Here is a 72,089-nt window from a genome sequence, read left to right as displayed (position 1 = left end):
TAAACCAAGACAGCTGTAATTAATTCCATGTACTAAATATAGGTAAATATCACAAGAACAAGGGATAAGCAGCTGATCACAAATTTAGTAAGGATGGTGATAGCATTTAACAGGTAACCTTGCTGGCTTAAAAGTACCATAGTGTTGGTACACCAAGAATTGTTTTAATGACTTCATTTCTGATGCCTAATTCTTTGAGCTTATTTCTGCTTTGTTGCTGATGGCCACTTCAATAGTCCATTGCCTGCACTCTCCATCACAAACTTCATTCCCTGGCCATCAACTCCATCCATCTCCCTGGCAATTGAGGACTATGATGTGGAGATGCCGGCGTTGGACTGGGGTAAACACAGTAAGAAGTCTCACAACACCAGGTTAAAGTCCAACAGGTTTATTTGGTAGCAAAAGCAGTGGCTTTTGCTCCCAAATAAACCTGTTGGACTTTAACCTGGTGTTGTGAGACTTATTACTTAATTGAGGACTAACCAGATTTGCAAGTTTGGTGTCATAATTAACCCCAAGACGAGCTCCCAGCCACATCCATGTTATCACTAACACCATCTATTTCCACCTCCATAACATCACTTAAGCTCACCCTACCTCGGATTATCTGCTGCTGAAAATCTCCTGCATACCTTTGTTACCTCTTGAGTATGGGACTTGACTATTCCGACACACTCCTAGCTGGCTTCCATGTTCTATCCTCCATAAACTCTATTTCCTATGTCCTAACTTCCATCATGTCCTATTCACCCATCACCCTGTGTTATTGACACCTGGTTAAGCAACGCATCAACTTTAAAATTTTCATTTTGTTTCAAATCAGTCCAAGTCCTCATCCATCCTGTGCTATTTCTTCTCACGCCACAGTCCACTGAGATATCTACACTTCTCCAATTCTGACCTCTTTCAGAACCTAGTTACTGACTGGACTAGACCAGATTTGGTGAGCTGTAATGGGTCAGCAGCTTAGGGCGAACAGCTTTCCAGTCCTATATAAATGGAACCTTGAAATGGATGCAATATCTTCTCTCTTGGTTACCATTCTCAACCTCCCGAATGGTAACATGTTTGTTATGTATTTATATTGAGTAGCTGCAATAAGCACTGTGCATTAACATATGCATGTCATCCCCAGAAGTGAGGTCTCCAGAAGTGAAGTCACTGGAAGTGAGGTCACCGGTCGCTCGTGCGGGAACCTGCAGAGTGAAGAAGCAGCCTATAGTGAATGCCATCTTGCAAATAGAACTCTGTTAGTATTTAACTCTCTGTGCTTCCTAGCATCAATACCATAATACACAACACACAAACTGGCGATGAGGATGTCAACCGGTGCTTACGAGCCACCTTGGAAGAAAATAAATCGACGAAAAGTATGAAAGGACTTAGAAGAAAAGTTCTTGCATTTGTTCCGGACATCCCAGGCGAGATGGACGTGAATAATGATCCTCTGCAGAGGAATTATAGAGCTGGTGGTGTTTAAAAAAGAGGTTGAAGCTTGAGTTGTTGCTTTGTTTAAACAGGAAAAGCAAGGTAGCTGCTGGAAATACTTTGCAAAGTGTGCATACGGGGAAGAAAATTGTGGGAATTTTCACCATCGGAAAACTCTTTTATAAAAACGTGGAGTGATGGGGCTCCTATGCTGAGCATTTTGACTATTTTGCACAGGCAAAGGTAATAGCAGAAGATATTCTGGTTCCCATATCTCTCAACATGATGGGGAGGAAAACATTCAATTTTCTCAGAAGTTTAATGCAACTGGAGAAACCAGGCACTAAAACATATGAATACATCGTAGAGATTCTGCAAGCACGCTATTCATCGAAGACTTTGGTGATTGCAGAGCACCTCAGATTCCTCAAAATACATCAGGAAGAGGGGGGATCAATTGTGCAATTCATGGCTGTGAGTGATGTGCTAAATGATACAATTCATAGAATTTCTACAGAGCAGAAGGAGGACATTTGGCCCATCGAGTCTGTACCGACCACAATCCCACCCAGTCCCTATTCCCACAACCCCACATATTTACCCTGCTAATCCCCCTGACACTAGGGTCAATTTAGCATGGCCAATCAACCTAACCCACACATTTTTGGACTGTGGGAGGAAACTGGAGCACCCAGAGGAAACCCACGCAGACACGGGGAGAATGTGCAAACTCCACACAGACAGTGATCCGAGGCCGGAATTAAATTCGAGTCCCTGGCGCTGTGAGGCAGCAGTGCTAACCACTGTGCCACCATGCTGTCCCAGTGCCACCGTGCCACCCCCGGGACAGATTGGTCTGTACTCTGCGAAGCGAGGCAATAGAAAAATGATTGCTGACTGAGTACTGTACTGGAACAGGCCCTTCGATCCACGATGTTGTGCCGAACGTGAGCCAAATTAAACTAATTCCTTCTTCCTGCCCTTGGTCCACATCCTTCTATTCTTTGCATATTCACGTACTTATCTAAAAGCTCCTTAAACACCCCTATCGTATCTGCCTGCACCACCACCCCTGCCAGCGTGTTCCAGATATCTACCACACCCTGTGTAAAAAACATGCCCCTCACATCTCCTTTGAACTTCCCCTTCTCACCTTAAGTGCGTGCCCCCATGTATTAGACATTTCAATTCTGGGAAAAAGATTCTGACTGTCAACCCTATATATGCTGCTTATAATTTTATAGACATCTATCAGGTCTCCCCTCAGCCTCCGCTGCTCCAGAGAAAACAACCCTAGTTTGTCCAGCCTCTCCTTATAGCTCATACCCTCTAATCCAGGCAGCATCCTGGTAAACCTCTTCTGTACCCTCTCCAAAGTCTCTAGATCCTTCCTGTATTGTGGCGACCAGAATTAAACACAATACTCTAAATGCGGCCTAATCAAAGTTTTATAATGCTGTAACATGACATCCTGACTCTCGTACTCAATGCCCCGACTAATAAAGCAAGCATGCGATATGCCTTCTTTACTCCCCTATCTACTTGTGTAGCCACTTTCGGGGAGCTATGGACTTGAACCCCAACCTCAATTCCTCAATCCATCAGTGCTGTTCAGGGTCCTGCCATTAACTGTATACTTACTCTTGACGTTTGATCTCCCAAAGTGCAGCATCTCATACTTGCCCAGATTAAACTCCAACTACCATTTCTCTGCCCATATCTGCAACTGATTTATATCCTGCTGTATCCTTTGACAACCTTCTACACTATCCACAACTCTACCTATTTTTGTGTCGTCTGCAAACATACTAACCCACCCATCTACATTTTCATCCAAGTAATTTATATATATAACAAACAGCAGGGGTCCCAACATAGATCCCTGCAGAACACTACAAGTCATGGACTTCCAAACAGAAAAACACCCTTCCACCACTACTCTCTGACTGTTTTGGGCAAGCCAATTCTGAATCCAAGCAGCCAGGTCACCGTGGATCCCATGCATCTTAACCTTCTGGATGAGCCTACCATGAGAGACCTTGTCGAAATCCTTACTAAAATCCATGTAGACAACATCCATTGCTCTACCCTCATCGATCACCTTCATCACCTCCTTGAAAAAATCAATCAAGTTAGTAAGACATGATCTGCCCCACACAAAGCCATGCTGACTTTCCCTAATTAGGCCATGCTTTTCCAAATGTGTGTAAATTCTATCCTTAAGAATCCTCTCCAATAGCTTCCCAAGCACCAATGTGAGACTCATCGATCTATGATTTCCTGGATTCTCCCTTTTTCCTTTCTTGTACTGAGGAACAGCAATACCTACTCGCTAATCCTCTGGGACCTCTCCAGTGTCTAGCAAGGATCTTTGTCAGGGCCCCAACAATCTCCTCTCCTGCTTCTCTCAATAACCTGGGGTATATCCCATCAGGCCCTGGGGACTTACCCACCTTAATGCTCTTCAAGAGACCCAACACCATTTCTTTCTTGATCTCAAAATGCTCTAGCATATTAATATGCTCCTCACTAATCTCACTATCCTCCATGTTCTTCTCCTTGGTGAATACTGATGCGAAGTACTCACTTAGAATCTCGCCAACATCCCCTGCCTCCAAGTTCCCTCCTTTATCCTTGAGTGGTCTTACCCTCTCCTGAGTTATCCTCTTGTTTTTAATTTTCTGGATGCGCCTACCATGAGGGAACTTGTCAAAAGCCTGACTAATATCCATGTGGACAACATCCATTGCGCTACCCTCATCGATCACCTTCATCACCTCCTCGAAAAAATCAATCGAGTTAGCAAAACATGACCTGCCCCACACAAAGGCCTGCTGACTTTCCAATTAACTCTCTCTAGCTCCAGCCTAGTACTGTCACAAATTGCCCTCCCCCAATTTAGTACCTTCATACAAGGTCCTGACTTATCTTTATTCATAGCTAATGCTCTCCCACTGAAAGGTCAGTCAGCTGGCCAGACTCATTTGCCAATACAAAAGTATGGTGCCTCCTCTAGTTGGACTATTCACATACTGTTTCAAGAAACCCTCTTGGATGCACCTAACAAATTCTGCCCCATCTAAGCTTCTTGCTCGAAAGGATTCCCAGTCAATATTGGGGAAGTTTAAGTCACCCACGATGACAAGCCTGTTATTATTGCATATTTCCATAATCTGCATACATATTTGTTCCTCAATGTCCTGTTGGGAGGCCTATAGTATAATCCCATCAGAGTGATTGCACCTTCCTTATTTTTGAGCTCTAACCATATAGCCTCAGTGGATGAGTCCTCCAGTGTGTCCTCTCTGAGTGCAGATGTGACATTCTCCCTGATTAGTATTGAAACTCCTCCACCTCTTTTACCTCCCTCTCCATCTCGTCTAAAACATTGAAACCCTGGAACTTTGAGTAGCCAGTACTGTCCCTCTCTCAGCCATGTCTCTGTAATGGCCACAACATCATAGTCCCATGTGCTGATCCAGACTCTAAGCTTATCTGCCTTACCCATAATACTCCTTGCATTGAAATAAACACACTTCAACCCATCTGTCCCATCATGTTTATTAACCTGTCCCTGCCCGTCCTTCCTTTCAGACTTACTGGTCCTAACATCTACCTTCCTAAGTATCACTAGTGAACCACCCTGCAAGGATATTGGTTCCCTTCCAGTTTAGGTGCAACCCGTCCCTCTTGTACAGGTCACCCCTGTCCCAGAAGAGGTCCCAATGATCCAAGAACCTGAACCCCCACCCCCGCACCAGCTCCTTAGCCACACATTCATCCATCCTATCTTACTATTCCTTGCTTCACTAGCACGTGTCACTGATAGTAATCCTGAGATTACTACCCTCAAGGTCCTGCTTTTTAGCCTTTTTCCTAACTCCCACTATTCACTATGCAGGACCTCCTCCCTCTTTCTACCTATGTCATTGGTACCAATGTGCACGACCTCTGGCTCTTCACCCTCCCCCTTAAGAACTTCATGCAACCGCTGAGAGATGTCCTTGACCCTGGCACACGAGAGACAACAGACCATCCAGGAGTCTCGAACACAGCCATAGAAACATCTGTCTGTGCCCCTAACTAGTGGATCTCCTACCACTATTGCTGGCTTGGACTTTGCCCAATCCTGCCCTATAGCGGAGCCAGTTATGAAGCCACTGACCTGGCTGCTGCTGTTATGCTTCCCTGAGAGGCTATCCTCCCTAACAGTATCCAAAATGGTATACCTGTTAGAGAGGGTACAGCAATAGGAGACTCCTGCACTACCAGCCTGCCTCTCCTGGCGGTCACCTGACTGAACCTGTGGTGTGACCATCTCCCTGTAGCTAGTGTCTATCTCACTCTCTGCCCCCTGTATGTACCTCAGTGTGTTCAACTGCCACTCCAACTGAACCACACGGTCTATGAACGGCTGAAGCCGGTCATACTTGCTGTAGACATAGTCGCCAGGAATAGTAAACTGTTCCCTGATCTCCTACGTCTGGCAGGAGGGGTATACCACTGCCCTAACTCATAACTGACATTTGAGGGTTTTTCTGTACAAATCTTTGAATTTGGCAGGGCAGGCTAGAAAAGCAATTAGTAAAGCATATAGGATCCTGGATTTATAAATAGAGATACATAGTACAAAACCAGAAAGTTACATTAGACTTACATAAAACATAAAGCACTAATTTGGGCCCAGCTGGAATATTGTGTTGAATTTCGTCACCACTCTTGAGGAAGGATGGTGAAAGAGTGTGGAAGGGGTTTACTCGAATAATCCCATGAATAAGGTCGTAGGACGTTATTAAATTTATCTTAAACCACTGATGAATTTAGTGAAGGAGTAATCAAAGATCATTTGAAGACTTTTGTACCTGGATGTAGGGATGATAAGCTTGAAGAAAAGGTAAGTCTCAGAGGTTTCTGTATCATTTTATTACATAGTGCATTATACAGAATCGATAGGCTGGAAAAGCAGAGTTAATTCTCCTTAGAACAGGGAAGGCTAGGAGGAGATTTAAGTGCAGTGTTAAAATCATGAAGGAATTAGAGAGAGCAAATAAAGAGAAACTGTGTCCAATGGCTGAAGGGTTGACATCCAGAAGGCACAGATTTAACATGAATGGTGAAAGAACAAGAAACTATGGCCGGAACTTTTCACTACCGGTCGATTAGGCCAAAGTTGCGTTTCATGACAAATCAAACCAGGAAGTGATTGCCCCTACCCCCTCCACTGAATATTGGGAACCTCATTATAGTAAATTAGCCTATAATTATCAAACCCATTCGCTGGAATCATCTCCTACATCAAAAAATCCATCGTTGGTGGTGTGATGTCAGAATGTGAAGCACGACTGGTCTCAGGTGACATGCACCTGGTGAACAGCACTTCCAGAGAAGCTCGGAGGTGAGCACAGCACACAGGGAGGAGAGGCTACTTCTTGGGTACTGCTAGTGTAGTTAATGCCTGTGTAGGCCTGGGTAGTGCCTGGCTAGTGCCCGGGTGGTGCTAGGGTAGTGTCCGAGTAGTGCCTGGCTAGTATCTGAGTAGTGCCAATGTATCATCTGGGTAGTGCCAGGATTGTGCAGGTGTAGGCCTGGGTAGCGCTCAGGTACAACACATGTAGTGCCAGGGGAGTGTCTAAGTAGTGCCAGGGTAGTGCTAGGGGAATGCCCATGTTGTGCCAGGGTGGTGCCAAGATAGTATGAGAGTAGTGCCAGCACCTGAGTGAAGATTGCTTCCTGTTTTGCAAGCTGTGCGCTGGGGCTGCTTTTTAAAATGTCTCCCAGATCATCGAGTGAATCAGAAGCCACCCACCCACAATATGTCGTGGAATCCATGACTTCAAGCTTTTTCTCTAAGTGCCACACCACATGGTGGAGTAAGCCACCATTGCCATTGGCAGCTTCAAACGCCACTTATCCCGCCTGACATTGGCCTTCACTGATATCGGTGAAAATCCCGGCCTATATAAGGAAAAACACAATAAGTGATTGGAATGCCCAATGCACTGCTAAATAGAGATTTAATAGTACCTTTCACAGGTAACTGAATAATTACTTTAAGGAGGGAACATTTTAGGGATGTGGAGGAAGAGCAGAGGAGTGGAAGTAAATGGATTGCTCTTCGAAAGAGCTGGTTCAGGCTTGATGGATCGAATAGCCTCTTTCTGCGCTGTTCTATCTCATGAATCTATGATGACTATCTTATATATTGAGATATAGGCCGGGACTTTATGACCTCGTTAGGGCGAGACTTGTAAAATCCCGCCTGAGGCCAATGGTGAATTCCATTCTGCGAGCTGCACCCGCCCCGGTAAAATTCCGGCAATAAAATGTTGTGGTGGACATTTAAATGGAAAAGCGGAACATTTTGAGAAGTTGAACTTTTAGAGGGGTTGATAAGAGGTTCTCATCTGACTATGGAACTAAAACAGCAAACTCCTGTACCAGGAAATGTTAGGCCCTGAGTATTATTCAGTATAACAGGCAAGGGGCTTTACTTAATTTCCTTTCAGGATTTGAAAAGAAAATAATAATTATGAATACAAGTGCTGTCGAAAAACAACATTTCCAGAAGGCATTCGACAAGGTGCCGCACAAAAGGCTGCAGCATAAGATAAAGGTGCACGGTGTTACGGATAACGTATTAGCATGGATAGAGGATTGATTAACTAATAGAGAGCAAAGGGTGGGGATAAATGGGTGTTTTCCTGGTTGGCGATCAGTGACCAGTGGTGTGCCTCAGGGATCAGCATTGGGACCTCAATTGTTTACAATTTGCATAGATGATTTGGAGTTGGGGACCAAGTGTAGTGTGTCAAAATTTGCAGATGACACTAAGATGAGTGGTAGAGCAAAGTGTGCAGAGGACACTGAATGTCTGCAGAGGGATATAGATAGTTTAAGTGAGTGGGCAAGGGTCTGGCAGATGGGATACGATGTTGGTAAATGTGAGGTCATCCTTTTTGGTAAGAATAACAGCAAAATGGACTAATACTTAAATGGTAAAAAATTGCAGCATGCTGCTGTGCAGAGGGACCTGGATATTCTTGTGCATGAATCGCAAAAAGTTGGTTTGCAGGTGCAACAGGTAATTAAGAAGGCAATTGAAATGTTGTCCTTCATTGCTAGGGGGATGGAGTTTAAAAACAGGGAGGTTATGCTGCAGCTGTGTAAGGTGCTGGTGAGGCCACACCTGGAGTACCATGTACAGCTTTGAGAAAAGATGTACTGGTGCTGGAGAGGGGGGAGGCAGAGAAGGTTCACTAGGTTGATTCCGGAGTTGAGAGGGTTGGCTTATGAGGAGAGACTGAGTAGACCGGGGCTATACTCATTGGAATTCAGAAGAATGAGGGGAGATCTTATAGAAACATATAAGATTATGAAGGGAATAGATAAGATAGAAGCAGGGAAGTTGTTTCCACTGGCGGATGAAACTAGAACTAGGGGGCATAGCCTGAAAATAAGGGGGAGTGGATTTAGGACTGAGTTGAGGAGGAACTTCTTCACTCAAAGGGTTGTTATCTGTGGAATTCCCTGCCCAGTGAAGCAGTTGAGGCTACCTCATTGAATGTTTTTAAGGCAAAGATAAATAGATTTTTTAAAAACAAAAGAATTATGTTGAGCAGGCGGGTAAGTGGAGCTGAGTCCACGAAAAGATCAGCCATGATCTTATTGAATGGTGGAGCCGGCTCGACAGACCAGATGGCCTACTCCTGCTCCTAGTTCTTAAGTTCTTATAGTGGATTTACTATACTTGTGTCTTATTTACTTAGGGGCTGTGAACAATTGATTAGGTGTTGAATAAATTTTACCTAATATCAATAATGCCAGTGGCGCTGTCGAATCCCAGACACTATCTGATTTCAGATTTATTTTTGCATCTCCAGATCTCTGAGATGAAGTTACCACGGTGTTTCATTTCATCCAATCTCTAATAGCTTTCACATTCCCTGATCTCTACTTAAGCTGTTGATGATAATGTAAAACCCCTGGGTTGCAAGAAGAAGACTGAATGAATGAAATGTGAAATGAAATTCAGCCATATACAGTACATAATTATAAGTTGCAAAGACATTCTAATTAGTGTCTATGTGCTGGCTAGTCGATAAACTGAGGGAAAGAGCAGTATTACAATGAGAGTTGAAGATCCTGAAGACAAAATCAGAAGTACAAATTCCTAATCAAATACTCCAATCAGAAAGGAAAGATATGGGAGGTTATTAAATTTATCTTAATCCACTGATGAATTTAATAAAGAAGTAATCAAAGATCATTTGAAGACTTTTGTGCCTGGATGTAGGGATGACAAGCTTGAATAAAAGGCAAGTCTCAGAGGCTTGTGCATCATTCTATTACATGACACATTCAGATTCATATTTAAAAAGGAATGCAAATGAGAGAAAAATGCTTCATGGAAAATAATCATTTGCTTCCTTTGTACGTATTCATAAATAAAATCACGCGAACAATAGCGTTTTTTAGGGTCATATAATTTCTGCTGTCGAAGCTGTATCTCATTACTGCTGCCAAACTTTCTTGAAACTTGTTCATCTATTTCAGTTTCTAATATTTACAAGCTCTATCGCAAATGGTGAAGGTAAGAAATAGGAGGAGGCTATTCGGCCCTTTGAGTCTGTTCTGTCAATCAATACCATTGCTAATCTTTTACCAAAACTCTATTTTCCAGCACAATCCCTGTATGTCTTGATTCGCTCAGTATGCAAAGATCTATCCATCTCCATCTTGAGCACACTTAACGAATGAGCATCCACGATTGTTTAGGTTAGAAAATTCCAAAGATTCACAGATCTTTGAGTGAAGACATTTGTCCTCATCTCAGTGCTAAATAATTCCTTATTCTGAGACTTTGACCCCTACTTCCACACTTGTGGATCAGGAAGCATTTCACCTGCATCAAGCCTGTTTCAATGGGATCACTTCTTATTCCTTTAATACTAAGAATATAGGCCCAGTTTAATAAATCTCTCCTCAGAACTATCCCCTAAGAATTAGTCTTGTAACTTTTGAACTCCCTCTAAGACAAATATATCTTCCTTAGATAATAAGATCAAAATTAGACACTGTCTAGGTCACTAACCATGCTTCCAATTTCCCCCCTTCTCGAACCTTTGGATCATCCATCTAAGATTCTTCCCTTCCCTTCCTCAGCTTTTCTGTCTCCATTTCGGGGGATAGGCTATCGGCTAATATTCACTATAAACACACTGACTCCCACAGACCCTAATTCCTGTGAGGACTCCATTCTTCCAGTTTCTTCACTTCTCTCATATCGGTTTCAATTATGCATCTTTCCATAACAATTCTTCCAATATTTCTTTATTTTTCTTCAATTGAGACGTCCTATCAACATTGACTGTATCTGTTCAATTTGATGATTTCTGCTCTCACCCTTTCTCCTCCCTTCCTGACCAGAATAAGATTCCCCCTCATATTACACCGACCAAACTCCATATTCACGGATCATCTTCCACTTTTTCCGACAACTCTAGCATAATGCAACATCTGAAAGCTTTTCAGCATTCTGAAGGGACCGTTCTCTTTTCCATTCTTTCACCTACTCCTCAGTTACCACTAACTGCTTCAGGATTTCATAAGGATGACAAGAAAGATCAGGGCCACAATTCTCCTGAATTGGGATTAAGTGCCCGCACCAGTGGGAAACCTAGAGGGTTTTACCGACTGGTATTAGGAGCATCAAGGTGGGATTCTCCCATCTGATAAATGTTAATTTATGCATAGTGGACAAACTGCTGGCCAACCGCGCTGTTCCGAGATGGAGCCGCGATTTTTAAAGGGTGACCCGATCTCTGCACTCAGAGACAGACCCTCACCACAAAAGTAAATGGTGATTCCCACATTGACTGGGAAAGCACCACCAACCCCTCAACAAAGAAAGGCATCCTCCCCCTCACCCACAAATAATGAGTAATACACCCACCACACCACATAGGCATGAGGGTGACCTGACTTGCCCTCTGCCCCACTCAGCCTCCCTTCCCCTCAGACCCCACACTCAGCCCCACTCAGCCCCCCCCACCCCTCCCCCCCCCACCCCCAGACCTGCACTCAGCCCCTTCCTCCCTTTAAACCACGTGCCTTGGCAGTGCAAACAGTGCACTGCCCTCTGGCACCCTGGTACTGGCACCCTGGCATGGTGCCTTGAGCCCCAAGGGGCTAAAGGAGGTAGGTTCAGTGGTCATTTGCCCCTCTGCTGCTGCCAGGCTGCAGAGAAAGGGTCTCTCAGGTGGTCTAGGAGCTGGGTGGACTCAGGCTTGGGGCAAGGAATTGACCTCGCCACTCTATGCCAGGCTGGGAGCATCAGGGCTGCACTGCCCCTTCTAGCCCTGGCAGATTTGTAGATAACCCCTGGCATGGTGATTTCAGGCAGACACTGTGATCAATTTCTGCATTCCTGCCTGTCAGCTGTGCAAATTCTGAAGTGGCCAGGTCACTTTAATCTCCATGCCCCCTGGTCACCTGGCTGGATTTTAAATCATTGCAGCATTCCATTCTGCAGCAGAGATTTTCCTTTCTCCCTGTCAGAAGCTGCAGGTGAGGTGAGACCGTTTTGAAGCCCTCTGAAAGAAAGAAGATGTCAATTTGACTTGGGGATCGGGGGGGGGGGGGGGGGGGGGGGGAGGTGGGGGTGGCGGGCGGGGGGGTGGTGGCGTTTGGGGGGGGGAGGTGGGATGGTTCCAGCCTGCCCAGCTGTGCACTCAGTCCCAACTTTGATTTGAAGTTGCTGAGGCTTCCCAGCAAGTAGACAACTTTGAAACTCTCTCCATTGCACTTGAGGCTTTTGATCTGTAACAAGTTCAAAATGCAGTGCCTTGTAAAAGATTTAGCTGTCAGATCAAGGAATTTCTATCATCCTCCAGCCTCCTGTGTTTATTTTGATTTCCCTTCACATTTGCCTGCACCTCAATACCCCATTGATCCTGACCATAATGTAGACAGAGTCCAATCATAATTGACAGCCTGTGATTTGACTTCTTCTTTTGCAAACCACTTCAAATAAGAAGTGAAACCACAAGCTGTCAATCAGGATTAGATAAAGAAACTTTGGCAACAACGTGGGCCAGTGAAAAAATTTCAGACTATGTTATGGAATTACGTTCCAAATTTGGAACAGACCATGAACCACCGGTCATTCTTCTGAACATGACAGAAATTATGAAGGTGCCACCCAGAATCCAAAATTTCAAATTAAGATTGGTGAGATACAAGTCCATCACAGAGTATGTGCAAAGATAATGTCAAACAACAGTAGAGAATGTCGTGCGTATCGTCTGAATGAACTGAACAAGAGGATTTAGATTTCATTGAGAAGCCTGAAGCATATACATTCTTAATCACTCAGCACTTAGCACTTACCAGCTACTGCAAGAAAATTGCAGGAAAAAGCAAGCCAAGAATTGGGATGAAGAAATGTCTTCACCAGAAATGGGTGAAAGGCTGATTAATTTATTGAAATTTATTTAAATAGTGTTTTGCATGTGTTTAGCAAGCCCAGCATTCAATCGTCCAGACTCGCTTGTCTTTGTGGCTTCGCCGGGAGAGGTTCTCTCTGGCGAGGAAAACACTTGCTCCCCATGTACAGGGAACAAAGAGTGTTGGCCTCTTCGGTGGAACCGGAAGCCATTGAGGCCCTCAGGGAGGCTGAGTGAAAGGCGGGGGTGCCCCTTGGGCAGTACCACACTGGCAGTGCCACCCTGGCACCTTGGACTGCCAGTCTGGCCCCTGGGCACCTTGGCACCATCCACCGGGGAGTGCCAGGGGGTGGGGCCAATGGAGGTATGCTGGGGTGGGGCCAATGGGGGCCAGGCCAATGGAGGTGGGCCAATGCCAAAGGCCAACTCTGCCTGTGATAGGTGAAGGAGGGAACGGGAGTCGTAATCGGTCTGGGTGGCTGGGGGCTGCATCTCAGGCCACTGGGGGGTGGGGGGGTTCTTGGTTGAGGGGCAGTAGCATGAGCCTGACAGCTCTCTGTCTGTCAAACACCTGTTATTGCTAATGCGCATGTGCAGCATCAGAGGTCTGCACATGCGCAATACCTCCCTCTACAGGTTGTCTGGTGAATTAGGCCCAGCCCACAGTCTCTCTGGCTAGAAACTGACGAGCCCTTCTTTTCAGAGACAGAGTGCATGAGAATGGGTGTGAAAACCCATCCAAAGAGCAGGTCAGCGACTCTTCCATTTTCATGCTAGCTGCACACTTAGAGTAGATCTCATAAAATTCCATCCAGTGTGTTTCACATCTGGTAAACACTGGAATAAGTGTGGCAATTGGAACCATTTTACAAAATATTGCAGAACGAAACCAATGCAGCCTTCCTCCGTCACCAGCCCAATTGCAGCTGGTCAGTCCCCCTAGAGTAGGAGTGAGTATCAGTAGGGTGGACAATCTGGAGATCAGCCAAAGCAGCAAGACCACCGTGCCCCCAACAGTATGGTGAGTGTCAGTACCATCATTGAAAAGGGTGAGATCTTCACCACCCTTAAAACATGATCTCCAACAATGCAAGACTAAAGGTAAAGATTGGCACCAGAGCAAAGTGTAATCTTATGGTAACTTGAAACCACAAATAAGATGGGCAAATGCATTGTTTAAAAGAAGGAACTTATTTTTATAAATAAATAACAAAGTTTAACAATCATGATAACTCAGCAGAACAGTAACAGCAGTAATAAGTATGAAAACAGGAGCACTCATAAAACAGGTCTTGCTGACATGTCACTCTCTTACAGATTGAAAAACCCTCCAAAACCCATGCATGCTCAGAACCTTCAACAGCCAGTAAAACAACTGAAAAGGAGAAAAGGCTATTACGAACACTGTACTCAAAATGACAGTCAGTAACACTTCTCTCTCCTTAAATTTTAATCCCCCATCAGGACAGAAATACAACAAAAGTAACATGTTAACTATACTTAAGTCTGTCAGGAGCTGTGTGGTTGTGATCTGTGTAATAGAACTGGTGAATCCTATATCAGTGGATTTGGAATTATAGATGTAGAAATCAACCGAGAATCTGTAAATGAATGTACTTCTACCACTCCCACAGCAGAGTCAACTGACAAACCTCAAGAACAACTTCCTGGCCAAATCTCACCTTACCATCTGCCGCATTACCTTCTGCCATGTTATCTGTAAGTTGCTGACTCTGAAACTTTTTCTGACTTTGGGTCATGCTGTAACCAAATATGGCCTTTGTGTCTGTGAACAACTCTCCATTTCACAGTCTCACGACCCAAGACACTGGGTCATTTTGGTTTGAAATTCTTCCCAGTAACTACCGCTGGTAACTATCAAAGGTCCTGATGTAGACCTGATCATCCAGTTTGAACTGCCTCTCTTTGGCATGGTAGTCATGTCCCACCTTCTGTTCCTCTTGCAAGCTGTCCACTTTTGCTCTGAGATCTGGACAAAGCAAATCCAGGTGAAATTTCAGCCTTCTACCGAGCAACAATTCCACTGGAGAGAATTGGGGTGTGGATTGGACGTGACATGCTACTGGAATCACCTGCCATCCTTTTAAGTCCCTCCTTCAGGATTTAAACAATTCTCTTTGCTAAACAATTTGAAGCTGGATGAAATGGTGCAGTATGCACACAGCATATTCCATTCTTTTGCACGAATTATTGAAATAACTAACCTGTAAACGTCGTGCCATTATCCAAAACGAGCGAATCTGGTAGACCATGAATTGCAAACATTTGACTTAGCTTTTCAATTGTCATATTATTCATGATATTTGCTTCCAACCATTTTGAATGTGTATCTATGACAACCAAAAACATGTGGTTCATGAAAGGTCCTGCAAAGTTCACATCAAGTCTGGACCATGGACAATCCAACCATGCCCAAGAATAAAGTGGTACAGGTGGCACCATCTTCTGGATTAACCGACAAACGGAAGAGGGCTTCACCTTGTTCTCCAAGTTCAGATCCATTTTAGGCCACCAAACATGTGACCTGGCTAGACTTTTCATTCTAGAGGCACCTGGATGAGCTTCATAAAGTTCACCCATGACTTACGAATGACCAGGGGGAAGAACAACCACTCTTAACACCCCACCCCCCCTTCCCCCCCCCATCCCCCCACCCACAGGATGCATCCATCCTAGCTACACATAAGCTTGCAACTCATCATCTTCAATAATAGTTGGCCATCCTTGCATCAGAAATTTCTTGACCTGAGAAAGGATAGCCATCAGATGTATGGAGATAAAAATAAACGGAAACATAGAAAGAGCATTTGCCAAGATTACAGGTGCACCTTCCATGGCCATCAAACCCTGAAGGGGCACTTGAACCTGGAGCTTCTGGACCAGAAACACTACCACTGCGTCACAAGACCTTCCATTGATCTAGATATTCATATCTAACTAAAATTCTTCATTTGCATTCTTGAGAAACTTGGAGGAAGAGATTTCCAGATTACCATGTCCCTTAGTGCGGAAGAAATATTTCCTGATTTCACTCCTAACTGTTCTAGCTCAAATTTCAAGATTATGCCCTATGTTCTTGGTACCCTTACTACGGGACAGAGATTTTCCCCTATTTATTACATTGAAGCTTTTTAGCACTTTTAGGATTGGATCACCCTAAAATCTTCTAGGCTCAAGCCAATACAAATCCATGCAGCTTCACGTCATAATTTGACTCTTTCAGCCCCAGGAACATTCTGCTCAAATTGCACTGCACCCCCTGCAAAGACAGTAAGAGTTTTAACAACACCAGGTTAAAGTCCAACAGGTTTATTTGGTAGCAAATGCCATTAGCTTTCGGAGCCCTGCTCCTTCGTCAGATGGAGTGGATATCTGCAGATTTCCACTCCATCTGACGAAGGAGCAGCGCTCCGAAAGCTAATGGCATTTGCTACCAAATAAACCTGTTGGACTTTAAGCTGGTGTTGTTAAAACTCTTACTGTGTTTACCCCAGTCCAACGCCGGCATCTCCACATCATGACCCCCTGCAAAGCCCAAGGTGTACTGCCCAGAACCGAACACACCAATGATATCTCACCAGAGTTTTAAACTGTAACCGAACTTCTATCATTGTGTAACACAGAGTCACTGGCGAGAAAGGCTAAGATTCCATTAGCCTCTTTAGTTGCTTTTTGAACCTGTCCACTAGAATCTAAGTGGATGCACTGTGGAAAGTGTGCTGTGTTACTGAAAAGGTTGGGGGCTTCTGAGAGAAATCGGCCCGGGATCATACAGAGTACTTACTATGCTGCACTCCTCAGCCTATGAGATCTGCCATGACAGAGCCTGCCCTCGTCAGCATAATGACTCTTTTCCAGGCGCACCAGAACAATAATTCTGACTGTCAAGGCTCTGCTGAAGCCCAATCTTGAAACCAACATGAATGATCCCCTCATGCAATGCTGATTAAGAAGCAAAACGCACTATGATCAAAATGCCCACAAACTCAGCCTGCAACCGCTGTCACCTCCTACAGGTATCAGAACCACCACCAACAAATGCACAGCATTCCAGTCCTCCGGCCTACAACACAGGCCCCCTACACCAGTGGACATGCAGACTCCTCCAGAGGCCTACACAGTGAGCCCTGCACCCACTGAGTACACGGATGGAATGCCCCAGCTCATTCACCTCGAGGACACCAGCCTGAGAAAAACTACAGCATGACCAATTGGCGTAACCACATGGTCAGGGTGTGTGATCAAACTGAACACAAGGTTCCAGGATCATGTCACCACCCAGTCTACAATTGGCCTTCGAATCTCATCTCTGCACAGCCAAAAAAGGGGGTGGTGAAAGGAGATACAATGGACTGTGCACCAGCTGCAGCAGTTTAATAATCCATGTCTCACCAGATGCAAATAGTTACGTATTGTTGGCTTGTTCGATCTGTATTTTATATAAGGGTTCACAGTTACTGCTCACGCGCACAGTTCACGTCTCAACACCGCCAGTTATCCCAACTTAATGGGGAAGATATAGATTGAGTGGCCACGTGATGACGCGGCTACAAAAAGTGTCACATGATGGGAGCGTGAGGGTTCTCCAGGGAGCGTGAGTGGAGCTCAAGCATGGAGTAGCTGCTCAGCTAATGGATAAAATATTGTTTGTTACAAATCCTCATTGTCAGTGTTTGGGAACCCAGCACTTCTACAATGATTAACTGGTCTTTAACGAGAGGTTAGTCATAACGAGAGTTCATCAGCTTGATATTCTTCAAAGACTTTACCGAGGGTTTTCCGGAACCACCAAGTGTCGTGCGTGGATGCAATACCCGGTGGCCTTGCTCTATGGGAGAAATTATTTCCAACTTGTGCCATAAAAAGCTAAGAACAAAAAGAATCACTATTACCTTCTTCTTTCCATCAAAGTCATGGGAGTGCCTGGGAATGGACTGATTTGACTTTAACGGGAAAACCTTCCTTAGCCTTATTGATTATGAGTCACTGTGAATTGAAGTAAACTGATTGCACAGCAGAAGCAGTCATTCAATCCCTCAAGAGAATCTATTCAAGGCATGGCATTCCAGACAGCATACGATCTGACAATGGCCGCAAATTGCAAATGAGCAATTCCAAGATTTTGCAAACGAAATGGCTTTGTTCATGTAACTAGTTCACCTTGTTATCCTCAAGCAAATGGAAAGGTGCAGAGAGGAGTCTGAACCACTGAGGCGTTATTTGATTTGATTTGATTTATTATTGTCACATGTATTAGCATAAAGTGAAAAGTATTGTTTCTTGCACGCTATACAGACAAAACATACCGTTCATAGAGAAGGAAATGAGACTGTGCAGAATGTAGTGTTACAGTCATAGCTAGGGTGTAGAGAAAGATCAATTTAGTGTGAGGAGGTCCATTTAAAAGTCTGACAGCAGCAGGGAAGAAGCTGTTCTTGAGTCGTTTGGTACATGACCTCAGACTTCTGTGTCTTTTTCCCGACGGAAGAAGGTGGAAGAGAGAATGCCTGGGTAGCGTGGGGTCCTTAATTATGTTGGCTGCTTTGCTGAGGCAATGAGAAGTGTAGACAGAGTCAATGGATGGGAGGCTGGTTTGCGTCATGGATTGGGCTACATTCATAATCTTTTGTAGTTTCTTGCGGTCTTGGGCAGAGCAGGAGCCATACCAAGCTGTGATACAACCAGAAAGAATGCTTTCTATGGTGCATCTGTAAAAGTTGGTGAGAGTCGTAGCTGAATGCCAAATTTCCTTAGTCTTCTGAGAAAGTAGAGGTGTTGGTGGTTATTAAAGGAAAAGAAAGACCTTAATCTAGCTCTCCTGAGTTGTCGATCTTCACCACTACAGAATGGCTTCTCACCATCAGAGTCACTAATTGCTAGGGAGTTGAGAACACAGCTCCATATCTGACACTAAAATTGAAACCCAACTCCACCACAAACAATCATGATAGGTTCAAACAGCATGAGAAAGACCAGAGAAATAACTAGTCTCAGAACTTTAATCACAGGCAGAGAGCACAGGAGTCACTAGTGTTCCATCCTGGGGAGAGAGTATGGGTCTGAGAGCCAGAGAGGGAAAGCACCATCATTGAAAATATTTCACAACCAAGATCGTACAGGGCTGAGACAGGCTAGCATATTATAAGGAGAAACGACAGCACCTTAATATCCTTGGAGAGAAATCTAATAGAAACTCGGGCTTAATGTTCAGATCATGAAGCAGAGCAAAGACTCACTAAAATCTTAGAGAAGAAGATCACTCACACCGACAGGCAAGAGAAGAGTGAATATCCTCACCCTGAAAAGATCAGAACAAGATCAAGGCAATTGGTCAAAGACTGACCCTGTGAAGTGATATCGGAGGATGATAGAGATAGAAACTGGGGGGGGTCGGGGTGGGGAGGCGGATGTAGAGTAAATTGTTAACATCAGAAGTATAAGTGATGCTGATGTAACAGTGATGTCAGTTAATATGACTGAGAAGTAAGAGAAATCTTGCCACGAACAGAATCTCTTACCTCACGTGGCGGTCCAAATGTGTAAATACTTGCTGCAAACAAATAGTTCTGGTTAAAAAGACAATGGACTCAAGCAGCATACCTTTGGGAGAGTAGACAATCCCCAAAACCCAGTCGGAACCCCTACAACACAGCAAAACAGTGCAAACAGAGACTTATGATGATTTCAAAAAGGAATTTGTTGGGCACTTAAGGGAAATAACCTCAAAAGTTATGGGGAAAGAGCAGTGGAATGGGATAGACTGGATTTCTCCACAGGAGCTGGCTTGGTATTGATGGGCCAAATTGACTTCTTCTTCTCCATAATGGCTCTACAACTCTGAACTGCCTTGGGACATTCTTCTACATTGGAAGCAATGGCCATTGCTGTTCTTACAATAGCCTGACAGCAAAACACGTAAGTCAAAAAGCAGAGGTAAATATCTGAGAAGTTTTTGCTGTAATTATGTAGCAATTATTTTCAGTTGAAATGAAATACTGGGACAATTTGAACCCACCCAGCAGGAAGAGGGTAGCAACATAATTAAAATTATCTCCAGAAAGCTTGATGCCCTGTTCCTGCTTGATTCCCATCCATCCCACATAGTTTGTTTGTTGCAGTGGCTGAGGATTTGAACGTCCCAATTGCAAACTCCATGCCATTCATTATTCATGGTCAGACACGTTGCCAAGAGATAACTGTTTTCAAAATATTTTTTTAAATGATTATTCTCAGTAACTTGCTCAAACAGGTGCTGCCCGCGGGGCCATGGATGGGGTGGTGAATGAGGGATGACCCTGCCCAAATCTGATTTCTGAAGTATATATACAAAAAATATTAATATTTCAGCCTACTTTACAGTTATTTTGATTAAATATTGAATAAGAAGAAATAATTACTCCATTCCTGCTTGGAAAAGCCTGCCAGTGCAAACGTGGGCTGCCAACTATGTGGGTAGCCAACTTCTGAGTGTATCCTCAGCTACCACTTCAATCTGGTTTGAAAAGCTGGTCGTCAGCCAGCAGCCTGTGCACAGACCTGTATGAACCAGACTCTGTGCAGATCAGAGTGAATAAGTAATCACAATGAAAAAGGAAATCAGATATTCTCCAATTTGTCATGAAATTTCAAAGCTCTATTCTGTGTGACTTTTAACTTAGTCAGAACATGTACAAAACGGTCAGTGTGGACTATTTGTGGGGTTAATACTCCGTATGGCAGATCTTACAAATATGTGTTTTCAGAATGGAACTGTGTGCACTCCAGGATTTGTGCAAATAGGTCCATAGCCCTGCAGGACCTTTCATCCTAATGTTTAGGTCAACTCTTCCCTCCCCCCTCACTCCCCAGATTTCCCTAAGTGTGCTTCCAGCTTATAAAGCTTGACTCTGAAAATTCAGCTTCTTAATGGTCAATGCTGACAGCTTGAGGCCTGCCCCTATTTACAATGATGTAGGAAGACCAGTCTCTGGCACAGCAGAGAAATGTGCAGGCACCTGTGAACATGTTGACATACTTGCAAAAAGATCAACTCATTGGCACATAAATGGTTTTTTTAATGGCAGCAAAAAGCTCACAGGACAAAGTGATCTTTGCTGAAATTCAGTAATCAACTATAAAATGTTTACAAATAATCCAAATTATCACCTACAAACTTTCTATAGGGTTGCCAACTGTGAATAAAATGTATTTCTGCAGTTTTCATCACATAACTTGGTCCCAAGCTTCAGCCATTAATCAGCCAACACAATTATCTTTCTGACACACTGCCTTCCTACACCAATTGGAAATCAAAAAGACTTATTACCCGATTGGATGACTCTTGGCTATGAGACAAAAACATTTTTCCCATTTTCAGACATGTTTATATCTGGTAAAAATATTCAAAGAAACTGACCTAAAGAAACTATGGGGGGATTCTCCAACCCTTTCAGACAGCCATCAAGGAATCCCAATGCCTTGGTTAATGGGGCGTTGGCCAAAACTCAGGATTCTTGATGAGCGTGAGCGCTCTTGGAATTCACTCAACTCGCCCCGCTGGCACGATTGGGTTCTTGCTCAGAGCGAGCGGCAACCCGATAATTATGCAGTCATTGGAGAGTTTGACAGGCAAATCACAGCTTCCCATCATTTACCCAGCCTGCTAACAGGAACAGCACCGGTTGGATAAATTGACTAGGCCACTTCAAAGTTTTCATAGTACACAGACAAGAATTTTGTTTAGAGAGCTGCCAGAAAGGACCACACCAAGAGACCAGCCACGAGACCCCCATCCCAGGGGTGTGAGGGGGTGGGGAGGGGGATGTCTCATGCTCAACCCCTTGCCCCCAGCCCGAGGCTCCCAACCCCCAGTCCCATGGGGAAACATTCCCCTGCAGAGTTGCAGGAGCAGAGCAACACCTGGTCAGAGCACTTACCTCCTTAACCATCAGAGTCCAATGTACCAGGTCAGAGTGTCACCGCCAGGATGCCGGGGGGGAAGTGCAAGTTTGGCACTGCCTAGGAGCGGGATTTGAAGGGGGGAGTTCTGGGGTGGGTAACTGGGGGTGGGATGTTCTTCAGAGGACTCAATATTGGAATCTTTGCCTGGTAGGGAGGGGGGTGATCAGGTTGCCCTCATGCCTTTGTGGTGTGGGAATAGGTGGCCCATTCTCTTCGTGGTGGGGAGAATATTCCTCCGTGCTGAGAGGTTGGAGGTGCTCCACCACTCTGCCGGGGTGGGAGGGGGTCACCTTTTCCATTGTGAAGGGGAAGGGGATCTGTCTTTGACCACTGAGATCAGCGCGCCCTTTAAAAACGGCGCTCCAATCTCTGAAAAGCTTGGCTGATAGGCATGTTTTTTTCATGATGCATAAATTTGCATCAATCAGGTGAGTGGATCCTACTGGACAGGCGTTGCTAACGCCAATGGGAAACGTTCCGGTTCTCCCACTGATGGGAACACTTAGAGTGCAGTTGGGTGAATCGCACCCATAATTTTAAAAATGCTGCTGGCATGTAAATATATGCTAAGTAATGCGTGAGTTTCAATATGTCGCAAAAACACTCTGGACTTTATTCTGCATCTCACCCTCCATTGGGCAATTGGAATTTCATAACCAGCTTCATTTAGTCACCCTGTATCCACATCTCCCACACTGTGGGCTCCATGAAATCCTCTCCAAGGTGTCTGTAAAGAGATAGAGATAAGTTACCTTGAGTGGGTAAGAATTTGACGGCTAGAGTATAATGTGGGAAAATGAGATGTCATCCATTTTGGCAGGAAGAATAGAGAAACAGAAAATCATTTAAATGGAGAGGGATTGCAGAATGTTGCAGTACAGAGGGAATTTAACAAAGGTCCTTGTACATGAATCACAAACATTAGCATGCAGGTACAATAAGTAATCAGGAAGGCAAATGGAATGTTGGCCTTTATTGGAGTCTAAAAGTAGGGAAGTCTGGCTGTAACTATATATCTTTTTGGTCTCCTTACTTAAGGAGGAACACACTCACCTTGGAAGAAATTCCTTAAATGTTCACTAGACTAATTCCTGGGATGGAGGGGTTGTCTTGTAAGGAAAGCTTGGACCTATATTCTTGGAATTTAGGTGAGGTGATTTTACACAAACATATAGAATTCGGAGGGGTCTTGATAGAGTGGATGCCTAGAGAATGTTTCCACTCTTTGGGGAAATCTAAAATTATGGGACACATTTAAAAATAAGTGGTCTCCCATTTAAGATAGAGATGAAGACGATTTCTTTGTCTCTCGGTGGACGGGAGTGGGAGGTGTCATTGTTCTTTGGAATTCTCTTCTACAAAGAGGGGTGGAGATTGAGTCATTGAATATATTTAAGGCTGAGCTAAACAGATCTTTGATCCACCATGAAGTAAAGGGTTATGGAGCAGCAAGCAGGAAAGTGGAGATAAGGCCACAGTCAGATCAGCCATGATCTCATTGAATGACAGAGCAGACTCAGTGGGCTGAATGGTCTACTCCTGCTCCCATTTCTTATGATCTTACAAATGTGTTCCAGTGTGTGATTTGTTCTATTTTGGTTCCGCCTAACTCAAATTGTTTCTGCTCCTCAATTGTTCCATTCATTTTCTGCATTCTGGTTTATCCAATCAATGCACCATATAGACAGACAGAATCCCCCAATTCCGTTATGCACAGATCATCAGGATGTTTGTGACTACGGTCCGCGGATGATTCTTCCTCCAATTGCTCCCTTCTACACCATTCATCACAAGATTGAGAACAATATGGATTAGGGAACCTTGCCAAAATTCCATTGTGCTTCAAAGCTCTGCTTCATTTCTCTGCCTCTGCCAGGGTCACTCTAGTTCTGAAAAACAAAGAATCGTTATTAAGCCAAACTGTTTTTCAAAATGACCTGCATACTATGGAAAATAACTGATTGAAATGTAATTCTGTATTGTGACCGCAGTTCAGTTCCAAAATGCATACAGCCATTCTGTAGGTAATTCGTGGCAGTAATTTGCAATAAAGAAATAAATCAGCCAAAATTATGTGAAAATTGCAAACAGAAAAAAGCTAAGTAACTCTGATATGGTAACACACTAATACATCAAAATGTGGCTGCATAAAAGCTGGACGTGAAGTAGATCTATTTAAAGGAACTGGCAAAGTACTACTGTGCCTTCCTTGCTTTTAGCTGTGATCATGTAGCAATTTCAAGCTGGAAGAGATGGAAAGGTTACTGAGTGTAAATGAATCGGCTACAAAATGTGTGTCACAATAACTGCAAGTTGTCTGTTTTCAGCTTCTATTGCTCTTCTTGTGATTGTTATTTATGTGCAGTCATGAGCAATTACAGCTTTTCGATACATTCTTGCTTTTAAACCAACTATGCTCTTAAATAGGCATCTCTTATTAATTAATTAATTTTAAATCAAAAAATGGCTAATTATTGCTAATCGCCTTTCAGAGGAAATGAGGCCAATTTTACACAACAATTAGCAGCAATTCTGCAATGATACAAAACCTACCTCACATCACCCCACCCCTGTCAAACACACAACGTATTCTCTCTGGCCTGTACCCCGATAAGATCAAATTCTGATCCAAAGTAGCGCTTAACCTGATTCACATCCCTACACAAAATGCGATGATGATAGAGCTGGCTCTTTATGTTGGAGATCTAGTCTGATCTGGGTCACACCAATGCAAGTGACCCACTAATTACACTTTTGTAACAAACTAAATAGCAATGTCATTGGTGCTAACAATTCTTAGTGGCCAATTTTTCACTTCCATTCTCTCAGGGAACAATCCACTTCCCGAGGAACCATCAGCTTTCCAGGTGCAGAGCAGAGATTAAGGGACCAGGTTTGGCTGTACCATAATAGTGTGATGTGCTTGCAAGGCTTGAGGTAACTCTCATCTCATCTCCCCTGCAATGTCGAGCATTACTGGACCTTGTTTAAAGCTCCCCTGGCACTGCCTCTTGACTCAGGCTGGCACTGCCTGTGCCAAGGGGCAGGTTCCAGTGGGAGACTCATGGGGGGGGGGGGGGGGGGGGGGGTGGGGGGGGGGGGGGGGGTGGAGACGGGGAAGGAGGGGGTGGGATGGGGATTCATGCAGGTTTAGGTTTGGAGAGACCCTTAAACCACTAGGCTCGATGCCACTCTCCAGAAAGGCAATCGCTAAGATTAGATACTGACCATGTCCAAGCTGGTTTTCAAAGCAGGAAGAATGACCTGTGGCAGCATTGTTAGCTGTCATTCTTGAAGCCATCAATGCCCAGACTTCATAGATCATAGAATCATAGGGAGGGATTTTCCAGTTGCGCTTGCCCCGAAACCGGAAAATCCCACCTGGATCAATGGACCTTTGTATGGTCTGCCCCCCCTCCACCCGCTACAATTCCCGTGGTGGGCGGGAAAATTCCCCTATAGAATCCCTACAGTGCGGATGAAGACAATTAAGCCGATCAAGTCTGCACTGATAACAATCCCACCCAGCCCCTATCCCCTAAACCCCACATATTTACCCTGCTAGCCCCCCTGACACTAAGGAGCAATTTAGCATGGCCAATCCACCTAACCAGCACATTTTTGGACTGTGGGAGGAAATTGGAGCTCCCAGGGCAAGCCCACGCAGACACTGGGGAAATGTGCAAACTCCACACAGACAGTCAACCAAGGCCGAAATTAAACCACTGTGCCACCGTGCCACTTGTGACTCTTTACTTGTATGCATCCCTTGTGACTCAGTGAGCAGACTGGGCACAGTACTCGAAGTGTGATCATACCAGAACACTATACAGACTGATTGCAACATCCTTTGACTCGTATTCTGCTACTTTGGTTGTATAGTTCCAGGTTGAATTGGAATTGTTGATTGATCCTCTGTATTGATTGGGCATGTTGAATATCAGTCTAATAGGACTCCTTGATCTTTTACAACTTCATCATAACCATTTCATGGAGTTAATTCTTCAATTCTATGTCGGGAACATTACGCTCAACTCAATGTTCTGACCACTTAGCATGTTAGCCTGCTTTGTGCCTCCTGTTTGTAGATTAGCAGAAGAATGGGACAAACACTGACTAATGTGAATGCATTGCTGATGCGCTGCAATTGCCTCCCAGGCCACTCATTTGCTATACAGGATGGATTTGCAGTGCTAATGCCAATCCTGATAGATATACATACCCCTGCTGGGGGAAAGGAAAATACAGTCCTGATGCACTCTTTAAAAAGCTGCAGCAACACAAACAGAATCTGCAGAACACTTTGGATGGAGACTTTGAATTCTCAGGAGTATCGACAATCCCCAAAATCCGGTTTTGGGGCAAGCGCGGCCAGAAAATCCTGCCCTATGATTCCATGATCTATGAAGTCTGAGCCCTAGTAACAGGGATGCGAATCATGAGGAAAGACTGGAATAATTTGAGATTTTCTGCTTTGAACAAAATTTTTTTATTGTTAAGGGTGGGGTATCAAACGGTATCAGAAGCCGGCATTCCTGCCCATTGGACCCACAATCACAGCTGCATGAATCCCCACGGCACCCCCTCCTTCCCTGCCCCCCCCCCCCCCCCCCCCATGAGGCTCCCACTGGAACCTGCCGCTTGGCACAGGCAGTGCCAGCCTGAGTCAAGAGGCAGTGCCAGGTGGTCTTTCCAAGGCACTGCCTGGCCATGTCCCTCATCCCCCCAGGGCTATATGTACCTTTGCGTCCCTGGGGAGACCCACACCACAGGTTCACATCTGTGTGAACCTGTTGTAAAGTGTGATGTTGTGAAGTTATATCAGTACAGTTTGAAGATATGACGAGCGGTCAGGATATGGCAGGTGGGGTGTACATATTAGAATACATGCAAATACATGCAAATCAGGTTCACGCCCATTATGGGCTGGCAAGGGGCAGAATTCTAATACAATCAGGCAGAGTCAACATGGTTTTTATGAAAAGGAAATTACGTTTGACAAATTTATTAAAATTCTTTGAGGACGTAACAAGCAGAGCAATTAAGGAGGACCAGAAGTTGCATTCTTGCCAGCAAGAACTGCGACTTCCGAATCTTGAACACGCGCCAGCATCTGCATGGATGGCAAATGCACCCTCAAGACACCACCCCTAATGTTTAATTAATGACTTCATATTCAGTTTGAGGGTGAGAAATTTGGGTGCAAAACTATTATCTTAAATGTAAATGAAATCAATTATAAAGGTATGATGATAGAGTTGGCTAAAATGGTCTAGGGATAAAGGTAAAAAGGAAGATGATCAATAAGCAGGGGCAGGCATTTAATAATGGAGATATTTAATAACTCTCAACAAAGATATATTCCATTGATAAAGAATCTGTGAGAAGGATAAAATATCTGTGGCTAACAAAAGAAGTTAAGGATGGTATAAAATTGAAAGGAAAAGCATCAGAGGCACTGAAGGTTAATCGGAGGCCAGAAGATTGGAAGATATTACAAAACCAGAAATATTTGACTAAGGAAAAAGGAGAAATTAGCATATGAAAACCAGCAAAAAATATAAAAAGATGGTAAGAGTTTCTTCAAATATATAAAAAGGAAGACAGTAGCTAAATTAAACAGTGTTCCTTTCATAGATGAGACTGGGGAATTAACAATAGGTAACAAGGGAATGGTATGGACTTTGTATGTGTCTTCCTCGTAGAAGACACAAGAAGCATTCTAGTAATGGTAGAAAAGCAAAGGGAAAAAGGGAGCTTAAAACAATCACTACCACGAAAGAAAAACTGCTAGGACAACAAAGGGGGCTAAAAGCTGACAAGTCCCCTGGGCCTGCATCCTAGGCTGTTAAATGACGTGGCTGGAGAGATAGACAGTGGATCTTGGTTGTTATCTCCTAAAATTTCCTAGATTGTGCAAAGGTCCTGGAGGATTGGAAAACAGAAAATGTAACACCTCTATTCAAGAAAGGAAAAAGACAGAAAGCAGAAAACTGTAGGCCCGTTAGCGCAATAGCTGTCATGGGGAAAAAGCTGGAATCAATTATGAAGAAAATAGTAACAAGTCGTTTAGAGAATTCTAATACAATCAGGCAGAGTCAACATGGTTTTTATGAAAAGGAAATTACGTTTGACAAATTTATTAGAATTCTTTGACGACGTAACAAGCAGAGCAATTACGGAGAACCAGTAGATCCAGTCTCAAATGCCCTGCTACCACTGCCAGCAAAAATAGAGAATTTGGCGCTCAGCTAAATCTCCATTCACTGCAGGGGGACCAGAGAATCCCAGCCAAGGATGAGGTCGGAGAATCCCGGCCGTAATGTATTTGGATTTTCAAAAGGCATTCGATAAGGGCCATTGCCTTTCTGAGAAATTCTGACCAAAGAGCTTGCAAAGATATATAGAGTGGTGAGTGGGATAAAAGTTGGCAGATGGAGTGTAATATGCAACTAAGTGAGGATCATCACATTAGTAGAAAATCATAGAAATACAGAATATAATTTAAATAGAGAGAGACTAGAGAACGCTGCAGTACAGAGGGATTCTTGTATATAAATCACAGAATGTTACCATGCAGGTATAGCAGGTAATTAGGAAGGCAAATAGAATGCTTTTTTATTGTAAGTGTGATGGAATATAAAATTAGGAAACTTTGCTGCAACTGTACAGGGCATTGATGAGATCGCACCTAGAGTACTGCATCCAATTTTGGTTTCTTAATTAAGGAGATATATAAATGCATTGGAGGCAGTTCAGAATTAAGATTCAGTAGGTTGATTACCAGATCTCTGAGTTTGGAAAGGTTGAGAAAGTTAGACCAGCATTCATTGGAGTTTAAAAATATGAGAAGTGATCTTATTGAAACACATAAAATTCTGAAAGGGCTTGACAAGGTAAATGGGAGGGAAGGAGGACGAAGAAAGATACAATGGGCGATGATATCTTTGTAGGACAAAAGCACTGGTGTGTATTGCATGGAGTCTAGTACATAATGAAACTAGTTTAATCTGGTTTGGTTTATATACATTCATGCACATATTACCTCAAGAGGGCACTTTTACACTCCTCCTCCAGTGCAATAATTGCCCCTTATGGTAATTTGACATTTAATGTCATTTTTTAAAAAATTCATTCGTGAGATATGGGCGTCGCTGACTGGCCAGCAATTATAGCCCATCCCTAGTTGCACTTGAGGAGGTGGCAGTGAGCTGCCTTCTTGAATCGCTGCAGTCCATGTTCTCTGGGTTGACCCACAATGTCATTAGGGAGGGAATTCCAGGATCTTGACCCAGCGATTGTGAAGGAACGGCAATATATCGGCAATATCAGGAAGGCGAGGGGCTTGGAGGGGAACTTGCAGATGGTGGTGTTCCCATGTATCTGTTGCCCTTGTCCTTTGAGATGGAAATGGTCGTGGGTTTGGGAGGTCCTGTCTAAGGATCTTTGGTAAATTGCTGCATTGCATCTTGTTGATAGTACACACTGCTGCTAACTGAGTGTCGGTGGTGGGGGGAGTGGATGTTTGTAGATGTGGTGGCAATCAAGCGGGCCACTGGATAGTGTCAAGCTTCTTGAGTGTTGATAGAGCTGCACCCATTCAGGCAAATGGGGAGTGTTCCATCACACTCCTGACTTGTATTTTGTAGATGGTGGATAGGCTTTGGGGAGTCAGGAGGTGCGTTATTCGCCACAATATTCCTAGCCTCTGACCTGCTCTTGTAGCCACTATGTTTATCTGATGAGTCCAGTTGAGTTTCTGGTCAATGGTAATCCCAAGGATGTTGACAGTGGGGGATTCAGTGATGGTAACACCATTGAATGTCAAGGGGCAATGGTTAGAGTGGCTCTTATTGGTGATAGTCATTGCCTGGCATTTGTGTGGCACGAATGTTACATGCCACTTGCCAGCCCAAGCCTGGATATTGTCCAGATCTTGTTGCACTTGAACGTGGACTGCTTCAGTATCTGAGGAGTCGCGAATGGTGCTGAACCATTATCATCACTGAATCCTCAACTATCAGCATCCTGGAGGAGTTACCATTGACTAGAAACTGAATTGGACCAGCCATGTAAATACTGTGGCTAAAAGAGCAGGTCAAAGTCTGGGAATTCTGCACAGAGTGACATACTTCCCATCTCCCCAAAGCCTACCCAGCATTTACAAGGCCAAGTCAGGAGTGTGATGGAACATACTCCGCTTGCCTGGGGTGCAAGGAGGTGATGGGGAGCAGGTGGCATATGTCAGTGGCATGGTGGCAGAGTGGTTAGCACTGCTCCCTCACAACGCCAGGGACCCGGGTTCAATTCTGGCCTCCGGTGACTGTCTGTGTGGAGCTTGCACGTTCTCCCCATGTCTCCATGGGTTTCCTCCAGGTGCCCTGGTTTCCTTCCACAGTCCAAAGATGTGCAGGTTAGATGGATTGGCCATGCTAAATTACACATCTCTGGACTGTGGGAGGAAACCGGAGCATCCGGAGAAAACCCACGCAGACACAGGGAGAACATGCAATCTCCGCACAGACAATCACCCAAAGCTGGAATCGAACCCAGGTCCCTGGCACTGTGAATGTTAACCACTGTGCCACCGTGCCATCCTTGAATCTCACTTCTATTTCAATACTCAGTGAAGAAGAATTATTGGAGCTCTGAGAACAGATTTTAATGCAAAGAAGTCCATGTAAATTGTGAGCAGGGAATCCCCAAAGGCAAAATTGCTTTAAATAATGAGGTGCTTGCTCTGATGGCTATAAGCAGCGGATTCGAAAGCTACATTCCAGATATTATTGATCTGTTAACCATTCTTTTGAAGACATATCCGGAAATAACAATTATGTCATTTAATCAATGGAGGGGTTACAGAAAGCAGTGCCCGCTGCACTCTGAATCGTGTGAGCATGATTCTGCAACAGTAATAATTTCATTTCACAAACTCGGATTTGTAACAAAACTGTTCAAATGTTATTAAAGCAGCAGAATAATTGATGAAAGGCAGGTAATCTCTGAAGCAATCATGTAATATTTGTATCTTTGTTTTTTGCAAATTCAAATATTGCTTGAGATACAGCATGAAGGGTTTATTTTGTTCCAACAGTCGCAAACTTATACACTGTAATTGATATTTGAAATGGCTCATCCTGGCTCTGCCAAAGTTTACATCAGTCCAGAGTTCAAAGAAACACAACCCAAAGTGCTCAGTGTTTGCTTTGTTCAGATTTTCGTAGAGAATAAGTGCACTGACCTGTTGAGGCCGGCCTCAAGCGTGGACAACCAAGGGTTTGAAACACAAACTGGATGCACTAGTTGTCATTGTACGTTAGTGTTTAAAGCCAAGCAGGTCTTTTTGATCATTGCGTATGTGGCTGATGTGTTTTGCTGGCTGTTTTCTTTGTTATATAATAGAGTTCTATTTCAACTTTCCTTCAGGTAAACTGATGCTGACGTCTCCATAATAGCACACTGAACGTTTGCAATTATCAGAGAAAAGCAGGCTGGTATGAAGTCCATTGTCCATTACTAACTCATACAGCACAGCTCCAGCAACCATGTGTATCACCCACATTCACCAAAAATCTATTTGCCATTTAAATTCTGGTGAAAGTATCTGAAGACTTCTTTTTATGCTACTATCAATTGTTCAATGTGCATTTTTATGCAGAAATTACCTGGGCTCTCTCCCTTAAGGCTTTGATGTGCTGCACTATCAATTGTTGGCTGAGATTACATGAGACTGCAGAGTACACAAGGCTGTCTGCTCTTGACTCAAATGGAAAAGAGAGCTGTTTATACTCAGCAACTGATTAGCCAACTCAGTCAATATTTGCCTGATGGGAAGATAATCAGTTCTTTATGTGAAACTGGTTTTAATTTATCCAGGAAGAAAGTTCCTGATTTGATAAGCTGTCTTGTCACAAAGAGTCAATCTGACAACAGTATGGGGTGGAAATCCCTTCAGGCCTATTTGAGGCCTGAATTGGGCACCACACACATGGAAGAGCATGGCAGTTCGAGGTAAGCACAGACTTAGTTTCATTAACATGATTTGAACATTCCACTGGAACTTGCTGCAGGATTGCCCACCTTCAGAAAAAGAATGTGTGGCTCTTGCGTCACTGGTAGAGAGGACAGAGCAGCAGTAAGAGGGTGAGGGCTGTTCCTCCTTCAGATTGAAAGAGCTTTTCTTGTCGGAAGCTGTGCAGGTTGCAATGATTAGTGAAGAATCCTTGTGAATACCAGACCTGGCTCCCACACCATTTGTCATCACCCACTTTCAGCAAGGGGGAAGAAACAGGGCCGGAATTCTCTGAGCTTAAACGCCCCACTACCCCTGCCACCGAGAACGGAAAATTTGGCGCTCAGCAGCAGGACCGGATAATCCAGGCGCGGGCAAGGTTGGAGACTTTTGGCCCAGGTCTCCCATTTACAAATGTAAGGGGCCTAATGCCTGAGTTAGGCAAAGGTGCACTATCTTGAAGTTTGATAAATACCTTCTTTTGGGCAGAGGACATTGGTCCCCAACATTGGCCCTCATTTCTGCCACTTACACAAGTAGCATGGATGCAACAGGTTTCAATTTTTACCCTTGTTACTTAGTTCAGAAAAGCTTTCCTTTCTCCCACTTAAGATGTGTGGGCAGTTGCTATTTTTAAAATGCAGAAAACATTTTACTTTAAAACGTATTTTTCCAACTCTTGCGAAACTAACTTGCATAAAACTGAACTATTGTTTTTCCATCCAGGTGATCTTAGGGACAATGCATAACCAATCCTCAGCAAATTTAATGTTTAACGTTTACTTATTAGTGTCACAAATAGGCTTCATTAACACTGCAATGAAGTTACTGTAAAAACCCCCTAGTCACCACACTCTGACCTCTGTTCAGGTACACTGAGGGAGAATTTAGCATGGCCAATGCACCTAACCAGCATGTCTTTCAGACAGTGGGAGGAAACCGGAGCATCCGGAGGAAACCCACGCAGACAAGAGGAGAACAAGCAGACTCACACAGACAGTGAATCGAATCCACATCTCTGGCACTGTGAGGTAGCAGTGCTAACCAATTTATATGGTTCAATCAATTAATCACAAAAGGTAGATGTGAGTTAAACTTTTCCATGTAGCTAAGTGTAATTAAAGGTCAGAATAAATTCAGAATAACAAATTGCAGATTATTACACCTCATTGAGGTCAAATAAATGGTTTTGACAATAATATTCACTCTGAGGTTTCTGTGAAAAATCGTTGAGAAAATCCTGATTCAAAGTACGAGGAGAAGCCATTATTCAGTTTCTTTCTGGGAACAAGTCGGGTACAAACATAGTCTGGGCAGGGGACTTCCCTCATAAACAGATTTACCACTGAGGTGCACAAGAACTATTCACAACTTTGCTGGTGTTATGCTGCTGAGTGCGCTTTCTTTTTATATTCTTGGTGGGCTACAGATACTACTGTATTTTCCAAAGGCTGCCCCCTCAGAGGGGAGGAAGATCCTCACTGTTGCAGGTCTGAAAGGATCTGATAATAACAAAAGCAAAATGTTGTGGTTGTTGGAAATCTGAAATAACAATAAAAAATAGTAGAAACACTCTGCAGGTTAAACAGCAGCTGGAATTCTCTGGCTGTTTACACCGGCAGGATCTTCTGGTCCTGATGTGGGTTTCCCGGCAGCATGGGGTGCAGTCATTTAATCAGGAGATCCGGCGAATGGCACACTGCCTCCCATCATGAGAAACACGCTGCGGGGAGACCAAGGAATCAATCCCCCCACTCCCCAAATCAATGGAGAGCGAAAGTGAGGCAGAGACAAACTAAGTTAACAGGGAGCTATATTATCCTAACCTACCAATTAGGAAACAGATGGGATCGGGTGCAAGTCAGGCCCACTATTACTCTACATTGCTGTCAATGGAGAGTCCAATTGGACAGGGTGTCAAACACTATCATAACCAATCCTGTCAGTTTTCTGACAGTGGTCAGGTTAAAATTGCCTCTCTTATGTTTCAGGTCGATGACACAGCAAGAAAATGTTACATATGAATAGCTTTTAAGCAAGTACAAAGCCAGGAAGCAGAGTGGGGGGTGGGGAACAGGGACAGAACAAAAGGTTGTGATAGGATGGAGGGCAGGAGTCATTAAATGACAAGGGATTCCTGTTTAAGATTTGAGACAAAAGGTTTGAGAGTGATTACTGTCTGATGCCCATATGCTATATATCAAACCAAAATAATGTAAGGGGTCTGAAAATGAGGTTGTTGTATTGACCTTGTTGTAAATGGAATGATCAGCATATTTAAATATTGAGAGATCTGCAGTGTCTGTAAAGCCAGCATGCAATGCATCATAAAGGCAGGAGGGGGTGATGGAAAACTAGTAATGGGGCAGAGTTAGAGTCATTGCTGAAGTGGAAAGGAGGCATGTAGCTGGAGTCAAGGCCAAGCAGCATGTTAAAGTGGCATTGTGTAAAGAAGCATAAGCAATGCAATAAGTAGGCAATCTAGGGGAAGACGTCTCTTTATCAAGATATATAGCAGAGGAATGATTTGTTTGGAATTTGATCTTGTAGGCTATTTAAACATGTAGGCTACACTCTGTGGAGGTAGGTTGCCATAGTGACTGCCATCTATCTTGACCCTCTGAACTTATTAACGGGGCAAAAATAAGTTTTGATGGCCTTATCAGTTCAAACAAGATAAATTACCTGCTGCCCCCAATCCTTCCCTGCAGTTTCTTTAAATGTAATTATTCAATCCTCCTGTAGTTCTCTCACGGTGTGCACTGAACCTTTGATCCCATACCTTGTCACCTACTACATAAAAATGGACACTCACTCACTGTTTGCCATATTTGAGCAAACTTCCTTTACATATTAGGCCAAGATTCTCTGGCCTTCCCTCAGTGTTTTTCTCTGCGGCGTGTTGTTCGCTGGTGATGGGATCTTTTGGTCCCGCCGTTGTCAATGGGAATTCCCATGAAGCCACTCCAGAGAATTCAGGCCATTTGCTTTTTACCCTTTGCATAATTTCAAACTCATCCCTCACATTCAAACATGAGAATTAGGAGCAGGAGTAGGCCATTCAGCCCCTCAAGCCTGCTCCATGGTTCAGTAAGATAATGGCTGATCTGACTGTGGCCTCAATACCATCATCCTGCCCACCCCCCCTATACTCTTTGACTCTACTGGCCATCAAAAAAATATGCCTCTGGTTTCATAAACAGCGAGGGGGGTCTTTAATAATATGTAAATGTATTTAATTATATTGAAATCAAGTTCATGCTCATTGTGGGTGTGAACCTGATTACGTCACCGGCGAGGGGTGGCAAAAATTGGAAGTCACGATCTCTCCGGTGAGATTGACAAGTTCCAGTTTTGCAAGATATTGAACCCTCGCCGCTGATCCCATGGATGGTGAACATGGGTTCACAATCGCGCCCCCCCACCCCGTTCCCTGTTAGCTAACCAATCCTCTATCCATGCCACTATGTCACCACATTCAGTATGAGCTCTTACTCTGACTGATCAGTGAATCCTCCACAAGTGTCAGGTCTGCTGTCCAACTTCATAAAGCTGCTTGTATGCTGATAACAACTCCCTAGGACCCCCTACTCTTGTAGATGTAAGGATCCAGGTCTAGGCGGCTGATGCACCTACAGATCTGAAGGATCATTCCAGAATTCAAAAGCACTGAGACAAGCTACTTCTGTTCCAAGAGGCTCATGATACCACAGCGTAGCCTCGTGCCACTGACACTCCCGGTCCTTGGGTAGTACTCCTAACACTGCGGCATCAGGATAGATTCAATGCAATGCAGGCAAGTAAAATAATTATTATTTTATTCAAGAAACACACTTATAGCCTGAAGATCGAATTACAGTGCAGCTTACATTGAAAAATTCATATAAAGACTATTTAACCAGGCGAAAAACATGCAAACATGTATCAATAAAGATAGACACACTCAGTCAGATATTAAAAGAAGGGCAATGTTTAATTAAAGTTATATTAAAATTATAAACCAATACACCATTCACATATTACAGGCACAGAGATATATATAAATTTTATCATTAAAGTACTTCATTGAGGACTGAAATCATGTAAGGAATAGGGCGACATTAATACCGTCCCACCCTGCATCTTACAGGTCGAATGTACTCAAACCTCTAAGCTGCCTGTGCATGGTGGGGAGTACCGGATTCTGAAACTGGGTAAGCTGCAGAAAGGATTTTCAGAACTTGGTGCAAATATTAATTCGACATGTGGGAATGATTTCCATGATAATACAGGCAATCATAGAATCATAGAAACCCTACAGTGCAGAAAGCAGCCATTCAGCCCATCGAGTCTGCACCGACCACACTTCCACCCAGGCCCTATCCCCATATCCCTACATGTTACCCGCTAATCCCTCTAACCTACGCATCCCGGGACACTAAGAGGCAATTTAGCATGGCCAATTAACCTAACCAGTCCATCTTTGGACTGTGGGAGGAAACCGGAGCACCCGGAGGAAACCCACGCAGACATGGGGAGAATGTGCAAACTCCACACAGACAGTGACCCAAGCCGGGAATCGAACCCAGGACCTTGGAGCTGTGAAGCAGCAGTGCTAACCACTGTGCTACCGTGCCACGTCTGTCGTGGCCGCGCAGAAAAGTCAATGCGGAACTCTATTGATTTATAAGATCAGCAGCTTCAATAAGTGGAAATTCATGCCTTATACACATTTTCTTTTAATTATCATTAATTAGGAAATAACAAGGTGAAATACATTTGCCATCAGATCGATGCATCCAAGTTGGGTGGGAACCAGGCAAATGGAACCCATTGGGGGTGCACAGGTAAGGATAGTCCTAGGGAGAGAGAGACATGGCCAAGCTGTACCTTGGCACTGTGCACTGACAAACTGGCACTGCCCTTAGCACTGCCCCCAGTGCCAGGGTTCCCAGGGCAGTGCCAGGGAACAGTGCCGGGGGCGGGGCAGGACACAGTGCCAGGGTGCCAGGGGGCAGTGCCAAAGTTAGTGCCAAGGAAGGGTTGCTTCAACTGGGGAGGTCGGTGCAGGAGGTTCCCCATGTGGGTTGTGGGTTGTCCCCTTGTCCTGAGGGGTCCTATGTTGGGAGGTGGTTTCCTGGGGAGGGGGGGGGGGGGGTGGGGTGTCTCAATCACTGTTGGGGGGAAGGGGGGTATTTTTTTAATTTTAACTTTTTTAAGATTAAGGTATCCTTTAAAAAATGATTTCTGGAGAGCAAAGGTTGCTGACTCTATCAGGCCCCACCCAGCCTCACAGCATGACGATGTGTGAGACACCTCCAGTATTTTATTTTACTAAGTGTGAGAGAAACACTGGCTGTGCTGTTGGTGAGCTACACATTGGTTTTCTCACCAGGTCCAGCACTTTTGGAAAAAACAGAAAATTTCACTCAATATTTCTTTATTTCAATCCTTAATGATCTGGCTCTGATGTTTAGTGGGTGCCCTTTTGTTGTGGATTCCCCCATCTGAGGTAATCGTTTCTGCATAACTTTTCAATTGAACCATTTTATTGTATCACATACTTTGATTTGATCACCCTTCAACCACCTATATTCATAGAAATACAAAACAAGTTTATGTAAATTGATCTCGAAGTGCAGGAATTCCCTGCACTAAAAGACAATAGATGCTGGTTCAAGTGAAATATTCAAGGCTGAGGTCGACAGATTGCTATTATGTAGGAGTAGCAAGTTGAATGGAATAAAGGTGGATAAATGAAATTGAGATACAGATCCCTAAGGGCCTGAATGACCTACTTAGTTCCAATATTCCATAGCAAGGTACCACAAAGAGAAATGTAGATAAATTGATCCATTTTAGTGGTGTTGGGTGGGAGGTATGGTGGCGCAGTGGATAGCATTTCTTACTCCAAGCCAGAAGCTCTGGCCGCAAGTCCCACTCCAACATTTGATGACCGAGGAAGGTGTGTTCGTAATGTGGCAAAACAGAGTATCAACTTGTAAATCCTTTCAACACACACCAAAGGCAGGTGGTAAGAGTGGGAGAGATTCCATGTGATGGAAAGAAATTGAAGCCTCAACCATTATCATCCATAGTGCAATACTGCAACATGCATGTAAAAGTGTATGTTGCCATAGTAACCTAGACTCCTTGGGCTGGTAGGGATCAGATTGGTGGCATTAGCATAGGGTTAATCCCTGTTCTGGCTGGGGTGGATTTGACCTCTTTGGCCTACCAGTTGTGGAAGTTGTGGCGCTGGTGGTCAGATCTCCCTTTGGGCAGAGAACTGAAGAAGAAGTGGCATTGGTTGAGAAATAAATGTTGACCAGGAAACTAGAAGATCTGCTTTAAAGAGTGCAATAGTGGCCAAGCTTCTCTGGTCTCCCCTCAGCGTTTTTCTTGGCAGCGGGGGACAACACGCCGCTCACTGGCAGTGGGATTCTCTGGTCCTGCCACTATCAATGGGAATTACCATAGAAGCTACCCCTAGCTGCCAGGAAACCCGTAACAGGAGATGTGGCGGGACCAGGGAATCCTGCTGACATGAATGGCGGGGTAATTCTGGCCAGTATCTATTGCATCCACTTGGACAGGCAAACAAGGCCTCAAAAGATAACAATGATTCTAATTACAATTGCAATTTATATTGGGAAAATCAGTTTAGGTTTTTAAGGGGATTACAATATCAACATGGAACAACAATAGAATTCTTCAAAACAGCACCATTAAACATTACAGAAACATTTAAACAATCATTTATTTTGAACAGTTATTTTAACCTTCAGGAAAGAGAGTTTGGCAATAAAATTATAGAAAATATCAACAATTGATTCCTTTAACTGCTTTCTCTTGCGTGGCTATTTAAGTTCACTTTGTTGCTGGAACCCCAGGACTAATATTTAATCCTGGAATCCTGATGCAATCTCTTTATCATTGACTGATTAATGCACTGCAGAGCACAGTCTCCCTGAGCCTCATAAATAAAGGAACAATGAGGTTATCTTATCTCGAGTCTTTTCTTAATGTTATTCCCAGCAATAATTTAGTTTCTTTCTTCCCTGCTTGTAACTCCATGCAGTGGATTTAAAAGGAATGACCTTAAATACAGTTCTGTTTGCACTCTACCTCCTAAGCAGCTGCAATGGAGAACAAGGCAAATAGTGGATTAACAGTGGTACCTTTTGTAAGACTGACTAGTCTGTAAAATATGCTCATGGGAGACAAAACAAAGCCTGTAATTAGTGCAGAAATATAGGCTTTCAGCATACTGTTTTGACTAATATATATTTCCTCAGCAAGCCAACGATAATGAGATATTATTCCTTTGATTGAAAGTTTTGCAAATACAGTGCTGTGAAATTGATCAGATGCTGGATACAAATTTCCTCAGTCAACAGCAGCTCAGTTCCTGAAAAAAGAGGTTAATAATGGGGTGATTTAGGTGGCACTGATTAAACTGAGCAATAGTTTTCTTTAAAATTATTCTAAATACGGATAAGCTAATGTATTTAAAGTGTCATTCAACTTATTTTCACTGCAGTGCCAGAACAAATCAGTGCCACAACATGAGTCAACAAGGTTTTTTTCATGGGAAGATTTTATCTATGCCAAATAATTAATCAGAGGATCAGTATGTACCATAAGGGAATGGTTCTTTCTCTGGTTTGCAGGATGTGACAAGTGGTGTGCCATAGGGATCAGTGCAGCGGCCTCAACTTTTACACAATTTATACAAATGACTTGGATGAAGGGACTAAAGGTCTGGTTGCTAAATTTGCTGATGACACAAAGATAGTTGGAAAGTAAATTGTGAAGAGGAAATAAGAAGGCTACAAAGGAATGTAGATAGGTTAAGTGAGTGGGCAGAGCTCTCAGCAAATGGAGCATAATGTGGGCAAACGTGAAATGGTCCATTTTGACAGGAAGAACAAAAAAGAAACTTATTATCTAATTGGTGAGTATTGGTTTCCTTGTTTAAGGAAAGAAGTAAATGCGTTAGAAGCAATTCAGAGAAAGTTTATTGGATTAATACCAGGAATGTGCAGTTTGCCTTATGAGAAAAGTTTGGATAGTCTACGCTTGTATCCACTGGAGTTTAGAAGAGTAAGAGGTGACTTGATTGAAACCCTTAAGATCCTGAGGGGTATTGACAGGGTGGATGTGGAGAGGATGTTTCCTCTTGTGGTAGAATCTAGAGCTACAGGTCATTGTTTAAAAATAAAGAGATGAGAAGAATTTTTTTGTCTCAGAGGGTTGTCTTTGGAACTCTCTTCCTCAAAAGGCAGTGGAAGCAGAGTCTTTGAATGTTTTTAAGGCAAAGCTAGATAGACTCTTGAGTAACAAGGGGTGAAAGATTATAGGGGTTAGGCAGGAATGTGGGGTTGAGGTTACAATCAGATCAGCCCAGATCTTGATGAATGGTGGAGCAGGCTCGAGGGCCGAGTGGCCTACTCCTGCTCTTAGTTCACATGTTCATAGGCAATGCATTTTTTTTTGCCATGTGCTTTTTAAATTGTCGTCCTGTCATGATATCCATTACAACTGACATTAGTGAGGTACAGTTGATTATAGCTCCCACAGGGGAGTGACCCATGAAGTTTAATTGTGGATCTTATACTGTGCTTCCGAATTAACATTAGATGAATGTTAACAATAAAGTCCTATTGTCCTACATTTGTTCTTAATCGCCAGTATTGGCATATACCAGCGGTATCAGTGCTTCCCTGTGAAATAAGTTAGAAGGTGTTTCAAAATTAATCAGGCAAAGGAGCAAAACTTTGCCAGTACACCAGTAATAATTTTAGCTAAAGCTTTATTTTGAAAACTTTCCTATGCATGACTTAAAAATAGTCACATTTTGATGGTTACTGACCATAGGGTTGATTTTAACTGGCAGCATGTTTGGAGCACTTGGGAGTGTGGGGCGGGTTGCTAATTACAAAAGAGAACTTGGTGTGAGGTTCAAACCATTCTTACCTCCTGACCAACTTATTTGAATAATGTTCCAGCCAAAACCATCAGGAGTAAAGTCAGGACTGGAGAGTAAGAGCCAATGTGTTTTTAAGGTCTCTTCCTCTTTACTGCTCATTTCAACAACATGAAGTATGCACAGCGAACACATTTTCCAATTGTCCCTTGAAGTTTCACTGTAAGTCCTACATACAAGATAAAATCTTGATTTTCATTTATTAGTAATTCAGGTATTTCCCTGGGCTATCCAAAGTAAGACCCCCAGTAAATATGGTGGCAGGGCAGTAATGTGGTGAAGTGATGCACAACGATTTTAACTCCTCTAACGTCCTGTCACCACCAGCTGGGCCAAGTTACAATTGTTCCTTGAGCTCATGGGGACATAGAAAGTAAAACCTCAATATCATCATGTCAACAAGAAAGTGCGGTTCCCAATTTATTTGTCAATTTGTGACATTAATAAAATAATTGTTTATTTGGCAAGCAAAATTGTTCCCAAAAAAAGGGTCCTTATTTGAAATTGTTCTTAACTTCTGATCAGAATTTTGTCTTTCAGCTACAAACTTGAGGTGAAAACTGGTAGGTAGGGAAGCAATCTTATATACAAACAAATAATAGTTGCCAGTAAAACATCTCAGTTAAACAGAGGCCAGAAAACTTTAAACTAATTTAACATATGGTTAGCAGAATGTTTATAAGGATTTTGTTGGATGAATATTAACACAGTGATAAAGATAATAGCCTATAACTTATCCAAAACAAGTTAAAGCTCCCAGGAATGTGCTGAGGCTATCACCATTAGTAGTTTTAGGCTCATGTATGTTATGCTACAATGTAGAACAGAGTTCATTACTAGATACAAAGTTTACAAATGAATTCTTAAAATGTAACTATGTACACATTGGTGAATGATTTTGTACAGTACAGCTTTTGATCTCTGTGCTCTTTTAGGAATGCAGGCTTCAACCATGCATTAGTGCTACCCATCCAACTGTATGATTTATTTCCATTAGCTCCTTTACTAATGGATGACTAATGGGCTGTGGGGTGCAAGAGTGAAAGGTCACATTAGATTTTTCGAGAATATTACAGCTCAAAATGTACTCCTCACTCATGAATCTGTTTGTGGATGACTTAAATTGAGTGCCATAGGTAAAAGACAAAACATTCCTGAAGCAAACAAATCCTTCAACAGAACTCTTTTCTTTCTGTTTCATAGAGTGGTACATGTACGGTACATGTTGTAACATCCTTTTATAAACTCACTACATGTTAGTAGTTTTTAACCATAATTTCTTGCTCAGTATTGAGGTGAAAACCTGTAAAATATCTTCTCCAGCATTAAGTGTTCTGGTGGTATTATTTATATAATAATTGGTGCTCACTGAAACATTATAGTTTATATATTTATCCTTCATGTAACAAGAATTTATGAACATTTCTATAGTGTTAACTATTTAAAAAATATCTTTTGTAAAAATGTCCTTTTAAACAGCTCACTATTTAATTTAGAACAACAAGTTGCATATTTTGAGCCTTGGATGCTGTGGTACATACATACCAAACAACATGGTAAAAGAACCATTAGCTGTTCCTACATAATGACATATTTCACCATTTTATTGAAGGGACTAATATTTTCTGCTCAGATATTATTGACTGGCAAACTGGCAATTAGCACATTGGCCTTTACTGCAAGGGGATTGGAGTACAGGAATGAAGAAGTCCTGCTACAATTGTACAGGGTTTTAGTGAGTCCACATCTGGAATATTGGGCCTGATTCTCCCGCAACTTTTCCGGAGGATCCGGTCAGGAGAATCGCATCACCGGCCTTTTTCCGGGATTTGAGCATGCGCCGGGAATGCATGCGCATCTCCCAGAGCCAGAGAACAGTCAGAGTCCAAACCACGCTGGAAACCGGTGGGAGGACAGGTAAGTCATTTGAATCTTTTTAAAATATGTTTTGCACGTGATTATCGGGAACTTGCCGGGCCTGATTGAATCTCCCACCCCGCCAGAAGTACCTAATTCTGGTGGGGTTCAGACTTGCTCCCCACGTTTGGGGAATGAGCTGGAGACCCCATCAGAATGAAGGGGGGGGGGAGCAATCGGGGCCCCCCAGAGTGTCGGGTGGTGTGGGGGGTGGTGCCCCCTGGGTATGGGCATCCTGGCAGTGCCAGTCTGTGCCTCTTGGCATTGCCCAAGGGGCAAAGTACCCATGCCCAGGGGGCACCTTGGTACTGCCAACCAGGCATCAGGCAGTGCCAAGGGGGTGGGGCCTATTTTGGGTGGGGCCGAGGGGCAATCAGTGGGGGTGGGGGGCCCTGCTGCCACTCTGCATGGCAATCAGTCTGGGCTGGAGGGAGGCCAGCGATTGGGGCGGGCTGGGGATGGGGTGGTGGTCTGCCGGGGTGAGGGATGGGGGGATCACCACTGCTGAGTGGGGGGGGGCTGGACATCGGGGCGGTCTGGGGCGGAGGGCCTGGAAATTGTTGTGGGGGCCACGATTGGGCCATGGAGGGGAGGGGCTGGAGGGGCAGCACTGCGGGGGTTCCAGGCTGGCCAGCGATCGAGCTGGCCAGCAAACTGGGAGACTGACAAATCGGGACCACTGTGCATGCACAGAGTTCCGGAGCTGTCAGACTCCAGCACGAATAGGCCCCCTGGTTTTTAATGAGATTCACGATTGGGACCTGTGCAGTGCACAGAGTAGGGAGATTCAGGTCTGAATCTGCACTGAATACACAATCGTGATCTAGAACAGTTTTCCCACCAATTCAGCACTTTTGGGAGAATCGCCCCCATTGTGTGCAGTTTTATGGTCTCCACATTTACAAAAGGACATACTTGCAATGGAAGTAGTACAGAGAAGACTCACTAAATTGGACCCTGGAATGAAGGGATTGCCTTTTAATGAGAGACTGTGTAAATTGTATTTATATTCAAAAGAATGAGAGGTGATCTCATTGAAACATACAAGATTCTGAAAGGGTTTGATAGGGGAGACACTGAGAGATTGTTTCTGCTGTTCAGAGAGTCTAAAACACAAGGGTACAATCTCAGGAAAAGGGGCTGATCATTTAGGACTGAGATGAGGAGAAATTACTTCTCTCAAAGGGTTGTAAATCTTTGGAATTCTCCAGCCCCAGGAGAATTGAATACTTGTAAGTCCGTGAGGGACAGATTTTTTTGGTCTCTCAGGGAATTAAGAGAAGGAAAGTGGACAGGAAAATGGAGTTGAAACCCAAGATGCAGTATGATTGTATTGAAAGGTAGAGGATCATGCGGTCTCCTACCAAAAGAGAAAATGCTGGAAAATCTCAGCAGCTCTGGCAGCATCTGTACGGAGAGGAAAGAGCTGACATTTCGAGTCCAGATGACCATTTGTCAAAGATATGGGCCATGTGGTCGACTGCTGCTCCTATTTCTTGTGTTCTTGTAACTGGACCCTGTCCCTCCTTCCACCCACTTATCTGGCATTTTGCTGCCTGTTCTCCAAATGGGAAATCTCTCCTATTTTTATTGTCAGGGCACCCTATCCAAAATTGATAAAAGGACCCTTTTATGGCTGGGCCTCCCGTAGTTGAACATTTGATGGAGAGCTACAGCGTCAGAGTTTCCCAGTTTGTGAGATGACCTACTATCTGCAATAAGAAAATTTTGCCTCTACAGTGTCAACCATGGCTCAGTTGATAGCACTTGAGTTAGAGGATACCAAGCCTCAATCTAGAGACCTCTTAAATGATTTATTACTGTCACAAGTAGGCTTGCAATGAAGTTACTGTGAAAATCCCCTAGTCACCACCCTTCAGCACTTGTTTGGGTAGAATTTAGCATAACAAATGCACCTAGCCAGCACGTCTTTCGGACTGTGGGAGGAAACCAGATCACCTGGAGGAAACCCACGCAGACACAGGGGGAACTTGCAGACTCCGCACAGACACTGACCCAAGCTGGGAATCAAACCCGGGTCTCTGGCGCTGTGAGGCAGGAGTACTAACCACTGTGCCACAGTGCTGCCCTAAACATAACATTTAGGGTGACACCTCAGTGGAGGCTGAGGGAATGCTGAACCACCAGAGGTGTCACCTTTTGGATGAAATATTAAACATAACTCGATGGGCCAAATGGCCACTTTCTGCACTGTAGGGTTTCTATGATTCTATGATAACTGCCCTCTCCAGTTGATGTGAAAGATCTCATGGCACCATTTCAAAGAAGAGCGGGGGGAGTTCTGCATGGGGGCCTGGCCAATATTTAATGCCTCAACCAACACCGCTAAAAAAGTTATCAGCCTCACATCGCTGTTTGTAGGACATTGCTGTGAAAAAATTGGCTGCCATATTTCCTACATTGCAACAGTGACTACATTTCAAATGCACTTTATTAGTTGTAAAGTGTTTTGGGAAATCCTACAGTTGTGAAAGGTGCCATTTCTGTTCTTTTTATTGCTTGGTAATGTTGCGGGGCATGTCCTACTGTCTTTTATTCCACTTCATCTGGCCACACTCACAGAGCTATTTGCCCAGTCCCTTGACTCCAATATTGCCATCATTCACAACCTTTCTCCTGTCTTACACTGTCACTCTCAAGAACAAAAAATGGTAAGTTGTGGCACCTCTGTGCTGTTTGAAATTCAAACATTATAAATGAGCAAAATATTTTTAAATGAAGAAAAATAAAGACTGAAGCAATGGTATAATGCTTCAACAAGCTGCGTCATGGATGTCAGATCACCTGTTGACAGAAAGAAAGCCCACATAGATGTTATTTTTAGTCTGTGACTTGTGCTAGTTTTCCACGTTCACATTGACTTGGCCCAACACATGTGGGGGAAATAAAAATCTTGTATAGGAAGGAAGTGAAGACAAGAGTAACTCAACCATGGGTCCTTTTTATATGTCTCCTTAAGACCAATTTAAGTATTGGCTAAGGACCAGATCCCCTACCTACCACTTTAATGGATGGTTATTGTATGCGGGGAAAGGAAAGAATCGTAATATGTTCATACTTTGGGAAGGAGAACAACAGTTTATCTAGCCAACCTTTGCAAGCCGTATATTGATCTCCCTACTGTTCTTTGGAACTGATAACACCATATTTCCTCTCATATTATAAACCTGCCATGACTTTCTATTCCATCATTCTCTGCTGCACAATTATATTTTGATCTTACCAAATATTGTTTGCTAACTTCTTTGGACACCACAGTTTAAACTTGCCCTTGGTCCTCAAAGCTTTGCCTGACGGTGGAACTGCCCTGGATCCAAATGCTTAATATCTGTGAAAATCCTAAATACCACCATTAATTCTTCCTACACCCTCTGCCAAATAGAACAACAGAAAAATTAAGCCAATATAAATAAATAGTGGAAACAGCTATTCCAGTTCTCATAACTGAACCGTAACAAGCCTTCATCTTATATTTTCAAAGTAAAATCAAAATAATTTGACGTGAAGTTAATTTAATCAACCTATAAGTTGTTATAGAATATATTTCAAAGAATCACCTATAGTGGGCATATCATTAACAGAGATTTGTTTGCACCTAACAGATTATTATTTGGATATTGTAAAATGTTTAATTTGTAACATTAAAAAAATTATCAACATTTTAAAAGACAAACCAGTCCTAGGGACCTTATTTTAAAGTAATATTGTGATATTTTAATTTTATATGATTGAAATTGCAAATTAGTACAATATTTAGGTGGAAAAGCTTTGTCCTTGAAGCATGAAGCTTGAGGCAGTCCAAGTACTTTACAAAAAATGTATGCTCCATAAGCAAAGAAGTTTTTAATAATGGTTGCATACTTCACCATTAGCACTATTTTCTACATATATAATACTGTCACTTTCTTTTGAGAACATTTTAACCCCAGGGTTACTTCTCTGGCTGCAGCCTATTGATTCCTTTTGTGTTAGATTGTCAATACTATGAAATGATTTTGAGGGGAAAAAGCCCATCCACTTCAGATGTGATGCCTCCTGCATTACCTAAACTACAGCAGAACAATGATGGACAACAGAGCTTTTCTCCTCTCTGCCAATTCATTCCCCATGGCAACAAGGATAAGAACGCTTGTCTGGAAGAGCTTCAAGCTGAGGTCTGGGATAATAAAAAATGGAATAACATCACAACAATTACACTGATGAGTGAGAGAGGCCACAGATGCATTCAGACACCCACAACACTGTAGGTTTGATGCATTTAGTGTTTTGCTCAGTGTCTCTTGTATGTTGAGAGCAGGTAAATAGAGATTTTCAAGTGAAACGTGTAAGAGATATAATGTGAGTGGCAGCATGCAACCTTGGTTGGTTGATAAGTATACAGGCAGTTTTCAAATATATTGTCATCCACTTCTCCTAATTTAAGACAACCTCTGCTTTGCACTTCATCATCATCTGAACCTTACTGTGATTACCACTGCAGATAAGAATATATCCAATACAAGTTGTCAATCTAAATGTATCAATTTCCATAAATGGGAATAATATCCCCTTTTTACCTTAAAGTTTGCTAAAGCTTTGTCATGTGGAATTGACATTTATGAAGAAGCTATTTAAAATGTATAACAATAATTGAAAACGGTGTATTTCACTTTCATGGGCTGGAAAAATAACTTATTTTACAACATTAGTGTTCCTAACAGGAAGCTTCATGAGTTAGAATTCTTATCATGAAAGGCTATTCACTATTGTGCGTGCTCAGAACAGTCAGGTCTAATCACTTTGTATTGTTTCACAATATTGTTATCAAGCATAGATAGCGGTGCTAGATTAATTTGTGATCTGGTTATAGATTGTATTTTCTCTGATAATTTGATCTGTAAGCACATTTCATTTCGTGCCAGTTGCATTTATTCTGCCCCTTGTTCTCCCTTAAAGAACATATTTCACATCCACCCCACCTCCCATCCCAACTCCCACAGTACCAAAATCAGGTACAGTATTCTAGATGTGGTCAAACCAAGGAATCTGCATAAGGACGGAATGGTCTCCTACACATCTGCTGAATGGTTCTATTAATGCAACCCAATACACTGTTTTCTTGGCTCTATTATGATGTTTTCCTCTTCTCTCCATATAACCATGAGGGGGTTGTGGTGCACTGGCCTTGGGAAATGTTAGAAAAAAGCTACAAGCTCCTAGCTTAAGTTTACCTAATTACTCAGGTTGGTTTTATGTTAGAGTGCTGTAGACTTAGAGGTGAACTGACAAAAGATATATTAAATAATGAAAGAGCTAGATTATGTGCCTATCACTAGATTATTTCTAGTTGACAGTTTGGGGAATAATCAAAGGAGATATGTTTTAACTACCCCCAAGGGTTTTCCCAGAGAATAGTGAGCCTCAGGTGACACTTCAGTTTATGCAGTGAGTGCAACCTCTCAACACACCTCCAAAGTGTGAGCTGGTTGTTGGTGGCAAAGATCGCATCATATTAAAAGGCAAGTGGATTAACAGTTAACTTACGCATGGTCAATCTGAACTTCTGCTCCAGGTTCAATCATCTGATAGGGTTGGAAGGGAAGTTACCAAGCATTTACCTGCTAATTCATGCTGTTTTTTAACATCTGGTTTGTTAGCCTCTCTGGGGAGATGACATGGCCATGTGGTGTTGGAAGTGTCCAGTCATGAGGCTCCAGTAGCCAGGCACCAATAGCATTGCTTACCTCGGGAATCTAAACCTTGGGACAGGAGGGGAAGATACAGTTAAGCAAGTTTCTGGATGAAACTGACTAATCGAACAGGGGAAGAATCCAACACAGTCCCATGTGCTTCTTACCTATATGTTTGACTTTCATATAGCTTACATACATAACTGCAGACCCAGAGAGAGTGATTACAATAATAATGTCACTGGACTGGTAATCCAGAAAACGAGGCAACAGAGTCATAGAATCCTACAGTGCAGAAGGAGGCCATTCGGCCCATCGAGTCTGTACCGACTACAATCCCACCCAGGCCCTATCCCCATAACCCTATGCACTTACCCTAGCTAGCCCCCCTGACACTAAGGGACAATTTAGCTTGGCCAATTCCACCTAACCAACACACCTTTGGACTGTGGGAGAAAACCGGAGCACCCGGAGGAAGCCCACGCAGACACGTGGAGAATGTGCAAACTCCACACAGACAGTGAACCAAGCTGAGAATCGAACCTGGGTCCCTGGTGCTGTGAGGCAGCAGTGCTAACCACTGTGCTACCGTGCTGCCCCTAGGGAATAGGAAATTTAAAATTTAATTAATAAAATTTGAAATTGAAAGCTGGTCTTCATAATGGTGACTGTGAAACTATCAATTGTCATAAAAACCAATCTGGTTCACTACGGACTAATGACCTTTAGGGAAGGAAATCTGCCACCCTTACCTGGTCAGACATATATGTGACTTCAGACCCACAGCAATGTGGCTGACTCTAACTGCCCTTGGTAAACTATTCAGCTGAAGGGCAATTAGGAATGAACGAATGCCCACAACCTGAGTAAGAATTTTTTAAAAATACATATTTTACATTAATCTGCTAGTTTATTAAAACTCAGTTTTTGTACAATGTAAGAAAAAATAAATAACAAGACTTGTGAAATAAGTCATATCCACGTAATTTAACACAAAACAAAATATTGGGATTCTGAAAATCTGGAACAAATTGAGAAAGTGCTGTAAAGGTTCAGTAGGTCTAGCAGCATCTGTGGAGAGAGAGAATCAGAGTTAACGTGAGCAACTTGGTTTAATTATTTATTTACTGCATAATAGTAATAATAATAATATTATTGGCTACTAGCAAGGCAACAAAGGAGCTAAATATGATGTAATTAATCAATCCAAGAGAACCTATGAAACAAAGGGGTTTAATTTTTTGTGTAGTGTTCAGAATTCCAACCCCACATAAAATCCTACATAAAACCTACTTAAAATCCTACATAAAAAATTGGCCATTAAATGGACAATTGAAATGTTTACAAACAGATTATATGCTTCTTAACTTGCCATTCCAATCTACACGTATGCAAAATTTTACAGAAGTGATCTTGAGTGTAAGATGATTGTGATTGATACAACTGATTTCCAGTTTCTGGAAAACTAGAATGTAATGTTAAATTATGGTTGCCAAAACACGGCAAATCCCACACTATTTAATAAAGAAACAGAGCTTGATATATTCCATCACCATTAACTAATGATCCTAATCATAAATAGACTGAATCATGGAATGTGATTCTCAAAACACTTGTAAAGATCCTCACATCTGAAAGTAAAGATTAAATTTGAATTATTCAGTCACAGTGGCTCTGACAGCATTATGTAACACATTCCTTTTCTGTTAAAAGTTGTCAACATCCAGTACAACGTTATCTTTCTCTTTTATCCTCTTCCATACATCGATAAAAAGGAGTTGTAAAAGTTAGCTGTTGTTTGATTATTCCTCAGAGTCTTTGTAATATTGAAGATAGGGCAATGGAATGAATCCCATGATCTGCACATATTGTGTAATGTTTACTGTAATTAGTACTGTGGAGCTTGGATAGGAGCTGTGTTAATTTAGATTCTGACAGCTACAGAAAAGAGGGCTGATTTGGGCAGTGAGTTTGGATAGTTCATTGATAATATGTGGCAAATTGGTTCAGAAACAAAAACTAGCTTGTTCTCTATTCCATTTAATGGTTCACCAGTCTTCAACTTTCAAATCTTTCTTAATTATTTCAAAGATTTTCCTATAATAAATGTTACATTTAATGATCTGTGGTTTTCAGGCAGATCTCATGATAAGGATTATTGTTAAGTCGCTAGATTGCCAATGTTCAGCGAATTTCTACTGATTGCATCAAGCTGACAAAAATATTGGCTGGAATTCTTCGACCTCACCCGCGGCTAGGATTCTCTGGTCCCGCTGCAGTGAATGGAGATTTGGCTGAGCACCAAATTCTCTGTTCTCGCAGGCAGCGGTGGCAGGGAATGAATGGCTGGAGAATTCCAGCCGTTATTAAAGCTTCACTAATTTCAGTTCCCATCGTAAATTGTCTGTGAGGGATAGTATGAAGTGAAAAGATAACGGGATAAGTGCAATTGAATTTGAACATTTCCTGCTCAAAGCTGTTTATCAAATTTTATTCTTCCCTCAAGCTTTTCAAATGTATGCAGTAAATAAAAACTGAATATTCCAGCATGTTTAAAAATGATGGTACAGTGCGAGAATCTGAGGACAAAGAAATTGCAGAATTATTAAACAGATACTTTATATTTTACTTCGTGGAGAAAGAGACGAGAAAGTTTCCTAAATCCGATATCAAGGCCAGGATTTTTGAGGAGTCATGGAGACTCCATAGATCTTCCAATTAAGAATCTGAGGACAGCTAAGTTGTCCTCCCAGCAATAGGGGCAGGATTGCAACAATGTCATTAGCTCTGCCTCTCGATTCCCATCTCCGACATGAAAATCCGGTCACTGGAAATTCCTCAGCTCTCTGCACCTGCCCTGGGAGAAACTCTTCCAAATGGCAAGATCTTCATTTTGAGGGAAAGGATCAGGATGGATCAGGCTGCTGCCTCCAGATGCAGATTGGAGGTGCCCACTGGGGCTGACAAATGCCAATGCAGGCTGTTTAAAAGAGTCTCTGGGACTCTGTCCCTGTTATTTGCTCACATTTTAGGCCTTCTGGGACTCATGCATCACATCCCCTCATCTCCCAGAATGGGCTTGGATCCAAAAGTCCTTTCCTCATTTCTAACAAATCCCACTTTCACCAGTAGAGAAAAATGAGTGGGGTATGACACATACATGAAGGAAATCCTAACTTAGTGCTGACTGACACAAAATTTCCATATTTTCACTGAAGTAAGATCCTTAACCCAATTGGGGAGTTACAAATTTTTAAGAGTAGATGTAAATGCTCTTGAAGGGCAGGGAAGATCTCTGGAACTGTTAAGCTGTGAAGTTATTTAAATCTCCAGCTTTTTAAAAAAAAATTTAAATTGGCTGCCTGTATCAGAGGTAAAAAAAATGATCTAGCAGTTACAATAGTTGTTGATGACGTTACTCTAAGGACTATCATCATGTCCTTTTAATGTTTGTCTGCTTTCTACAACCTATAATTGTTCCAGCAGGGGATTCTAAATTCAGAGTTTGATGCTCAAAGAGGTTGTTGTAGGATTATCTGTCTCTAATGTGGGGTTATGAATGCAAGTCTGTTTGTCTTTTTCTAAGGGTTTAAATTCTTGTGGAGATATAAATGTCTTGAATGGCCTTTTATAAACGGGAGTATTTTTCGAGCATAGTGAAGACTATAATGGATATTCAGAACTTTATTTTGTTTCATCTCAACATAGCTCTTGAGATCTGCCTGCAGTGAATACTGGATGAGGTGGCATGGAGTGTGCAAGCGAAAATGGTGGTGGGTGCATTGGCACGAGTTGACATTAAGTTGTCAGTGGGGGCTAGAATGGACCATGGGAGTGTGGAGGGTGGGGCCATGCATAGGCAACATTGGGGCATGGGGAGTGGAGGAGGGTGAGGAGCTGTGATGACTGAATACTAGAGGACCTAAAATATAAACACACAACTGGGACAAAGTCTCAGCAAAATTAGGTGGGCCTTTTAAACAGCCTGCTTCTGTGCGTGGCAGCCCCATCACCACCTGTGACCTGAATCCATCCCACACCCATCCCCTTGGAATCAAGGAGGAGTTTCTCCCAACGAGGGTACGGAGAGCTGGGAAATTTCCAAGGACTGGATTTTCATATTGGAGGTGGGAATCAAGAGGTGAGACTATTCACACCATTGCATTGCTTCCTGTGTTGCTAGGCTAACGGAGAGCAAAATGTTGCTGTTCCCTGAGCTTTAATTGACATGGGGGCAGCTCTGCTGCCTGGGGTGGGAACAGAGGCAGGCAGATTTGGGGCAGGCAGGTTAAAGGGACCACCTCCATTCTACCCCCATGTGGGATGGGAGGAGAATCTTTCACAGAGATTTTGATTATTTGAGGCCCACCAACAAATATGAAACTTGTAATTAAATATCACCTTATTATACCTACCAAACAGCTCAAATCACGACACAACCAACTGCCCCTTTAATGTTATCACTTTAATTTTTGAAATGAGTCCTAATGGTGAATGGCCCATTTTCCTCTCTGGTTGGCACTTCCCAGGGAGTGAACGAGGGCAATCTTACCAGGATTTGGCAGAGTGTTGGTTCCGGCAGGAAAAAACAAGACAGGTTGGTTTTCTCTGCAGATCTCCCCACACTGTCACAAAAACACAGCTAGGGGCGGGTTTCACACTGTCATACGGGGAGCGGGGCCTAAACATGCCGGCAAAGCCTGGCTGCACTGAGAGCAGGGCGCCATCTTTAAACGATGCCCCGATCAGAACATGAATAAACCTCTCCCTATCCACAGTTCATCCCATCTTGATCAGAATCAGCATAACACCCCCCCACCAACCCACCCCTAATTGGAGTCAGCATTCACCACGCCCACCCCCGCCCCCCCGCCCCTGCCACTACCCTGATCAGAGTCAGCACTCAGTCCCCCACATCCCCGGTCAGAGTCGGCACTCAAACCACTCAACCACCACCCCCCCGCCACCCCCCGCCCCCCACACCCCCACACAACCCGCCTCAATCAGACTCGGCACTCACCTGGCCCATCCCCCTGATTAGAGTCAGCACTCACTCCCCACCACCCCTGTGATTGGAGTTGGCCTCCCTCTAAGAGGCAAGGCAGGGCTCCATGTGGATCTTGAGTCAGTGGACAAGACCCCTGTCACCTACTAATTGTTTCTCTACCTAACCTGAGAATCTAACACTTGGAGTCAGCACTCACCCCGCCCCCCACATCCCCGATAAGAGTCAGACTCAATCACTCAACCCCCCCCCCCCCCCCCAAACCCATCCCCGATCAGAGTCAGCACTCACCCCACCCGCCCCCCTGATTGGGGTCAGCACTCACTCCCCACCGCCCCCGTGATCGGAGTCGGCACTCAGCCCCCCCCCACACACCCCCCATCAGAGTCAACACACAATCCCGTACCCCGCTGGTCAAAGTCAGCACTCAAATCCCCTCAACAGTGAATGTCACACCCCTTCCCCCCAAACATTGGACTCCTTTCCCTCCCACCTCCCACCCACACAGTCAGTGCCACCCCTCCTTTCCCTGAACATCTGACCCATTCCCCACCAACCCCCACCCACAGAGTCAGTACTGGCACCCCCCCTCCCCCACTTCCCACCTGTTGTAAACTGCGCTGATGGTGCAAATATATGTCAGGGGGTCAATGTCTGCCGGGGTGGCAGGGGTGGGCGGGGAGGTTTGTTTAATAATATGGATATCTATTAAAATGTATGTAAATCAGGTTCACACCCAACGTGTCGCCAGCAAGGGGCAGCGAGATCCGTGACTTCCAGATTTTCCACACCTTGAGCTCATGCCAGGAATCTTGCAGATGGACAAAGTGGGCTCAGGATTCTGGCCATTGTCTGTCAGATATGACCTCAACACCCCCATCTTTCAGTACGATCTGCCTGCTTTGCTGAATAGGCAGTGTGCTCTGAACACCAAGCAGTGGCAACAGCATAATATTAACTACTGCAGGGGTGACAGTGGTGTAGTGGCATTGTCGCTGGGCTAGTCAGGGACCCCGACTACTGTTCTGGGGATCCAGATTCAAATCCCACCATGGCAGATGGTGAAATTTGAAATCAATTGAAAAAGACTCTGGAATTAGAAGTCAAATGATGAAGTCATTGTTGATTGTCGTAAAAATCCATCTGGTTCACTAATGCCCTTGAGGGAGGGAAATGCCCTCAGGGGTGGACAATAAATGAATAAATAAAAAAGAACTGTCATATTTTAGTGGAATTCTCAGCTGTGTGTTACCATTTGGGGGTAGTTATTTTTAGCAGCTGCTACATTGACAATAAGGTGGCAATATCATTGTGGCCGGAATCTCTGGTCCCGCTGGCAGTGCGCCCGAGCCACGGGTTTCCCAGCATGCATTGTCTGAATGCAAGATGGTGAATATTGTGAGGCGAGCTGAGTAAACATGGAACTCAGGTCTCCCTCTAAGAGGCAAGGCAGGGCTCCATGTGGATCTCGAGTTGGTGGACAAGACCCCTGTCAGCTGCTAATTGTTTCTCGACCTAACGGGAGTATTTCCAGCATTTTTTAATATCCTTCTGATTTAATAAATCTGCTCATGTAGGTAAAATGTTCATCGTTACATGAAAATCCATACAGCAAAACTGGAGTCATGTAGCAGGTCGGGGAGGAGAAACAAAACAGGACTGCCAAGAATAGACTGAAAACAGCATCCGTAAAACGCCTTTGGGCGAATTTTCCGGTTCCGCTTGCCACAGGAATCGGAGTGGGTGAGATAGTGTGGACCATGGAAAGATCCATTGACTTCAGGCAAGATTTTCCAGTTTCGGGGCGAGTGCAACCGGAAAATCCAGCCCCTTGAATAAAAAAAACTTTCACAACTATATCCTCGGGTGCAATGAAAACTAGAGACAAGATAATGGGTAGACGTTTATATATAAAGTTCAGGCAATCACCCGAGCTGGAAGAGTGTAAAATTGCTCAAGAAGACACTGGGTGCATGTTCCGATGTCATCGCGCCCAATGTGATATTTGGTGGGCTCACGTGTGAGTTAGAAGTGTGCCCGTTGACGATCAAGAAGCCAGCTTAAATGAAATATTAATTGACCAGGTTGGCAGGCAGGCCGACTGGACAGGCGGCCTTTTGTTTTAGCCGTAGCGTTAATCCAGGGTGAAATGAAAAGTCAGGGCTGAAATAAAATTAACAAACGTGTCTGAGTACGGTGCTGCCCAGACACTTGTGGCACAGTTTTAACATTGATATTTATTTTTCAGGGTTCAGCTGCTTCCTGAGTCAGCTCCATAGCGGCCATCCCCCCGAGGGAGCACATTGTAAACGCCACCCCGCACGCTCCCTTTCCTCAGCACCCTCACCGTTCCCGCCCTCCCTATTGGCACTCAGCCTTTCACAGAATGTATTTCACACTGGATGGCCGTTAATTAGCCAGCAAGCATGAAATTGAGCTCCAGGCCCAAGACGGATGGGCAAAATGGTTAGGCCAATCTGTTGTGATTTGTCTAATTCAGACCGGAAATAAATATATTTCTGTCATGTTTTGAAATACACCAGTAATTCTCTCAAACAGGTTTCTCCTTTTGTTTGTTTAAAGATTTATTTCCACAACATTAACATTTAAATCGATTTTCATTTCATGATATGATCTGGCTAAAGAATGTGAAAATCATGTGCATAAATTTCCCTAAAAGTCAATAATAAGGGCAAGCTGTTAAACCATCAAGTGCCATTGGACACCCCGCTGAGGGTAACAGTGACTCCCAGTAACAGTAAAGTGGACTTGGCGTTGGCTGTCCTTAACTGGGTGCCACTGACTCCAATCCCTATCCCGAAGCCATGAGAGTTAGTCATTTCACTTTCCCTCATCAGTAAAACGTTTCTTATTTTGAGTTTTACCTTAACCCAAAGATATCTGCCTCCTAACTCCAGCTTCTGGCCTCACTCCTCATCTGTCTCTGGGATTTTCACTCTGGGAGCTAAATGTTCCAAGGGTTGCACCAATATAGGACATTAGCAATGGGCACTAGCTCTCTATTTAATTACCAATTCATAATTAAACTTAAGCAAGTTGTTTAATCCTAACAGGCCACATGAGGAACATATTGCCAATGTACAGTTACTCTTAAAAAATGTTATTCCTTTCTTAAAGTTACAAAGCCAATGCACAGAGTGGACAGGGCAAGCCCTTAATCCATTTCCATGCTCGTTCCAAAAACCAATTCAAATTCAATTGAACCCAATTCTTGGTCCTCAGAAAAGAGACACACTCGACCCAAACTGACAAGAACAGATATGATGTGGAGATGCCGGCGTTGGACTGGGGTAAACACAGTAAGAAGTTTAACAACACCAGGTTAAAGTCCAACAGGTTTATTTGGTAGCAAAAGCCACAAGCTTTCGGAGCCTTAAGCTCCTTCTCCAGGTGCCCCTGAAGAAGGAGCTTAAGGCTCCGAAAGCTTGTAGCTTTTGCTACCAAAAGAACAGATATTACAGGTGGGATTTTACAGCCTCACTCGAGCGAGACCGGAAAATCCCACCCGAGGTCAACTGAAATTTCCGTTGTCCGCCCCCTCGCCCACTCCGATTCCGTGGCGGGCGGGCAGTAGAATTCCGCCACACACCTGATCTCGAGCTTAATCCCACACTTGATCTTATCCAAGAGGCCAAGAAATGATGCACAGTTAGAAAGACTAGAAACCAAGAAAATTCCATCAGCAGCAATTTTAGTTAGGATTGCAGTTAAGGAAGTTGTGCACATTTTCTTTGGCAAAGTGGAGACTTGAGGAAATCTAATGAACATTTTCAGGATTATGATGGGAATTTGCAAAGTTGATCCAGGAAAGTTGTTTGCTAACTTTATTACTAGGTGATAACTTTTAAAAATTAGAAGTTAAGAGTAAGAAGAGGAGTTAGCTGGAACATTTTCACTGAACGGTAAGATTATTTTCGTATGATAGAAAAGGATTATAATAGGATGTTAAATTTGACTATCCATTCAATGGCCTGCTGAGATGGTGAGTGGGGAAATGAGGTGCCTCCCACAACACATTTCAGTGGCGCGTTGGGATGATGTATTTCACGGTCTGGGACTCATGGTCACTATTGCACTTTGGTTAATCTTACATCTTCCATTTGTGGAGCAGATGGCCACATCCTGTAAGCCTCTGTGGATTCAGTTGAGTGCAGTCTCCTGCCTTCGACTGAGGCCAGTTGTTGGATCAATGATGAGATGTTGTTTTTATTAATGCTACATGCATCCTTCAATTCGATCTGTCTGGATAATGGAATGATGTTAGCTGCTGTTTCCCAGAATGGCCAACGTAATTGTACAGTAAGAAGTCTCACAAAACCAGGTTAAAGTTCAACAGGTTTATTTGGAATCATGAGCTTTTCGAGTGCTGCTCCTTCATCAGGTGAGTGATGAAGCAGCGCTCTGAAAGTTCATGATTCCAAATGCAGAGCCACATGTGGGGACATGAGGCAGAGCATTATTCTGCAGCAGAGCAGACGTGGGGCCACTGTTGTGGTGTGAAGTGTTCTGGCTGTAATGCCCCATGACACTTCAGCAGGTTTCAAGAACAGATAGATGACAGCTGACACACAGGGCTGGGATTTAGTTCTTGTGGGAAGGGACTCATAAATGGTTGGAGAAGAGGTGGAACCCCACATCATTTCTATGTGGGAGGCCTGATGCAATTTAAGTGCACTCAGGCACTTTACTGGCCTGCATTGAGGCTCCCACATGATTAAGGCCCCCATACGTTGCAAAGCCCGACCCTCTGAGAGCTGCCAATCATTCAGAGGCTGAAAATGGCTTCCCGGCATCAATAACCTGAGAGTGTGGCTGCTGTTTGCAATGCTCCTAGACACAGCCTGAGGATCAATGTTAGATCCCTGGACACAGGTGAGTGGGGCGGGATGGGGTCACAAGAAGAGATTCACTGGGAGATGGAGAGGGTGGTTGGAGACAAGGGTATGGGATCGCTTTCAGCAGCTCCCTTTCTCGATGCTGGATCCTGTGATTGGCACAGTGTGCCTGTCAACAAGGACCCTGCACCTCCCGCTGAGGCCAAAGGCAAGCCTGACATTGTTTGCTGGACAGCCTTTTGGAGGCTGTGTAAATCCCATCAAATCCCTGAGCTACCACCGAATTCTGGTGGACTCAGCGATAAGTGATATCCAGTGGCTCCTGGCATCCTATGGCCAGTGCTTGGGATCCCTACAATGGCGCTCTTCCTGTCCCCTACTTAATTGGGGATAGTTTTCCTGATTTGGGTGCTTCCACCTGATTCCCCTGCATCCACCCCCGTTCCCTCCACCCCGCAACCCGGCCACTGTCCCAGACCATATCATTAGGGTTAGTGCAGCTTGTTAGGGTCCCAGACCAGAACCCCAAGATATATTATGAAGCCAGACTAGGCTCCAATAATTTTTCCATTTTGGCATAAAGGTGAGGAAAGGATGCTTCGCTCCAGGAATAATTCTACTGACAAATTACGGATCTTTTAAAATCAAAACAAGCCTTATTCATAACACAGTTTAAGTATACCTCTAACAAAATGTAGCAGCTTAACTGTTAACAGTTGAACAATCTTTAAACATGAAAAGAAACAACTCTAATTTCTACCTTATCACTGTTTCAGTTCCAAATTCAGCAACATTCTTCCAATACACTTAAAACCTACTTTAAATATAGTTAGCCATCACAGAGATGCTTGCTCTAACTTAGATTAACAGCCTTGGAACTTCCAGAGAGATGTTACGGAGAGAGGGAGCAGACGTCTGTCTTTAAACAGCTCCAGTCAGCAACTGAACTCTAAACTGAAACAGAAAGCTGTTTCTCTGCTACAGACATAGCTCCTCCCATTTATTGAATTAAAAAAACAGCTTCCATTCCTTTAAGGAAACAACCCCAGGGGAAATCTCCATTCATAAACAACAGTCCATTAGCCTCCTGCTAAATAAACACTACATGAGTAAAATGAGCTATTATCCTGCTGTACAGCATCTGAACTATATGTTTTACGAGATACACCGGCTGCCTGTAAAAAACAGTCCCCCTTCTGCATAAAAATATCAATAGTACAGAATCATCATAAGCTAACTTAATTAAATTCTGCCTGTGCTCTCCCTGAGTGTGTTAGTTCATCAGAAACGTGCCAGTCAATGTCATCATAAATTGGATGCCTGAAGGTGAGCTCCCCATCTGAAAAGCTTGAAAGGCAATAGAATAAAATAAACTTCTAGGCAAGACCATTTTATTGAGCAAAACAAGTTAGTTTAAAAGACAATGAAATGTTTCTGGAGAATGGCGATGAGCTCTATAAAAATGCAACAAGCTTGTTGGGCCTATCCTTGTTCCTAAACATTCTTATGTCTTGTACCTGCCACAATAAGTCATCACATAAATATATCATGTGACAATGGAGAGGAGCAGAAACCGAAGGGAACTGGTGCAATCAGTAAGAAAACTTGAAAAACTCTGAGAAAACCTTTCAGCCTTTCATACAAGCACTTCTATTTCCATAGTGCTGCAAAGTGAAATTTAATATTCTCCGAGAAGGTTGGAAGGCAGGGAAGGCCATCAAATTGGTGGGGAATGTGTTGTCTGGAGAGCCTTTTGCCTTCCCAAGTACCTCAGTTAAGTTTTGGGTGAAGAGGGTCGAGACTGCCTTCCTGCCCAGAGATCAATTGAGGATCTTAAGTTAACAATTAAGGGCAGCAGCCAGGGAAGGGCATTGCTGTGTGGACAAGTTGCCATGTATACCCTGGTGAGCTTCCCTGCAACCTCTGAAGGTTTGGGGAGTGGGGGTTGCCCCTATAGCTTGGGCAACCTATGCCCAACAAAGGGACCTACCTGCAGAAAGGCAATCCTCTGACCTTTAAATCAACCCACTCTCTCCCATCTCCCAACGAGTCTGCCTCACTTACCCGAGTTCTGGGGCTCCGTGGCTGTCCTTTATCCTCGGGTATGGTGCAATATTGATGGTGGCCACTGCACTTGAAGGCACTGCTGGTACTGAAGAGCTGGTGGCCTCTGATTGATGGCAGCTTTCTGAGGCAGCATCTCTACCCTGGAAGACCCTGGAAATCCATGTTGTCCTGTTGGGTTCCTGATTGGCATTGAATCATGTCGGGGGTTCCACTGCAAAGACCCACTGTTGTGAACATCAAATTCAGCCCTGAATATGGCATTGAATTAATTGATAATGATATAGCATGTCATCAGGACATTTACAATGCACTGCAATTCACTTTAATTTTTGTTCCCTAAACAGCCCATTCATGTAAAGGGATTTCACTATATTGAATGCTCCATGATTTATTTATTACATAAATAAAATATTTACAGCAGTAAAGCTGCATTGCCAATGCACCCGCTTGTTACCTTTTTGAGTAACATGTAAATACATTCAATTGCTGACACATTCACGTCAAATTCAATTCAGTGATATTCACTTATATTTCCATTGACAATGCAGCATCACTGCTATTCTATAGTAATAGCACTAAATTCCAAGTATTTGGCAACTTCAATCTATTTAATATGGAATTTTACTGTTAACCATATTTATGTTAATAAGGGATATAATACATTTCTAACATAATAATTGAGATACATCTAGAATTATTTTACTTGGATAATAATTGGCTAAGAAGAAAGTTTAAACCTATTACTGTCCAGGATGAGAAATTTTAGTAGATGTCTAACACCATCAGAACTATTATTGAAATACCAGCATCTCATCCTAAATGCCATTTATTGAAATAATTTCAGCAGCAATGAGAGGAAGTCACTTCTTGTCACCACATAAAAAGGTTAAACACCTTTGCCCTTAGATTATTATTGGTATTATTTTTGAAAATCATGCTAACTGTTTGCTCAGCTGTCAAGGGAGTGAGAACGTGTCATCTTCTTTTCTTCTCAGAAACAATTTTATTCCAGGATCCTCATATTTCCTGATTAAGCCAAATTACTATCTTTAAATTGCAGGTAAATTGATATGTCTTAATCCGCAGAATGCACAAGAATTCCCAATCATCATTGTCACTTCACAGGGGCGGCACGGTGGTATAGTGGTTAGCACTGTTGTCTTACAGCACCAGGGACTGAGTTCAATTCCGGCCTCAGGTGACTGTGTGGAGTTTGCGCATTCTCCCTGTGTCTGTGTGGGTTTCCTCCAATGTCCAAAGATGCGCAGTTTGGGTTGATTGGCCATGCTAAAATGCCCTGTAGTGTCAGGGGGATTAGCTAGGATAAATATGTAGGATTATGGGCATAGGGTCTAGGTGGGATTTTGGTTGCTGTAGACTCGATGGGCCGAATGGCCTCCTTCTACATTGTAGGATTTTGATTCTGATCCTATGTTACTGCCCCAATAGTTTTGTTCTGTAGTGACATTCCTGATCTTAACAAATCCTTTTGCGGCAAACTCAACTCATTCGAACTATTCCAGCTGGTCTTCTACAACAATGAATTTTTTTTCTGAGCAACTTGGTGGATAATAAACCCTTCCTGGTATCCGTCTTGTCAAGTATTTCCCTACTTTGAATCCTGCTTTTATGAATGAGAGGCTGAAACCTTGGGTTTTGATGCCACGACAAAACTGTACCCATCAAGTAATTTTTCAGAACATTAATGCTATGTGGCCTTTTCCTTTATATGGGGAAATTTGTTCCTCTTCAAAGCATTGTTTATCAATGCAGCTGGACCTAACCTTCTGACTAGGGGAACTGATTTGGTGCCTTATCCATTTACTGCCGGAATGGGATTCTTGTACACCAATGTAGAAAAATGGCAAAAGCTGACCAACAATTCTTTTAAAACTGATACAGAATCCAAAATCTAACGCAGTGCCCTCAAATCCCCAACTCCTAACCCTCCTAAATTCTAAAATAATTGCTCTGAAAATGCAGTGGAGCATAATTGTAACTAAAGCTAAGGGCAGAATGTTCTCCTGAGGTTGGAGAAGGAGGTTGGGGCAGTTTCTGGATATTGGACATACCTCCGGGCGTAACCGTCACTCAATGCGAATTTTACAGAATGCCAGTTGGCATCGAGATGGACTTGTTGTCCAATTAAGGATGGTGGTTAAGCTTTCAAAGCTGAAGGACCAATCAAGGCCTTCCAACTTGAACACAAAAACTAATGGAAGCCATTTGACCCCTCAAACCTGCCCCACCATTTAATCAGATCAATCCTGATTGTGGTTATAAGTCCACTTTCCTCCCAACCCCCATAACTATAAACTCCCTTGTAGATCAGAAATCTGTCCAATGCTTTCATTGAATACATTCAATGACCCAGGTTCACTGCTCTCTGGACTGGAATCTTCCAAAGATTAAGGCCTGGATTTTTGCAATGAGACAAAAGCAGGGGAGGCTGAAATCCAGAGGTCCCACCCCTGACCATGGCACTTCCTGTTCTTATAGCGATGGGAATGGGAACAGGTTGGGATTTCACAGGGATGGGAATCAGAGTGGGTTGGGATTTCACAGGGATGGGAATGGGAGAAGGTTGGGATTTCACAGGAATGGGAATGAGAGCGGGTTGGGATTTGTACATGAGTGTTTCTCGGAGGCACCTGCCCATGTAAAATAGCAACTGCCTCCAGGCATGTCTGATTCTCATTAGCCAGGAATGGATAACACAAACGGAATTCTCCCATGGCCCCATTGGCAGGTTCAATACCAGACAAGGGGGGAGAATTTGCTGGGAGTACAAAAATCAGTTTCACTCCGATGTGAATTTCCCAGGGTATATTCCACTGGTGCCTGCCAATGGGAAACCCGCTGAAGGCTGGCATGAAACTGATTTGGTACTGCTAATGGGATGCAGATGAAGGCCGAATCTTCCACCCAGGCGCTGCCAGCAGGAAAACACGCTGGTGCGAAACACATCTGGAACAACATGGCATGCAGATATCATGACTCACCTGAACAATGCCTGGGCTGCCTCTGGAGTTTGGAATAGAGGCTGACAGCAACCCTGAACCCTGGAACACCACAGCAGTGGGTGTGAGGAGCATCTATCAGATGGATCTTCCAGATACTGCCATCGAGGTGATCAAACTTCCAGCTTCAGAATGTTCCTGGAGATCCATCTTCACTCTCAAGATCCTCCAGCTTCAGAGTGCTCCCAGAGATCACTCTTCATCTCCTGAAGGTCCATCCTCTTTCTTCAGTAGTGGGTTAGTGATGTTGGGTGCCTTTTCAATATGGTGCCCAGATACACCAGTAGATTATATGCCATCAAGCCTGTCCCACCATGGATTATGGCATAAAACATCTGGCTGTATAATTTATGAGTTCAGCACCAGAAGATGTGGTGAGGTTTCCCGCTGTCTACCACGGCAGGAAACATTTCATGTTCCTACCCCCACCACAGGACTTATGCCTAGATTAGACCTCGTAGGAATAGGTCTAAACTTTGCAGAGCCATTTGAAAGAGTAGGGTACCCTGGGAAACCTTTGGGAGAGGTAAGGTGCTATATGGAATTGTTAAAAGTGAACATGAATGTGCATCAAAAGTACCAAGAAGAACTGTCAAAAGCAACTGTCAATCTGTCAAGGATTTTAAAACTACTGCCCTTTAAATCTTTGAAAAAACTGTGTAGAGTGTTAAACAAAAGCATTGCTTACTGTTTCACTCTATTACATAAGCCTGATGGTTATCATTCCAGCTGGCCAGTTTTTATCTCCTGCTCTCTCTCTCTCTCCCAGCAGGGGCTCAAATTCCTGCCCCAAATGTTTAGTCAACAAAAAATTCATAAATTAATGAATACCTGAGAAAGGATACAAATGTTAAAAGCATAAAACTTATCCTCTAGGATGGCTTTGCAACATGATTCCATCCCCACACCTAACTTTTAGCAATGCATTGGTGAATTTTCAAGAACAGTGAGCACAGGCATTGCATTTTCTTTTTTCTAAAAGATAAGATAATTTTCTCAATTCTCATTTGCTCATTTGTTTCTCAACTTTATATTTTGCAACTACTTTCTCCCAGTGGTCATCAACTTTTAATTACTGGGAGGGAAAACAATACCTCATTAATTTATGATATGATTCTATAATAGCAAAAAGGGGATTTGAACCTGATCTTCCCGAACATTGCAGTTGGAGAAAAATGCAGTCCATACAGATAAACAGGGAAAGCAAGACTAGACCAGAAAAGAAACAAAATGATCAACATACTTAGACAGGTGGTTCACAAATTGCTCAACTTCTTTTAAAAGCGAGAGCTTTGGATGATCGACATATGAGGAATAACATAGTTAAAGATCTATTTTGAGAAAAAAATATTTTTTGAAGAGGATAATGATGATAAACACATGATGAATCAATTTGTGATCACAATATTTCAGACCTTATCATCATGTAGCAGCTCCAAACTGCTGCAGAAAATAATAAACAGACATCTGGCCCAGGCAGTTCCACTAAGCATATGTTTCTTCCAGCAAATTATTTGAAAAACCTGAGTTCTTTCTGCAAAATATTGATATTACACACCATTAGGAAGAGTAATATGTTCCGAGTCTGAGCATAGAGATTCTAGAAGGAAGACTTTACTTCCACACTTCTCCTGAAAACAGACTGGAAATCCTTCAGCTGAAAATAAACTGGAGTACATAGTCACACAGAAGTCATGAAAAGGTCACTCAGCTAACTTCTAGGAACCATAATGCTGGATAGAATTAATATTCACTGAGATAGACATGGGAAAGTGAGAAAATTGACTCATTAACACCTGGGCTATCTGCTCCCTGAGGAGCAGGAGAATGAGGAGGAGGAGGGAAAGAAGCAAACCAGACAGCCCCTATCTGACCAGTTGACCATGAAGAACTCATCCAAGCATGTTATTGATAACAGCAACCCAATTCACCAACCTTCCCATACTTCATGTCTCCTCAGTTACTGATCATCGTGACATCCACTTGGCCTCAATGCAGAAGTAAAAACAACCACAAAATTAACAAACCAAACCAAATTAATGAATGAAATCAATCTATATTGCATACAAAAGTCAATGCATCATTCTTGTGCATTCCTCATTGCTTGTCCTTTGTATACTTTGTCTGTCCTGGTTCTCCTAGGTACACCCGGTGTTACCTTGTGATTGCAGCATGGCTGATGGATTGCGATTGGCTTTCACTGGAGGAGGCCACATGTGACCTAAAGAGCCTGGCTGTGTGCTGCACCATCTTGACTTAGGCAGCAGCAATGTGGGCTGGCTGGCTGGCTGGCAAGCAACAGCAAGGACACCGGCTCTATTCTTGACCCCTGCTCTTGTGTGTGGTGTGGTATGTGCAGATCCCACCGCCAGTTTCATAGAATCATAGAATCATAGGGAAGTTCTCCCCGGCGAGGAAAACACCTGCTCCCCATGAATGGGGAACAGTTGCATTGGGCTCACCAGTGGAACTGGAGGCCATTGAGGGCTCTTGGGGAGGCCGAGTGCAAGGCAGGAGTGCCCCTTGATCCATCCTGGCACCTGGGCAGTGCCCACAGGGCACCTGAACAATGCCCACTGGGCAGTGCCAGGGGGTGTGGGGCCTGTGGGGACAGTATCAGGGTTATGGGGCCAATGGGGTGGGGCCTGTGGGAGCAGTGCCAGGGGTGGGGCCAATGGGGGGAGGGGGGCCTGCTGCCACTCAGCATGCAATCGGTGGGGGAGGGAGGGGGGCTGCGATCAGTCTGGGCGGCGGAGCCCGGTCGGACTGGGCGGCAGGAGGCTGTGGCAAGGGCTGCATCTTGGGTCGCAAGCACCCATGATTGTGGGGGGGGGGGGGGGGGCGGGGGGGGGGAATGGTGAGCTGCTTCAGGTTGCCTGCAGTAGCAGGGGCCTGATAGCTCGCTCTTTGTCTGTCAGATCCCTGCTACTGTTAATGCACGTGTGCAGCATCAGAAGTTTGCACATACGCAATATGTGCTCGACAGGCTGTTTGGCAAGTTAAGCTCCATCCACATCCTCTCTGGCTAGAAACTGACTAGCCCATCTTTTTAGAGACAGAGTGCATAAGAAAACTCAGCCAAAAATGGATCTGGAACTCTCCCATTTTCAGACTAGAAAACTTAGACTTCAGATTTAGAAAAAAATCTTGTAAAATTCCACCCTTTGTGTCCAAATCTGCATCCTGTACAGCAAAGCTTCAATGTACAGCTTCCAGCAACCAGGCACCTGTCTCATCATATCCTCCTGCCTTACACTACAGTATATTAAGCTCCTTGTGGCACTTATTATACTTTCATGCACAGTTTTGAACAGTGCTAGTTTGTGCTTTGTAGGTTTTCTGTACCTCTTTCATTAGGATCTCATTGTTAGCAGCGATTACTTTTATTTATTTGTACATGGATTGTGAGTGCTGCTGACAAGGCCAGTATCTTTTGTTGATTTCAAATTGCCCTTGAGAAGGTATTCACATCATCTAGCAGAGAACAATGTCTCTCCTAGCATGAATCTTCCACTGCCTGCAATGGCCACCACAGTTTATGCCAAAGGGGACAGGGAGGATCTGCCCCCACCACTCACTGCCTTTAGCCCCGTGATTAAATAAGAAGATGGCAGCCTTGTGACTAGTTCAGAGAATGTAACCGAGGTCATTGCATATAGTTTAACAATGTGTGTAAGTTGTGGGGAATGGAGGATTGTAATAGCGCTGAGAGTTGGAAAGGCGGAGTGTGTGAGTAGGAGCAGAAAGATTTGGAATGAAGTGTCTACTGATTGTAAGAGGATGAAGAGAGTTGTGAATAGTGGGGCTGTAGTTGGTGAAGGTGTGAGGAGTGATTAATTGATGTGAGAAGTAAGATTCTTTTCTTAATAACTCTGGTAAAGTCATCAAACATTTCCTTGCAATGCAATCATTGTTACCAGCAACAATCTCCCCTGAAACTTCTTCCTATGGTGGCGGAGGGCACAGAATTTAAAAGAAAGTCTTGCATTTGTATCGTACTTTCCATAAGCACTGGATGTTCCAAACTTTAGAGCCAATTAAGTACTTTTTGAAGTCATCACTGTTGTTATATAGGTAACCAATCTGTGCACAGCCAACACCTGCAAACAGAAATGCGATAATGCCCAGATAATCTGTTTATTAGCGACGTTGATTGAGATATTCAATATTATCAAGGAGACTGGGGGTAACTCCCCTGCACCACTACAAAATAGTATCATGCTAAATTTGACATCCACCTGAGGGAGCAGATGAGGCCTTGGTTTAATATATTATTTGAAAGACAGCACCTCCAACAATGCAGCACTTCCTCAGTACTGCTCTAGTGTGTCAACCTTGATTTTCATAGAAATTGTGGTTGGTGCAGAAGGAGGCCATTCGGCCCATCAAGTCTGCACCAACCACAATCCCACCCAGGCCCTACCCCTGCATATTTACCCACTAATCCCGCTAACCTACGCATCTCAGAACTCTAAGGGGCAATTTTTAACCTGGCCAATCAACCTAACCTGCACATCTTTGGACTGTGGGAGGAAACCGGAGCACCCGGAGGAAACCCACGCAGACACGAGGAGAATGTGCAAACTCCACACAGACAGTGACCCGAGCCGGGAATCGAACCCAGGACCCTGGAGCTGTGAAGCAGCAGTGCTAACCACTGTGCTACCGTGTGGAGTGGGGCCTCAAACCACTGTGTGATTCAGAGGTTCGAGTACGACCAACTGAGCCACAGCTGGTACATACTTTGGAGCCTTTTCAAGGAAGAAAGCAAGGTAGAGAGGTTTAGGGAAGGAGTTTCAGGGCCATCACTGGTGGAGCAATAAAAATTAGGGATGCTTAAGAGGCCAAAATTAATTAATCTTGGAAGACTGTGGGGCTGAAGGAAATTACAAAGACAGGGAGGGGTGAGGCCATGGAAGGACATGGCAAAGAGAGACTTGTGAATGTCACTTTTCCATCCTCCACCCCACAATAGACACACAGCCAATGAAGAGCAAAGGTAGAACTTGCCCCATGCATGGATCATAATGATGAGCCGCAGCACCAAGTTAACATATCCCTGCACCCATGTGAACAAGTGTGCATCAGATGTGTCACCCACAGATTGATTGCAAACCCAATCAAATTTCTAAAAGTGCGAAGCACTGCTGCCTCACAGCGCCATGGACCCGGGTTTATTTACCGGCTTGGGTCACTGTCTCTGCGGTGTCTGCACGTCCACTCTGTGTCCTCGTGGGTTTCCTCCAGGTGCTCCAGTTTCCTCCCATAGTCCAAAAGGCATGCTGGTTAGGTGGATTAGCCATGCTAAAATCTCCCTCAGTGTACCCGAACAGGCGCTGGAGTGTGGCAACTAAGGGATTTTCACTGTAACTTCATTGCCGTGTTAACGTAAGCCTACTTGTGACACTAATAAATGAACTTAAAAACTGCCTCCCAAAAGAATAAGGGTGACAGGGACAAGAAACAACATTGTGTGTGATTGTCCATGTCCTGCTATAAGCAGAGCACCAGTATGTACAGTGCTGTTACACTCAATTATTGCTGCAACTATTCCATGCAGACATTCCTTTAGAAACTTATAATTACTAAGTAAACATATTTCATTAATTTGGCAGCAATAGACCCTGAAATGAAAATCTGCTAAACTATATTTCATATACATTGGCACAATACTGGACCATGGGCTCCTGGCTGATAATGTGTTTGACATTTAGCTTCACAAGATTAGACAATCCAGATGACAAAAATGACAAACTAATGAATTTGAAGCACTGCATGTATTTTATCTCCACATCGCCACATTACCTCTAGAATATGAGAGCAGGGATGTACTTCTCAGGCTGCATAAGGCTCTGGTCAGACCTCATTTGGAGTATTGTGAGCAGTTTTGGGCCCCATATCTAAGGAAGGATATGCTGGCCTTGGAAAGGGTTCAGAGGAGTTTCACAAGAATGATCCCTGGAATGAAGAGCTTGTCGTATGAGGAATGGTTGAGGACTCTGGGTCTGTACTCGTTGGAGTTTAGAAGGATGAGAGGGGATCTTATAGAAACTTACAGGATACTGCGAGGCCTGGATAGAGTGGACATGGAGAGGATGTTTCCACTAGTAGTAAAAACTAGAACCAGAGGGAACAACCTCAGGCGAAAGGGACGATCCTTTAAAACAGAGATGAGGAGGAATTTCTTCAGCCAGAGAGTGTTGAATCTGTGGAACTCTTTGCTGCAGAAGGCTATGGAGACCAGGTCATTGAGTGTCTTTAAGACAGAGGTAGATAGGTTCTTGATTAATAAGGGGGTCAGGGGTTATGGGGAAAAGGCAGGAAAATGGGGATGAGAAAAATATCAGCCCTGATTGAATGGCGGAGCAGACTCAATGGGCCGAGTGGCCTAATTCTGCTCCTATGTCTTATGGTCTTATGGTCTTACATCCATACTGTCGGATGCTGTTGGGCAGGCTCCATGGGTGTAAGACAAACTTTAAAAACAAAACCAGGATATTCCAGCTAAATATTTTACTTAAAAAATAACTCATCCATACAATGCAATCTTTTAATTACAGTGCACATAACATTTCTTTTTCTTACTTTTTAACACTAATTATCTGTGTTGCTAACAAAATAAATCCATGCATAAACTATAAAGTTCTATAACTGTGACAAGGGCACTATGTACAAATCATAAATGAATAGTGCCAATATTTATCACACTCTTTGAGCCAATTGCATAAAGTTAGTTTTTGTTTTTTTATTTTTATTTTATTTTTCACTGGCATCATATGAATAGCTTCCTGCTATTCATTCAGTTAAAGCTTTGCTCACTTTTACCATTGCTCCACAATGGATTCAGTTCCAATTAACATTAAATTTTCTCCAAATCTGCAAATGTTTTAGCAAAAACTTTCAGCTACAACAACAAGTGCAAGTGCAGGTGTACAGTATTTGTATCAGTAAAGCTCCTTATGGAATTTATTTTACTTTCACGCACAGTTTTGTGTTGTGCTATTTTGTGCTTTGTATGTTTTCTATTGCACTTTTATTCAAACCTCATTTGAAAATGACAGAGTGATTGAATGGAACATCTATATTTTAAAAAATCGAGAGAGAAAAATCTCAGCATCTTTTGAAAGATTATGATTTGTAATCCAAAAGTACTTACAACAGCATCTAAAGTTCTGAATTGACAAAACATTTAGATGAACTTGATAATTAGGTTATTGTCATTGTTCCACTGGAATCATGCATTAAATTTATTAAATCATGCTCTGAGACTATTGCTAAAGACGACTTTGGGAGACACCGGAAATATTGGAAAATGTTCCTGCAGTATAATACTGGCATTTTTTCTTTTGATGTTGCACTCCAGGCTAAAGAAGACTCCAAGTTGACCAACAAGACTGACACTTGCCAGCATTTGGCTACAATATAGAAAGAAAGTCCTGATGAATGTACAACACTATAAACATTATGGAGAATTCAGCAATATTATTTTGATGGATCTAACTGAGTGAATAAAAGCAAGTGAAGCAGTATTCACATCCAGCTTGAACGATGTGCAGTCACTAAATGTGTGTGGCTCAGCTGGCTTCTTCTTTACTCACTTAAAATGCAGTGATAAAAATATGGTAAAATGCTGCAGTGTACTGAGATGAATAAAATTACTCTATTTCACTTGTATGTGAAAGTTTAATAATGCGAGGCCTTAATGCACAAATTAACTAATCATTAACATAATGCTGTGGCCATTTATTAATTGAATACTGTGAGCATTGGGCAAAGCTTCAGCATACATACTGAATGCACAGACAATGCATGCTCAGTCTTCATGTTGAAGTGTCACTGACAGCAACAGGCCACTGCATCAAGATGCCAACCTTCCCATGGTCTGCTATTAGCCTTGTTATTCTCCATCTAATGCCAAATCTATCATTGGGTATATTTTATTGTATAAACCACAGAACTGTTGAAATATAAGAGAGTAAGGGTATCAATAAATGTATAGTAGTTATCTTCCTAAAGCCCAAAAAATGCCTTAATAGATCACAAATCTATGTAAAAGTATACTACAAAACCATATTCAAAAGAACAAGGAGGAAGTGGTGACACAGGAAGAAAGACTGTAAATACTTTATCCTTAATCTTGCAGACTCGATGGGCTAAATGGCCTTCCTCTGGACTCTGAGGGTTCAGTGAGATCTTAAAACTATTTTTGGATGAGGATAAATTGAGCCTTTGGGTGTTTGTCTTGTGCAGGTCAGATACATCCTTTGCAGCAACAAAAGATAAAGGACAAGAATTTAACATTCTGACTGATGTGATGGTGTCAACCAGGCAACGCTGATAATACAAAATGAGATGTTGATTAGCTAGTACCCAACCTAGTTTGCTATAACAATGTGAAGCCAAACTTCCTTGGCCGCATAGGAGATCCCATCATCTAAGACAGTCAGAGGAGTTCCAATGGAAAGAAATATTCTGGTGGAAGCCAGGAATTCTAAGAATTCCAAGCCCCAGCTCTGAATGCTGCTTGCTAGAAATGTGTGCGACATGCGTGGAGTTGGGGGAAAGGGGATTGAGTTGGGATCCCCTGGCTTCCCTTCCACAGTGACCTGGACACCAGAATGGAAGCCATCCATCCATTACCTGAAGCATTTTAAACAAACCAACACAACTATTTTATTCAATCTTCTAACGAAGGGGGCTGATAAAGCAGAGATTTAA

The 72,089-nt window shown here is 43.3% G+C and overlaps 1 long non-coding RNA gene across 1 annotated transcript; it reads left to right on the top strand.

The window, feature by feature from the left end:
• Positions 1-31,681: 31,681 nt before the first annotated feature.
• Positions 31,682-71,021, top strand: LOC144506824 (uncharacterized). The gene is made up of 4 exons (XR_013499966.1): positions 31,682-31,847; positions 32,774-32,879; positions 35,978-36,041; positions 70,735-71,021. It is a non-coding gene; the product is annotated as an uncharacterized LOC144506824 (long non-coding RNA).
• The last annotated feature ends 1,068 nt before the right edge of the window (positions 71,022-72,089 follow it).

Source organism: Mustelus asterias, chromosome 18 (genome assembly GCF_964213995.1).
Source record: "Mustelus asterias chromosome 18, sMusAst1.hap1.1, whole genome shotgun sequence".
Classification (NCBI taxonomy): domain Eukaryota; kingdom Metazoa; phylum Chordata; class Chondrichthyes; order Carcharhiniformes; family Triakidae; genus Mustelus; species Mustelus asterias.
The sequence above is the reverse complement of the archived record's forward strand: the minus strand, read 5'-3'. Positions and strand labels throughout refer to the sequence as shown.